At 34.0% G+C, this 72,089-nt stretch overlaps 4 protein-coding genes across 4 annotated transcripts; 3 read left to right on the top strand and 1 right to left on the bottom strand.

Moving 5' to 3' along the window:
* The first annotated feature begins 9,676 nt into the window (after positions 1-9,676).
* On the top strand, positions 9,677-9,985 carry LOC140433610 (uncharacterized). The gene has a single exon (XM_072521593.1). It carries the CDS (start codon positions 9,677-9,679, stop codon positions 9,983-9,985), a length of 309 nt encoding a protein of 102 aa, XP_072377694.1.
* Positions 9,986-29,479: 19,494 nt separating this feature from the next.
* Positions 29,480-30,349, bottom strand: LOC140433611 (uncharacterized). The gene is made up of 2 exons (XM_072521594.1): positions 29,807-30,349; positions 29,480-29,754 (listed from the first exon to the last, which is right to left on the bottom strand). The coding sequence occupies exons 1-2, from the start codon at positions 30,039-30,041 to the stop codon at positions 29,480-29,482; spliced, it is 510 nt and encodes a 169-aa protein (XP_072377695.1). The 5' UTR covers positions 30,042-30,349.
* A 4,138-nt stretch (positions 30,350-34,487) lies between these two features.
* LOC140433612 (zinc finger BED domain-containing protein 5-like) lies at positions 34,488-34,883 on the top strand. The gene has a single exon (XM_072521595.1). The coding sequence runs from the start codon at positions 34,488-34,490 to the stop codon at positions 34,881-34,883; it is 396 nt and encodes a 131-aa protein (XP_072377696.1).
* Positions 34,884-35,432: 549 nt separating this feature from the next.
* Positions 35,433-35,909, top strand: LOC140433613 (EPM2A-interacting protein 1-like). The gene has a single exon (XM_072521596.1). The coding sequence runs from the start codon at positions 35,433-35,435 to the stop codon at positions 35,907-35,909; it is 477 nt and encodes a 158-aa protein (XP_072377697.1).
* The last annotated feature ends 36,180 nt before the right edge of the window (positions 35,910-72,089 follow it).

Genomic DNA, 72,089 nt, shown 5'->3' on the forward strand with positions numbered 1-72,089 from the left:
CTAAGTTTTTTTACAACATACATCATCATAATCTTAGGCTCTACAACCCTGTGTGGGTCTTGGCCTGTTCAAGAATTAGTCTTCATTCCCCCCTATCTTTCGCCCCGGCTTTTCAATTTCTGACTCCTAGATTCCTCAAGTCATCTTCGACTTGAGTTTTAAAACTAGAACTTGGCCTGCTTGTCTTTCTAGTTCCTACTGGCTCTTGATATAATATATGTCTTTGGGGGTCTCCAGTGTCCATTCTTTCAAGGTGTTTTAACCACCTTAGTCTATTAATTTTAATAGACCGGACGATGTTGAATTTTTCATAGCATTGATACAACTTAAAATTGTAGCGCCTGTGCCATATTCCGCTTTCTTGTACTCCTCCGTATATGTGCCTAAGTATTCTTCTTTCAAAGCGGCCTAACAGTTCTTCGTTGCTTTTCACTGTAGTCCATATCTCTGACGCGTATGTCAGGACAGGTTTAATAAGAGTTTCATATATTAGTATCTTGGTTTTTTTGCTAATTATGTGTGATGTTAAGAGCTGCTTTAGTCCAAAGTAAGCTCTGTTCGCCAGGTATATTCTTCTCTTAATTTCTACGCTTACTAGGTTGCTGTTATTTAGTTGTGTTTTAAGATATATAAACTCCGAGACCCCTTCGAATGTGTGTGCTTCTGTCAAAAGATCTTGTGGTGCCGCTATTTGTGTGCTGTTCGTGACCTTCATGTATTTTGTTTTGGATACGTTGACCTGCAGTCCCATTGTCTTCGCGGCTTTTAATAATGTTTCATAAGCCTGTATCAGGTCTCTTTTTGTCCGTGTTACTCATACACAACATACACCACAAGAAAATACGGCTCTTTCTGGTAATCCTGAAAATTTACCAGTACAACATTTTCAGGAAACGATACCTTTTCCACAGAATTATAAAAAAGAAGAGAAAAATGTAAACAAAAAATCTAAAACAGCCAATTATTTTCTTACCGGAAATTAAAAGGTACTGGAAATACAAGCGATGTATGTACAGAAGCGCGCGAGGACACAGCGACTACATTTTTCACCGGTCATCGGCGACGCTTTCTTTGTTGTGTAACAAAAACAAAACGGGATATGAAGAAAGATATCAATGCAAAGATTGAAGAAATGTATAAATGCATTGAAAAGCCAATAATAGACAGTTTTAGCAAACACGAAATTACTAATGATAACGGACAAATACTAGTAAACGTAGCAACAACCGGGGGCTATCTGTTATAAATAAAAAGTTTGCCGATAAAGACATATAAGGATTTTTGGCTAGCTTCAAATGGTTAATATACCAATCAAAGAGAGCATCTGCTTATAGACATACAAGATCTTAGACAGGAGCAGATTCAGATAGCGATCATTTCCTGATAATTGCAAAATTTAGCCAAACATTTAAAATAGAAAGTAAAAAAAACTGAATGCTGGAAGCAACTTTAAATATACAATAGCTAAACAAAAAAAAATGTAAACAAAAATTTGCAGACGAAGTTGCAAAACACAACTTGCATGTAACCCAATGGAATATGAACGAAAAGTGGAGAAGCATATAAAGAGTTATTGAAATTATTTGATATTATTTATGAAGGGAAAAGCAAAACGTTCAAATAAACTTAGTTTAAAGGAAAATTGTAGCTTATTCTTATTAAAGTAGTAAATTGCATTAAGATGCCACAAGAAAATACCTACAGAACAATATTATGAAACAGTTGAGTAAGAAACGTTCACAATACTGATTATTTCAAATTTTAGGTTAAGTATACAGTCAATTAAACCTTAATGAACCAGTACGATATAAAATCTTCTAATTTTTTAATTATCTACTGATACTTCTTTATCTACTTCACTTCCGACAGTTTCGATTAAAAAATCCCAAATCACCGTTTCAGTTCGGACACAGCATGCCAAATAATGTACAGGGCCCAAACAGATTAGAAGAGTGACTGCAATCGATGCCTTGTCATTTCCAGCTGATTTATGTGGTAACGCGGGTTCAATTTTTATTTTTTTTTGAGGTCATATCGTGTGTATAGTGAGTATTAAACCGTGATATATCGTCAAGTTTTTGATTTCGTATGTTTTTTCTATGTTCGGGTTAATCTGCAACAAATACATCGGTTTATTCGATTTAACGAAATAAAGTTATGGACGCAGTGGCAGATAATTTATTGATATTGTTCGTTGAACGTAGTTATTTACTTTTATAAAAGATTTTTTTTATTTAAACACAATAACCACATCAACCGACCAGGGTAATTAGTTTATATTCAAAACACAAGAAATATTAGGTACATTAAATAGAATTGTATAACTTGATTTCTTTGAAATAGGTTAACACTGGTGGTATTTTTTTTTGGTGGGAACTGTTTTTAGGTCATAATCTGTGATTCCGTGGGATCTTTTTTCTTTCATGGATTAAAATAAAATAGAAACATGCTTTATTGTCACTGAAAGTTGTACAATTTTATGGACAAAGCTTACAAAAAGTCAGAAAATAATAATAAAAATTAAAAGTTAATGAAATTACATAAATCGTCAATATCACAAAATAAAAGATAATAAAATACACAATCCATTGCAAAATTTAAATAAATTGCAAATTGCATAATAAAAACGTACGAACTAATAAGTTGCTGCATGTGATACCCAAATATAAATAAAAATACTGTAATTTCTCAGTTATTCGTTAAGAAACTCTTCCACTGAATAATATGGTCTTTCAGATAGATAGGCTTTTGTCAATTTACGGAACTTAAGGAAAGAAGTTGCAGATTTAAGTTGCAAAGGAAGATGGTTGTATAATTTTTTTGCCGAATATAATATAGATTTCTTTTCTGACTCAGTGGAAAGGATCGGTAAATACACATCAAAGGTTGAATTTCTGGTGGAGTAGTCATGATTAGATCTTGGTGGAAAAAAATGTAGGTGTTTACGAATTAAGCAAATAGTTTATAAAATATATAAAGAGGGAAGAGTTAAAATTTCTGCAATATATTATTCTACTGAGGCCAAAAAGATACCGTATTGTTTTTTTTTTTGTAATTTAAAAATAACATCAGATTGGGCAGCTGTACTAAAACCCCAAAAAGGAAGACCCTATCGAAGATGATAATCTAACAAAGAAAAATATAATATTTTGGAAGATGATAATTTTTTTTTTTTTTTTTTATTTTTTTTTATTAGAAAAAGATGTCGCATCCACCAAAAGGTTATTAGCGACGGCACAAAATATAAATAACAAAGTTAAACACCTACAGAATATACAAAATGTTTATGGATCTAAAATAATTCACAGGAAATTGTCACAGGAACAGTTTTGACCTAAAGCCTGTGGTAGAGCGAGTGGATCTTGTAGCGCTGTCTTTCTTGGTCATATTTACTACAAATTGTTAAAAAGTGTTCGACTGTTAATCGGACGTTACACTGATCACATATAGGTGGATTTTCCTTTGTGAAAAGGTACGAGTGCGTTAAATCTGGTATAGACGTAAACGCGCAACCACAATTTGTTCTCGTCTAATGCGCGACGATCGAAACCACTGAGACACATTATTTTTGATTTTATTTAAATTGGAATTAGTTTGAGACCACTCATTTCGCCACAAACACAACACTTTTTAAAATAAGCTTTTAAGTCACTGGAAACACACTTGTCTATCGGCTCCGACAAATCACTTAAAATTGCCTCTCGTGCAATCCTGTCAGCTTCTTCATTTCCTGTTATTCCGACGTGTGAGTGAGGGAACCTCACACCTGAGAGTTAGATGATACTGAACGATTGTCTACAGAAGAGTCACTATCTAAGTCAGAAATCTCGTTCCCTAAGTGGTTGTGTAGTTTCTTTTGAAGTTTTGTAAACTTGCTTTTTGTAGATCTATCATTTGCATATTGATAGCTGCTTTGTAAAAGATGGAGTAAACCAGCCATATCAGTTGTAAATTCTTTTACGACGCTAATAGTGTCGGGGGAGCCTTGGACATTATCAATCAGTAACGACAATTGGTGGAAATTTAAAACGAATGGTGGGGTATGATTATCAATGAAATTTTCAAGAGTTTCCCGTGTAGATTGGACTTTAGATGAGCGTGTTTTTTTTGGTTTAGAGAGTTTGGGTTTTGCAAACAGATTTTCTGATGAAATTGCTGAATCTAAAGGAGGCGTGTCGATCTCACCAATACTGCGTTTTATGGAAGAACTTGCGTTTTCGCAATTGCTATTAGAGTTTTCACTTAGATGATGTGGCTTTATTACATTTGGAAGTACTGGAGCAAACTCATTGGTAGTGACAGAAGTCGAGCTTGTAGTTTTATTTGTAAGATTGGTTGAAATGGTTGTTTCAAAAAATTGTGGTGATGTATCAGTTTTATTAGAATTTTCTGCAGTTGTATCTAATGGAAAAGGAGCTGGTAGATTGGAAAATATTGCTTCCGAAGTTTGTGAAAACGGTATTGCCGCTGAAGGAGGTTGATTAAAAGTGTTGTTATGAGTAGGAGTATTAGTAGTTTCTTTGTCGTGGAGATTTGAAGGTGTAGGTGATATGCTCCGATTTGATAATGGATAACTTGATGACTGCTGGGTGTTTGGTACCTTGTGTAGTATACTTGTTGAAGCTGTTTGATTTGGTACTTCATTGTTTGACTCAATATGAGTTGATTCCGTTACTGAACTGGTTTTGCATTGGGATGATATGTGTCCTGCATTTTTGCAAATAAAGCAGGTGAGTGAACCTTGTGACAAAAATATGCGGTAAGGTGTTTGGTCGAAATTTATTAGAATAGAATCTGGAATTGGTGATGTTATAGGGCTTATATAAACTTGCCTCTGAAAGCTCAATATGTGACTATATTCGGGAAGAGTCGAGCTAATTTTCAGAAATGTTATTGGGGAAATAAGCTTTAAACCGATATTCTGTAATTCTTCAACTAATACTTGATGAGGAATTGACGGGCAGACTCCAGACAAGACTAGTCTTTCTGCTGGAGAGACAAGTCTTCGTGCTGTTACAACTTCGCCGAGTACTTCTATAGAGCCATGTTGTGTCATGAAGTTATCTACTACGGTTTTGTTTGCCAAATACATGCAGATTCTATTATGAGATAATCTAGATGAAAAAATAATATTTTTTAGGTTGATGATTGTACCCAAAGGAATGAGATAATCCTGCAGTTTAGCATTATCGATACAACTAAATACAATTGCTTGGTTCTTACTCGGAAAAGAATGTGAAGCGGCTGAAGCATAACTGTTTGTGATATTCGAACATTGATTTACTGGACTGGTTAGATCGGAAGGTGTGTTTACATTGTGTGAAGTCATTTTAAGCTGCGGTGGCGAAGGCCTTACTCCGACTCTGGTAAATAAAAAACCAATCGCATGCTACTATACGCTACTTATAGCAACTAACCTCACAAAATGATTGTACGGTAGTGTATATTTATTATTTGACGTTTTCTTTTCACAATAATAAAATAATAATTACGTATAGATGACTTACGTAGTAGTATCTAGTAGATAAACACTTTAATTTTAAAAACCTATTTAATAAAACCACTTGTTTTTATTAAAAACTAGGAGTACCTAAGATGATAAATTGATTTCCTTCGAAACAAATCTTATTGCATAGCAGGCTGAGACTAGTTTCTTATTTAACAAATCAATGTGAAGGGACCATTTAAGGTTGCTGTTTATAAAAATGCCAAGAAATTTTACAAAATCAACGATACTGGTCTGGCTGTTATTAAGAAGCAAGGATTGATCAGCTCGTTTATAGGGTAATAATACTGTTTTATCCACGTTAAAAGAGAGTAAATTAGAGTCGGACCAGGTTTTTATTTTAAATAGATCAAAAGTTATAATTGCATGAAGAGTTTCAATACTAGAGTTCCTCCAAGTGATACTGATATCATCTGCAAAAAGAAACATTTTTCCATCGATTTTTAAGTTAGTGATGTTATTTATAAAGATGAGGAAGAGTAGAGGACCCAATACTAACCCTTGTGGTACTCCACATACAACGCTTTTGTGACTAGAGTCAGTATAATTTGCTCTGACTAGTTGTTTCATATTCCTAAAGCAAGATTGGAACCAATTCAAAGAAATACCTCGAATTCCGTAGAAATTTAGTTTTTTTTATCAAAATGTGGTGATTTACACAATCAAAAGCTTTGGCATAGTCACAAAAAACAGTGGCAGTATAAAGATTATTGTTTAGTGCTTGATATACCTCATATAGTAGCTGGAGCAGATTGATAGTGATTCCTTTGTTATTAAGTAGTAAGTATCTTAAAGCAGAATTACCAATTCTTAAACGGTTAATAATAACTTTGTTTCTTTTTTTTTTAATGATTTTCCAGGACAGCATTTATATTTTGGAAGATTACATTTAATTTTGTAGCTGATCTTTCCAAGTAATTTTGCTTCATATTATTGAAGTGGATTTTACCCAGGTTTTTAAGATGGGTGTAAGGATTTGTTTTCAACTTCGCAGTGTGGTTTGAGCTCATTCGACTTTTATTTGCCAGTTGATCTGTGTTTCCACTTGCGTAGATACACATATGTGAAGGTACCCAAATAAAAATTTTGTTTAAATGGGTATAAAACCCACTAAGATTCCATTGTCAAATAAAGAAAACAGACATGTTAGAATTTTGCCTGGGATAATGGCTCATCTGTCTCTTCTATGGAAGTGAGACTATTGAGACTTAGTTTTAGCTTGGTAGTTTCATTCGAGTAATTCTTTGAAATTATTTTAGGATGTTTGGCTTCTATTTCTTAGAGTGCCGTCTCCCTATGGAGGTTGGCAATCATAATGGCTACTTTTATTTTTGAGCTTACTGCTCTAAACAAATCAATCGATCTGCATTGATACCAATCACGTAGATTCTTCAACCATGAGTTCTGCCTTCGACGAACAGATCTTCTTCCTGGAATCTTTCCCTGTATGATGAGTCTCAAAATTTCATATTTTGGTCCCCCCATCACGTGGTCTAGGTATTCCAGTTTTCTGGTTTGTATAGTGGTGATTAGTTCTTTACCAACCCTCTCCAGTAATTCTTTATTTGCAATTCTATCACTCCATGATCTTTTTAATACTCTGCGGTATAAACAGACTTCGAAAGCCTCGATTCTTTTTAAATTGCATTTTTTTAATGTCTATGTCTCAGCTCCATATAATAATATTGAAAATATATAACAGCGAATGGTATGTAGTCTGATCTCCAAATTTAGATTTTTGCACTTTAGGAGTGGCTTCATTCGTATAAATGCTGATCTGACAATCTCTATTGGCCTGTTTATTTCTGCATTATGATCATTGGTTTCATTGATCAAAGTTCCCAAGTACCGATATTTTTTTACTTGTTCTATCACGTTACCATTGATTGTCAATAGGTGATGTATATTTTGTGGTCTTTTTATAATTAGCATGTACTTCGTTTTTTTAGCGTTTATAGTAATTCCCATCTCAGCACTATTCATACTTAAGCTTTGGATAAGATGTTGTAGATCTTCTATACTCGTTGCTATAATCACAGTGTCGTCTGTATATCTTAAGTTGTTAATTAATTTTCCGTTAACGGTAACTCCCGCTTTGATATTATTGAGCGCGTTTTGGAAAATTTCTTAAGAATATAAGTTAAACAAAAGTGGCGATAAAACACATACCTGGCTAACTCCTCTACAGATCTTTATTTCTTTTGAGTGTTGCCGATCAATTTTAACTATGGCACTTTGGTTCCAATATAATTTTTGTTTGGCATATAGTATGTTTTCTAGAAAGTCACATATATCATTATAGTTTAGGATAGATTGTGGTGATCTGTTTTTTATTTTGTCTTTAATTGACTCTAAAGAAAGCAAAAGTTTTGGCGGGAGTTTCTGGTTAACTTTTTTGACTTTTTCTTTGGTTTGCTTACAACATTAGGAGTGAAGATCTGTGAATCGGTCTGTGGTATGTTTTCGATAGTGTCTGGAGAAGATAAGATATGATTTTTTAGTTGATTGAAGATGTTTGTAATAATGATGGTGTTATTTCTACTGGAATAGAATTGTTGATGTTGCTTGGGGTTGATGATGTTGGGGTTTTTAAGAAGGATATTTCACTTGTATTATTTACAGATTCTGTCATGTTGTCGTCAGTTTCCATAGTTTGTTCTATTTGGTTATTAGACATATTTACTTTTTTTAATATTTTAATGTAGCTTGGAAGTTTTTGGGTGTGCATTAAAAATGGTCGGTTTTAGCTTTATCAGAGCATTTTGCCTTCTGGTGACCAATTTTTTACAGTTAAATCCTTCAATAAAAAGGTATAATTGTTAAGTGGTATTGTCGTGAGAGATGATGAAATAATTAGGGGTAAATATATTTTCTAAAGGTGTGATAAATATTTGCCTTCTAAAACTTAGTCCTAGAACCCATTCAGACATTGTCTGATGGCCAGCAAAAACCCCTATTACGTTGCCATACAGGGCATCTGTTAAATACTTAACATCACACCAGCTTTTCAACAATCTCATTTCGTAACTTTTCGTAACTTTTAAGGGTTTTCACCCAGATATTTAGTAGCTTAACTCATGTATACCTGGTGATAATACACTAATGATAGACTTTTTAGCACGAAAACGTTCTGTGACGTCGCACGAAAGGGTCTTTTTAAAATTTAAAAAGGATTTTTAAATAAAACTTTTGTTCTTATGATAATAAGACGTTGGCAAATCTAAATAATATATTCTTTGAATTTCCTAAATATGATAATGAAAGAGCCTCATGTATGTCTCCATTAATTAAAGTAAAATTTCATCAACCAGACAATGTTTCAACCCTTGTCGCTTGTTTCGATTGAAATATTTACGACTTATTTATTGGTTAACTTTATAGCTATTTGCCACATTCTGTGACAAATAAAGTTCTTTCAAGGTCATTACACACACATATTTATTATTTGAGTCATAAAATTATATTGATTTGTAAATCAGAATAAAAATTAATTATCGAGGAACAAAACGAAATAAAAAATTACGATTTTTTGTTTATATATAAATAATAAGCGCTTTATCACAAACTCAAAATATTGAACACATTTTTGAAAAAGTTGTTTAACAAATCAAATATGATGTTCTTCCAGTTAATTAATCTGTGCTTGTGTCTGACACTTTTCATTTCGATTTTATCTGCAAAAGGTGAACTTACTTGTGACTGCCCCAATACTTACGATCCAGTTTGTGCTACAACCGAAGTGACTTATCCCAACGAATGTATATTTAATTGCGCCCTTTTTCGTTATCCTGATGTAAGAATAAAATTCCATGGAATATGTTCAGAAGAAAAATATTATAAATAATAATTTAAATTTGTATTACATTGATTATTAAAGAATATTATTAAAGAAGAACATAAGTATATTTTTTATATATTTATTATACACTGAACAGCAAAAAAAGTGGCCACCCTATAAATTTCCGAAAATCAAAATTCATTGGAAGTTTATTGCACTGTTTCATATTGCGACTCAATTTAAATATTTATTGCGATCATGTATTTTTGACAATTTTCACGTTTATATTGTTGTTTTCTGTAATCCCTGTTTATCTTCTAAGTTGAAAACTTTTAATTAAACGGCAATTTAGCACTTCAAACGTGAATTTGGACTAAGTGAATAATTAAGATATGATGTTATCTACAGTAGATGTTGCTCGAATTCTTACATTGCTACAAGACGGAAAAAGACAAGTTTATATATTCGAAACTTTAGATATTTCGAGAACTATAGTAAGAAGAGCTTTCCATTGCTTTATAGAGACTGGTTCATACTCACGTCGACCTGGTTCTGGTGGTAGAAAAGTTATCTCGCAAAGAGATGATCATTTTATTGTGATAGAACTTTCAAGAAATCGCCATTCCACTGCAATTGCTGCAAGAAACCGTCTGCAGGAGGTTCGAGACCGGTTAGAAGACGCCTCAATGAAAGAGGACTAATGGCAATAAGGCCGGCGATTGTTCCAGAATTAGATCCCGGATACTGTAGGGACCGATTAATTTTTTCTTGGTAACATCAATACTAGGATATACATGATTGGAGCTAAATTCTCGTTACTGATGAACTGCGGTTCTGTTTGAAGTCTGGAAATGCCGAGCGAGGGTTTGGAGACGGAGAATTGAAAGATATGCCCAAGCTTATATGTCCCAGAGAAAAAAGTTTAGCGGTGGTAGTGTCAAGGTTTGGGCTGGAATCTCATTTGAAGCTCGAACTGAACTTATTTTCATCAATGGCTCCCTGATGTCTCACCGGTAATAGAGGATGCTTTGGCAGAAGCAGTAGTTCCATTTGGTCCATTTATTGGAGACAATTTCTTCTTTATGCATAATAATGCACGGTCGCATACTGCAAGCGTGACAAATTACTTGGGGGAAGTAAGAATTAATACTCTTGAATGGCCAGCCAGCAGCTCTGATCTGAATATCATCAAACATATTTGGGATCAACTTCATTGTAGGGTTAGAAGTCAACCAGGCCAGTTAGAAAATAGTGCGGAACTTCAAAACATGCTTCGTGAAGAATATGAACGTATTTTTTAAGTTTTTATTCAAAATTTGTTCCTTTTCCTTCCAAATCGTTTGTAATTCGTTTCGATATTACACTATTTTCTTTTTTAGCCTTCTAATTAAATAAATTATGCTAAGGAATCAAGCAGTAATAGTACAATTAAACCTAGAGCTAAGATTAATACTATTACAGGAATTAATATTAAATTCAACAGTCTTCCGTGTTGAACCGCGTCGATTATCATTCTTCAAAAAATCTTTCGAATAAATTTCCATTTTTAGAGGTCAATCTTTAAAAACTATGACATGACAATAAAAAAACGAAGAATTTAATGTTTTAAATTACAAACGATCGCACGTCACGTTTTGGGTGTAGTGAATAGCAGAAGATTGGTTCTTTTGAAAAATGTACTAGTGTAATTAAAAAAAAAGTTTTAAAAGTTTTAGATCGCATGTTACGAGAAAGTTTAAATCCAGCATTTTTTAAGCATATTTTAAATGTCTCACATTTGTTGCCAAAACTCAAAACTAAAATTTCATGCTATAAGTTTTGAAGACTAGGCTCTAGTAATCAAAATTTCATAGTGGCCAGTCAATAGAAGGAATAGATTGTATTGATTTCATGAAAATTATAAACGGTGACAAAAATCACACCGCGTTTATTTATTTAACATCTTTACAAAATATGAGTTTATTTTCGGCAAAATACAAAAGCATACGAAAGCTGAACTCTTAAACTTTAAAACGCATCTTGATTTTTGTCGATAGGTCACTTGAATCAAAAGATATTAAATTTTTACCGTCGAGCTGATACAAATTTTATTGAACATTGATTTCGCGCGCGTAACTGACATTCAAAATCAACGGTCACTTCAAGCGTTGTTTGTGAGGAAACAGTTTATTTTAAACAAAAACTGCTAAGCAACATTTTTTTTTAAGATTAGCTACATTTTTTATTAAAAACTTTTTTTTCTACAGCATACAAATTCTCGGCAAATTGATTTTTTTTTGCGTTTTCATCCCTCGTAAAAGGAGGCCCGACGCCCGGTCGGGGGTAAAAGGTAAAAGTGGTAAAGTTTTTTGTATCTTTTTTGGGGTCCCAAAATTAATATTCTCGGCAAAATTTCAGCTTAATCGTATGATTTTTAGAGGTGCAGTGGAATTTTCGTCTCTTACGACTGGAGTATTGAATACAATACTTTACAATTAAAAATAGAATATTTTATTATTTCAAATTAAATAGTTTATTAAAAATAGATTATATCAGTTATAAAATTATAGTTTACGTAAAGCGAAATAAAAATTACCTGCAAACAAAGTGAAATAAAAACCTACAATTTTCTGTTTATATAATATAAAAAATTTTATAACAATAGACAAAATTACAGAAGCCGTTAATAAATATTCAATATCAGGAACATTTCCAGAATATGACGAAATCATAGCAGAAATGTTAAAATATGTGAATACAAAGTCAAAAAAAGTCCAAAAGACCAACATCAAATAAATACAGCAAAAGAAACGCCATCGAACTGGAAAACGGTTACAACAGTACCATTGTTTAATAAGGGAGATACACTGATAAGCGTTCATGCCAGTCAGTATTCAATAGGACAATTGAAAAAAATGGATTGGAAAAATAATCTATGAATTGTCGATTTGCAATATTAAAATATTGCAGGTCGATCTACAAGAGACCATGTCTTCTCTATTACTCAGATAATTGAAAAGAAAGTTGCTCGTGGCCAAGAAGTCCATTTGACGTTTGTAGACCTTAGGAAAGCATATGATAGTATCCCGCTTGATAAATTATGGGAGGCACTGGGGAAAACAAATATAAATATAGAATTGATTGAAGCAGTAAAAACGTTGTACTACCAACAAACAACAAGAATTAAAACAGGAAATCTGATAACACCGGGATTCAAAGTGACTAAAGGACTAAGGCAAGGATGCTGTATATCCCCAACATTATTCAAAATATACCTCGAAGCAGCACTCAACAAATGGAAGAAAAAATGTACGAATATGGGCATACCACTAATAGACTTAACTTTGTACACTCTGTGCTTTGCGGATGACCAGGTCATCATCGCACAGGACTCTGAAGACCTTAGTTACATGATGCGAAAACTATTAGAAGAGTTTACAGACTGGGGTTTGGAAGTAAATATGGAAAAAACTGAGTACATGAGTATCGGAGGAGATCAACATAACCTTCTCGTAGAGGAAAATCAAGAGATCAAACTATGTGATAACTACAAATACCTAGGAGTAAAGATCACTTAAGACGGAAAATTAGATTCAGCCATTAAGGAACGAAATACACAGGGAAGGAAAGGCATAGCCTTACTAAACAGCGTACTGTGGGATAAAAACATCTCTAAAGACAATAAAAGAAGAATATACAACACCATAATAAAAAGTATCACAACATATGGATGCGAAGTGTGGCCCCTAAAAGACAGATCAGAGAAAATGCTTAGAGCAACAGAAATGGACTTCTGGCGCCGCTCGGCGGGAATCTCCAGACGCGACAGAATAACAAACGAGAGAGTCCGAGAAATCATGGGGGTTACACATAACATTGTTGATGACATCAAAACGACACAACTCAGATGGTACGCCACGTAAGGAGAATGCCGGAGAATAGAATACCAAGACAAATTCTTGAATGGCAACCAAGAGGTAGGCGAAGACCAGGAAGGCCTAGAAGAAGTTGGAGAGAAGGAGTTGATAAAGAAATCAGAGTAAGAGAACTGGAGGACGATCTATGGAACGATAGAATGAGATGGAGATTGGAAATCGGAAGACGTCGAAGAACGTTGTAAACCGAAATTATATATATATATATATATCTATGAATTGTACATACCTCTACAATATAAGTTACACTGGGAACAGATGTACTTAAAAAACTTGAGAGTGTGTAAAATTTTTTATTAAAATCAGCCTTTCGGCATGCAACATGCCATCTTTATAGCTTTGTCTTATAGGTTACAAATACCTCATGGAACAGTGATTGTCGACATAATACATATTAAAAAACATTAGAATGCTAACGCCTCTATTATAAGGGTGAAAATCCTCATAAAATTGTAAAAATCACATTTAAAAGGTACTTGGTAAACCAATGGCTAATTTGTTGAAACGATTTCTGAAGTTTTTTGAGAAAAAACTTGTTGTCGGTTTAACCTATGATTGAAAAAATTGGAAAAATATTACGAATTATTTTATTCAAATACCTATGGGAGATCTTACGTCTGTCACTATAATATATATAGTAGAAGAGACTAATAAAGAAAAGAGAGATGGACCACCTTTAAGAAAACTGAAGCCTGTTGGTATAAGTAAAAACTAGAAATTATAATTCTTAAACCTAAAACAATATAATGCACTGGCAGTTCATCGGTCCATCTCTCCTCAACTGTGGAGGTGAGATGGGCTACTAGGAGTAGGAGAGATGGACCAAGCTAAACATTTTTCTTTTTAATAGCAACAGACTTTCCACACTTGTTACAGAGATTAGCGAAGCCAGTAAAAGTTTTATGTAACCAGCGCTTACAAAAAATACATTGTAACCAGTCATCTTTTTTACATGTTTGGCGATAGTCCTCGTTGCACCCAACACACTCATGTTTTCATCACCACTTGTGTCGTTTAGAGTAACATCTTCAGATAGTGGCGATTCGCTTGGCTTTCTTTTACGTTTTTCTTTTTTTATAGGTTATGATTTTTTTTTAATCAAGGCATCCTTCTTCATTTTGATAAAGTCTTGAGCAGTAATCTCTCCAGTTATTTTTTTACGAACTCTCTTTACTGCTGCTGCCAACACAGGCTCTAGCGTTGCCTCATCAAGAGCCTTTCCGGGAGTTATATCTTCATCAGTAATTGATGTCTTGTTTGAGCTACCGTGCAAGGATATGTTACCACTCGTTCCAGAGGGATCTGGTTGAGAAGATTCTGATCTAACTGGAACATTCATTGTTTCTGAGGAATTCCAGAGTGATCTGGTTGAGGAAATTCGGATCTAACTGGAAAATTCATTGTCTCTGTTTCTGATGGGGTGTCTGTAAAAAATGCATATTCAGGGATTATTAATGGACTAAACGGATAAATTCTCGTGGATTTACATGCAGAAGCCGCATTTTGGACAGTTGCTGAGTTTCCCCATGCTCGATCTAAGAGTTTACCTAACTGAAGGCGTTTTAGAGCCCTGTTTGTGTTATTTTGTACCATAAAACGGTATTCAGCATAAAAGTTGCTTTTAATTGACTTAAAAAAAGCACGATCCAGAGGCTGTAGGTAATGTGTTGTGTGGAATGGCAAACAAAATAAAATTATTTCGTTTTGGTCTGCAAATTCTAGTAGATCCAGGTTGGTCGTATGGGATGTGTGGCCATCTAACATTAATAAGGTTTACCTGGAGGGTTTCTTGGCAAAAAGTGTGTTTGTAACCATTCTAAGAAAATGTCACTGTTAAGCTATGCTGATTTTTTCGACATCCTTATCTTGGAACCCGGTGGCATACCATAATGCCACTCGTCTTTTTTATGTTCCCTCTTAAAAATGCAATATGGGGGCAAGAAAATCCTTTCTGCACTACAGCAAGCTATTACACTGATCGTTTCACCCTTTTCCCCAGGGCTTACGCTAAGAACACATTTTGAACCTTTTTTTGCTAGAACTTGACCGTCTCTAGTATTCAGTTGTAATTCTGTTTCGTCAGTATTAAATATGTGTCTGGGTTTATAATAAAAATTATATTCGGTCATAATTCTCTCGAAATCGGAAAAGTAGTTATCGACTGTTTCTTTGGACATTAATAAAGCTCGTGCAATTGAGGTGTTTTCAGCTTTTCTAATTGAAATTACAGGTATTCGTTTCAAAAAGAGTTCTAACCATTTTTTACCAGCTTTACCTAAAAGTAGACAATAAGTAACTCTTGTATCAGATTTATGAATTTAAAAATTTACCTTCTTCTGCATTAAATTTATTTGGTATTCCTAAGAGCTAAGTTAAACGCCATGATTCTTACTTCAGTTCTGGTTGATGCAAAGCCTGTTTTTTGTAGTTCTTTTTATATGGCTAAGACTTTTAGCTTCAACAGCAGTTCTTAAAGAACAATCTGGACGGAATCGGTTCATCTTATCCATATTGTTGTTTTTATTTGACGTTTAAAAGTCGTTTTGGATATTCCAAATGCTTTGGGGCTTCATTATTACCCATATAACCATGCTTCACAGCATCTACGGCATCACTTAGCTTCCTAGAGGTCCAGTTACCGCTCTTCGGTGTATTTTAATCCTAAATAATCCTAAAACAAAACATACTGGTCCAACTTTCCTCCTAGTAAGTGGTCCATCTATCCTCAAATACGAGGACAGAAGGACCGAAGTATTGTTTAAAATAAGCAGACTACAGCAGTAGTTCTTACTCTATAATATACATTTTAAATATAGTTCAATAATAAACTAACAAATAATCGGTCAAACTCACCTGTATTTACAAAAAATGAAATTTAAAAAAACTCGTAAATAACACTCCTACAAGTACGCACAGATGCGTTACAACTGGCGTCTTTTAAGCAACTAACCTTAAACGATACAACAGGGTAGGTCCATCTCTCCTCCCTTTATCCTATATACATATATAGTGTATATAGTATAGAACAAAATCTTAACTCATCACTTTATCAATCAAAGCACTTCTTTTTATTGTTAAAATTCTAATCAATTATTGTTGTAAGCTTTTTTAAGTTGTATAACAAACTTAAGTAGATTTATAAAATAATCTACTTTTAAAAACGATTAAAAACTTTTTTACGTTGAGATTGTATCGAGTTTTATTTCGTATATCAAAATAAATTACTTCTTTTGTCCATTCTACTCTCTGTAAATCAATAAAGTATTTAAAAAGAAAATCAAAGTGAAATATGCCTCATAATAACTAATAGAAGCAGCAATATACTCCTCGAAATGACCGGCAAGTTATTGCGCCACTTTTATCAAATAGTTCTGGCCCTATTAACTTCGGAATTCCAATCTAGAGGCAATATACCCAATCCCCAAGGCTACTAACTTCTCTCCGATAGCTCTTCCGAAATAATAACCTATAAAATGTTCCGTAAAAATTAAGAAACTTTAACCATAAGTCGCTGCGACAACTTCTTTGAGATCGTCTATGCTTACACTGGAGTAATTATGCGATAATTTATTACCTGATTTGTTTAACTTTTTTACGTCGGATATTCGTTTAGTGTAAAGGTGTTTTTTTTTTAAAATGTTTTTGTATACGGAAATCTAATTGATACTTTCAAGCCATTTTTTATGGTAAGACTTCTACAGTCCATATATTATTTAAAGTCATTATGCTGTTGCATTTTTGCTTTTTTTAATTTGAATAATATTTTCACACAAGCGTTTTCCAATTAATAGGCAAAGTGAATCATGACTCTCAGGAGCCATACCGATCCGTTGCATTCGCCGCTTATACGCCGACGTTATATTTCGACAAAAATAGTTAATTTGTGACACCGCATGTTCCGCCTGAATAATGCATGTCAAATTAACTGTTCTGGGATTAAATCGAGCTTTGTACACGTTACATGTACCATATCACACTCTAATTTTCATGTTTTAGCAAAGTGGTATCCAGAATGGACTTTACTATTCTATGTTATCTTTGTATAAATAATGAGGAGCGCTACGACCTGTCTGGATATACGAACCGGTAAAGGACTTAAGATCTTAAATAAATCAACTACTTCGTCTCCTTACGATGTTGCCAAGTAAATTTTTTTAACTATTTAAATAGCTGCAATAATAATAATGATGTAGAAACTGCTTCCTTGTGGCAGTTGTAATAATCTTAAAACACACCAATAACAAAGATAATTATTATTAACATTAGAAATCTTAAGATTTTCTACTTGGCGAAAACCGTCTTTCTGTTATAATTATTATTGTTTATTAAGTAACAGAAGAGGACTTTTTACATTAAGTCCTCTAAGCCAGAGGTTCTCAAAGTGGGTGACGCGGAACATTTAAGAAAAGTCGAACAACCGGCCGCTGCACCACTGTCCAATCGAACGTTGTTGACTATTTGTACTTGTGTATTCTCGATGGCGACTGAGAAATAAACAGCCAAATTCGACCGAGCGACTGCTACCTGCATTCATTCCACAGTTTAATTCTTGCAACCGATAAGTGAGTTTTGTAAAAATTAGGGTTAGATTTCAAAGTGGAAGTTTTAGATATAAATTCGAAAGAAAAGTCACGACGTATGTAATTAATGACTGGCTAACATCCACATATATAGCTCTTCCTAACAAACAAAAAGCAAAGAAATGTGAAGACCATCGAACTGTATCCCTAATGAATCATGCTGCTAAGATTTTTATGCGAATAATTTATACCCGAATTCAAAATAAGTGTGAAGAATGCCTGAGTCGTTCCCAATATGGCTTTAGAAAGGGTACAGGCACTAAAGAAGCCATTATGGGATTGACACTGATGGCGGAAAGGTATCTTGAGGTTCAAAAACGGCTTTATGTGTGCTTTATCGATTATAGAAAAGCCTTTGACCGCATCAAACACGGAAAATTGATCGAGGTGCTAAAAGAAGTAGGGTTGGATGGACACGACATAGCTATCATAAGTAATACATACTGGAACCACACAGGATGCATTCGAACAGAGAACGGAAACACCAAGTACATCAACATAGAACGAGGAGTGCGTCAAGGGTGCATTTTATCCCCCCTATTATTTAATGTATATGCCGAACATACAATCAGAGCTTCTCCTAAAGATCGCCCTGAAGGCGCCAGAGCCGATGGAATCATCATTAATAATATAAGATATGCCGATGACACCGTAGTATTAGCAGAAACAGAAGACCAACTAAAAATATTGATAAACATGCTATCAGAAGAAAGTCACAGGCTGGGCTTGGACATTAACTTTTCCAAAACCAAAATTCTAGTATTCCACAAAAACCCCCATGAACAAGTTACACCTAACATACAAATAAATGGTATCACCCTTCAGAGTTCCCAAAGCTTCATATACCTGGGCAGAGAACTAAATAGTCAACTAGACCACTCAAAAGAAATTAGAATACGCATTGAAATAGCAAGATCTGGTTTCATGAATATGCGTAAAATGCTCTGTAACCCCAACCTATCAGTCTCAATAAGATTGAGAACACTAAAGTGTTATGTGTGGTCTCTATTACTATATGGCTGTGAGACCTGGACATTAACACAGTATGACGTCAACAAATTAAATTCATTTGAAATGTGGATGTACCGCCGAATGCTAAGAATAAGCTGGACCAGCAGAACTACGAATGAAGAAGTACTAAGAGCAATGAACACATGCCCTCATCTGGTCAATACTATCAAAATTAGAAATACGTCATATCTGGGACCCATAATGCTCCATAGGGAATTTGAGCAGCTCCAAGTAATATTAAAAGGCAATATTGAAGGTAAAAGAGGCATAGGACGAAAGAAAAAATCTTGGCTACGAAACATCAGAGATTGGACCCACACAAAAGGAAATGAATTATGAAATGAAAAGGAAATTAGGAAATGAAAAGAACAGAATAGAGAGAAATTTGCCATATTGATCGCCAATCTCAACAGAGAAGGCACTTAGGAGGAGGAGGAAAATGTCCTTCCTCAATTCGTGGAAAGGAGGTTCCTTACCAAAAAGAAATTCGGAGAAAAATAAGAAGGTATGATCCTAACTATCTCACGTTATATGGATTTATTCAAGTTAGCAACGAACAGGGACCAGAAAGCCCATGCATTAATTGTCACAAAATGGTTGTTAAGACATTTGGAAAGTAATAATTCTGGTTTAGCCGATGAGGCTGAAGAAACCTTTAAACATCGTGCTTCATCTGTTCAGGCAGGATCATACATGATGGAAAAAGTCTGCAAAAATTAAAACGAAAACGCTACTGAAGCATCATTTATTGTTGCAAACCTTGCGTGAAGGATGTCGTATAATGCATGATATGACCAAGACGATTGATAATGTGTAGATGTCAAACAGCACTGTAAGCAAGAGAATTCAAACTATTTCAGACTTTGTAGAGAAAAAGTTTATAAATAGATTAAAAACTTGTGAATTCTTCAGTTTACAGCTTGATGAAAGTACCGACGTTGTTGTACCTACTAATGGTAGGTAAAATTAGAGCGGCGGTGTCTAGAATGAAGGTAGTGGCAGAAAGTGCCTCCAGCAGTCATTGCATCTTACATCGCCATTCTTTAGTAACTAAAAAGATGCCGCAAGATTTAAAAAAAGTATTGGATGGTTCTACGAAAATGATTAACTATGCGAAGAGCCGTCCGCTTCAAGCACGCCTTCTAAAGCTTACCGCTGAAGATATGGGTATGGATCACTTCAATCTTTTGCTCCATACAGAGGTCCGGTGGCTTCGATGAGAACAATTTTAGGGAGACTATTTGAACTAAAAGATCCACTGATTATCACATTTACAGAGAAGTCTTTCATCCAAGAATTAAAAGATGTCAATTGGTTGCTGTTTGGGAAAGTATGTACTATTTCTTTTCATATTTTTACTATTAATATTTCTGTTACGGTACTGTAATGTGATCTAAATTCAATGCTATGTATCCTAACGACTTTGGTAAATATATTGCTTCCTGTAAAACCTGGTCGTCTCATGTATTATGTTTAAGTGCGGAGAATTTGACTTCTCTTTTGTCTTGTGTCGCCAATACACACAAGTGTACAAGTACGGTTTCGTATTACGGTCACAATTAACAATACAATAGGGTGATTTATGGGTTTGTCCTTTTGCCACCTCGAAGCGTGGTCAGAGGGTTGTTTCTGACCGTCCTAAGTCTCAACTCAAGACACTTCATCAACAGACAGCGAACGAAACGCACCAAGTTTGTGGCTCTCGTGCCATAGAGCCGCGCCGGCCGGCGCCACGACGGTACCAACGAGATTTCCTTAGCTACGACATCAATATTTTAAAAGGTAAGTCTATATTCTTTGTACAGACAACAATAATGAGTAAGACCAGTTTCTTTCCTAATTTATTGACAGTTTTATTTGCTCTTTTTCGCTAATTGATTTACAAACAAATTATTTCATTTTTTCGTTATAATTATTTATCGAATATCATTTAACCAGCGACCTCATTAAGTTTTATACAAAACAGTTGCTAAAATTGGGATCAAAATCTTTCAAACACCATCGAAATATTAAATAAAACCACCACTTCGCTTCAAGGCAAAAGAGGAGCACAATTAGATAAAATCAAAGCCTTGCGTAAAAAAGTTACATTTTTCCAAGTATGCGTTGAAAAAAGGAACCTCACAAATTTCTCTCGATTATAGGAATGTTTTATAACAAATAAAAGCAATCCTCAAACGAACCTCTTTGAAATTGTTATTCCTCATTTGCATGCTTTGAAAGAAAGTATTGTAAACTATTTTCCTGATATTGACTCAAATGACTTATATAGCTGGATGATAGACCCGTTTTCGTGCGACCCAAAAAATAAACCTGTCGAAATGACAAACGAAGTTTTTCAAAATCTCCTTGAGATCCTCGAAGATAGCAGTTTAAAACTCCGTAAAGGAAGTCAAGAGAGTTCTGGATGCAGGTTAATTCAGAAAATAATGCTGTTGGCAAGGTTGCAGCGAAAAAACTTGTGTGTTTCACATCGACTTATCTCTGTGAGTCTTCTATCTCCGCATATGCTAACATTAAAAATAAATACAGAAGCAAACTTCAAGCATCAAGGGATTTGAGGGTCAAACTTACAAAAATTCCCATAATTATGAAGGATATAATAACAACATCATCGAAACAGTTTCATTCATCGCATTAAATAAAGATATTTGAATATGAAATGTACTGTATTTTGTTAATCTGAAATAAAGTTTATATTGAAATCAAATGAGCCTCAGAATTGTAATTTTTTTATTTGTTGTCGTTTCCCAAATCGCTTCATGAGTTGATGTGTGTCGAAATATTTTTAGCCCTACAACAGCACGGCTACTAAAAAAGTTTGAGAACCACTGCTCTAATCTATCAATATATCCATGCATATCTATCAATTATTCAATACACACACGCAACATACTCAATGTAGAATAAGCCAATTGGCGGCAGTACAACAAAGAGAATTGACTAAATGACTAAATTTTTTTTATTTTTTATCTAATGTTTATGTCAAACGACAGTTATCGAACCCATTGTAAACACAAAGCTATCTTTGTATACAGTTTCCTATTAGAGTTAAGTTTCCGTCAAGCGTGACCCATTTTATTTCCGTTGAGCACTTCTAAAAAATAATTTGATTTCTTTGTCATCAAATTTGCCCTCATTTCGGTGGCAGCTCTGATCTGCGAACTGTAAAAAATATGCCAAGTAGTCTTTTTTATTTCATGGGCCACAAAATAAATTTGATTTAGAAAACGCCGATACGATCAAAAAAACAAAATTACAATTGTGAATGGTTTGATTCAGACTCCAAGGTCCGGCAGAGAGAAATGTGTCGATTGAATAAGTAAAAGTAGGGTAAAACGGAGAACAGAAGGAATTGGACCAATTTGAACTTCCACGGAAAAAAGTTTAGTCGTGTACTCGGCGACAAGAAAAGAACTTGGTCAGTGTAATCTAATTACGGCCGGAGTAGGCAAAAAAGTTTATTTGTCCGTATTTTTTTATACAGGGTGTATTTTCTTACATATTAAAAGAAAAATAAACATTTTTGCATATTAAATTTTACTTTTTGTCATATTGTGGATCCTACAACACAAACGGTAAATAGTTAGATGTTATAAGGTCATTGTTACATTCTTGCATTCTCCACGTGCGATAGCCTCTATATTTACTAAGACGAAATCAAAAACGGGTTTTGGTGTATATATTTCACTCACAACCCAACTACTGGCTTATACCCTTTAATCTCAAAGTATTAGATGCTGGCTACAAATACAAAAATTAGAGAAATGCACTGTTAGTCCAGTCATCAGAGATTTGACTCCTAAAAATAATATGAACAAGCTGAATTTAAGACACCAAAAAGATGCAAAAAAGTTTACCACTTTTATCCACGGGCTTCCTCCTAAAATCTCCTCGTGGTGGAGTAAAAAAGGAAAAAAATCGATTTACTAAAAATCTGTACACCTTGTCTGTAGACAAAAATGTTTTAAATAAAAAATGTAGCTGAGATATTTTTGAACAAAAATGTTTATAAGCAGTTTTTGCTTAGAATAAAACGTTCTCTTAGAAACAACGCTTGAAGCAACCGTCGATTTTTGCATGTCAGTTACGCGCGCGAAATCAATGCTCAATAAAATTTGTATCAGCTCGACGATAAAAATCGATATCTTTTGATCAGAGTGTCCTATCGACAAAAATCAAAATGCTTTTTAAAGGTAAAGAGTGGAGCTTTCGTATGCACTTTTTGTATTTTGCTTTGATATTGATATGACTCAAGATAGAAACTTATGTAGAATTGTAATTAGGGAAACTGAATTCGCATAGAGATAAAAGCCTAGAGAATGGTGATGAGTAGATATGATGGATGTCTTCCATTCTTCTGTGATTTCTGTTCCAATAAAGCGATCTCGATCACCATTATTTCTACTAATCTCAATATACTCAATCAATAATTTAGTATCTTCATAATTTTATTAAAAGAGAATGATTTAATCAAATAATATGTATATAGACGTTTATTATTAAAACAGCAACTGTTTGTTATAGCAAGGACAAATGAGAAGTAACTGAGCAAAAAGCAATCAATCTAGTTTAAGACATTTTTTAAGTAAATACTACAAAGTACTTGATTGAGTTCAATCTATATTGTTAATTATTCATTTCAGGCAATGTGCTTTAAATCCAATATATATATATATATATATATATATATATATATATATATATATATATATATATATATATATATATATATATATATATATATATATATATATATATATATATATATATATATATATATATATATATATATATATATATATATATATGTATTGCTACACGAATAATGCAAAACCAAACAAAAATGCAATAAATCCCATTTTAAGACCAAACAAAATGACATAAATCCATCATATTTATCCAAACTGCAATAAATGCTTAAAAAATATTTGTGTGAAAGTTTTATTCAGTTTGCGCAAATTACCAAAAAATGGCAATCACAGTTCTGTTCATTTTTTTTGCGTAAGAATGTATTTTGCGTACTTAGGTACTTTAGAGGTAGTTTTTTGTTTGTACAGTTCCATAAGACCCTACATGTTAATTTACTAAAATGGAAGACGTTAATTCTAGTATTTGTGTAAAAGATGGTAAGAAGGGTAAATGATCGGTAAAAAAAGTTAAAGGTAAAAACTCATTAACATTTATTATTTCTAACGGTTTTAAATCTTTTTAAGAAGTTTGAGAGGCCATCTAATCATTCAGATAACAGCTTTAAATGCACTAATATTAAATTATTCGATATAAGACGATTAAGGCAATCGCTAGCATTTACGCTACTACTAAAAAATCAAAGCAAGTTACAAAACTATTTTATATGATAACTGTTGGTCCCGTAAAAAGAACACAAGGTATCAAGCCAAACTCTCACCCTCGCTCATTTAATACTCTTTATCATGGAACACCCATAAAGGGTACCAGACCCACAAGAGTTTGTCTAAAATTCTTGTCAACAGCTCTGGGAATCAGTGAGCAAAGAGTAAATATAGCTTTTAAAAAGAAACACAATACTGTTGCACTAAAAGAACGAAGAGGGGGAGATAAGGTTTCTTATAAAACAGTAAAGATAAAGCGAAAGTCATTATAACAGATCAAAATCAAAGATGATTTTGATCTGTTGTGAGACTATATGACCCATAACGTACAGATAATAACAATATCTCCAGTTTGACGATGTTCGGATTTTATTTCCCTTCATCTGATTGCTGTTTTCTGTGTACTCGATTAAAGCACAAATAGCAGAGAATGACAAGGGAAAAAGCGACTTTCATAGTACAGAATTCGTAATAAAAGAGGCAAGGCTTTTTATGAGTAAGTAAGGGAAGTGCCACCGGATTCAATCACCTCTTGCTTTGATATGCAGCAAGTGCAGTCCCTTCCACGAACACCTATTACTGATGCTTTTTGTGCCCAACAAGTGAGTTTTTAATTTTTATGCTGTGTCAACATGCACGCTAAAAGTCCCGTATTTTGTGACAAAAATAAAAACACTTATGTTATCTATGCCCTTTATTATTGATTAAGGAAAAATTGCCTGAAATTGATCTTATATTCCCTGTTAGAGGTCACAGCTTCTTCTAAGCTGGCAGAGTATTTAATCGCGTTGAAAAAGCCATAAAAAAATGAAGAATATGAAGAAATTTACAGCATTTTGGAAACTGTAAAAAGCCTTTTATCTAATTGGATTCTGTATGATGTTAAACATTTGCAATCATATTAAAAAAAAATTGATAGAATATCAGATGTTAAAAGATTTATATTGAAGAGAAGTCATCCTTCACACCAATAACCATTACTTGCTTTAACCACTTTAGGTTCGAAAGTAACTCTGAAGTTCCTAAAACGTTGCTTAAGAAAGGTAAAAAGACTCACAGTTGACACTAGAAACCGCGAGATTAGGAAGACCACTAAAAGAAAAGAAAAAAAATCGTTAAAGCATTTATTGATACAAGAATTTGGAGATACGTGGGAAGAAGAAGAAGAACTTAAATGGTATAAGGACATTATAGAAAACCGAGGAGATGACATCGTTAATGACGGTGATGAAATGAAAAAGGAATGTGATTATCTAGAAGATGATACATGCCTACATATTTGAGAAGCTTTGTAATACATAAATAATAGTATTTTCGTAAGCTGGTGTTTTATTTTTGACATTTAGGTATTTACTTATTTAGTAAAATGATATAAATCCAACCAATAGTTAAGAAAAATGAAATAGATCCATTTACATGGAGCAAAATGCTATAAATTCACACAATGTTTAAGCAAACTGAGATAAATCAAACAAAATGAAAGCTTTAAAAATTGGAAACTCCGAAATTGAACACAAAACTCCAACTTTCTGTCAAAAATAGTGTTATTAATGAAATTCTACAGTCAATAAAATATTTACTTTTAACAAGGTTTACTTCAATTAGTTTTTTGTCGATAACTGAAAATCACATATTTTGGATTTAATACGTTTTGCTTAAGTATTTTTTTCCAATTCTAGTACATGTATTGGGTATACTATAAATTTGCAGATCCATCAAATACCGCCAAACACGTTAAACACCTCTTTCAGTTACCATTTTTTTTTGTCAGTATTACTAATTGTGTAACACCGAATGGATTATTGCAGTATCGCTTTAGGAGATTTGCCGACTATATCTGTTAATTGTTAATTGATTGTATTCTGTTCCAGCATGTAGGAATTCAAATTGTAATCCTGTTTTTCGTATACCGACCCGAACCGCATTATTTACACCGCTTCATTGATGTTGATATATTTGGACAGATAAAATGTTTGGATATACGGACGAAAACATTATTGGCGATAAAATTTATCGCCACAATTTAAAAATAATTTATAAGAATTGAGTTTACTTCTCTACTACTGAATCTCCTTTTTGATGTATTTTAAATGTGGCGGTGCTGGTCTTATTGAATCCATTCTTGGTTTATAGAAGCGGATGGGGCTATAGTTCTGGAGTTTTCAAAGTCAATTTCGTGATCCGTAAGAAGATGGTGTTGACCTAGAGCTGAAATTGAGTCGGAATTGCGAACAGAAATGGAATGTTCATAAATCCTATTTTGAATTCTACGATTTGTTGGGCCTATGTAGGATCGGGGGCAGTCTACACAAGGAATTTAATAAACTCCGTGTTGTTTACTTGGAATGTTGTCTTTAATTGATCGGACATATTTATGTTTTGGTTTATCGTTTTATTTTAAGAACGATTTTTGAAGAGGAAATCGAAATGTCAAATAAACTTAGAAACTAAAGAAAATAGGTTCAAAACAATAGTAAGACCAAATAATTACCATGTCGGGATAATATCATAGTTTTCCTATTTTTTTCCTCATGATTTATAATGAGATTATTAACGAGACAAAGAGTAATTACTATTTTAATGGGAATAAGCCACAATTTAAAGAAAGTTAAAATAAGTTTATTGATATTTCAATCTCCACTTTGGAAATCGTTTTCAAAATACAAACGATTTCCAACGTAGAGATTGAAACGTCAATAAACTTATTTTAACCTTCAGTTGTGGCTCATTCCCATTAAAATAGTAACTACTTTAAAATCCCACAAGAAAATAGCTTTAGAACAATATTAAGACAAAGAGTCAGTAAATGTCATGATTGAATTAATATAAATACTTTTTATTTTAAGATATTATTTATTTGGCTATTTGATATCATGTCTATTAATGTTTTCGCAGCAATTGATCTCAAGGTTCTCTATTTTGAGATTTTAAGTGGGTATTCTTTTTCTTAATTCAATAAATAAAACATAACGTTAATTAATTGGTTAATATTTTAGATAACGCTTTTACATAAATATGTATATACATATGTGAGTAATTTTAGCTGTTTAAATATGTTTTATAACATTTTGGCATAAAATACAGTATAATAAATGTATACCACTAAACGAAAATTAATTGCCGCGTACCATAACAATATATATCCAATTTTTTGCCATTAACTGTTAATAAATTGTTAATTGCGATGGCATATCATTTACCACATTTATATATAGTGGACAATTTGTCATTTAGATGAATAATAATGAATAAGGGCATCATAAATTTCATTCTGTTTTCCTAGTTGATATTAATACTAACCGGCATAAATAATGAACAATGTATTTGTATAAACCGTAATTGGTAAACAAGGTACTGCTACAGCTCGAAAAAAATTGCTGTATCTCTATAATTAATCAAATTGTTAATATTAAAACTGTATAATTAAAGTTATCGGTTTATCTTATCTACTATACCACGAGGCTATGAAGAATTGAATCGAAATAATAATATAAAAAAGTTCATCTTATAGATTATGTTTTTTTACCTGTACGTCCGTCTGTCCAGTATTATATATATACACACACACACACACACACACAACCAAAGTTATATGGAATCATCTGGTATTTTTTATTATTTCAAGCGAATTAAAAAAAAAAACAACATACGAAGTCAAAGAATATTTATTTTAAAGCAATTTGATCACCAATACTTAAAAATTAAAGAAAACGGTAAACTCTTGAAATAATAAATTCACACCACTTGTTTTAAGGTTAATTAACACGTTCACGACGGCATTAAATTTGTCAGTAACATTTATTGACGTTACCAGATCCCTGTATCTGGTAACACTGTCTACTGTTCGGACGATACCAGACCTATGGGTCTGGTAAACATATCTATAAATAAATGGTTTCTGTGACTTTGTATTTGAAATTACCTTGAATCTAACACTGCCATCTCATAGTACACACTCTAATCCATTTCTGGCAGACATAGCACCAGATTCCGATGTCCGGTAAAGTATTTACGGTATATAAAAAATATACTGATACTTATGTGGCAATTTGAAATATTTTACTTTTAAAAAATAAATAAAATGATAGTAATTAATAATTAGATATGTCTATCATTAAAACAAGTAAAGCACAAAGCCGGTTTCTTTCCGCAATTTTCACAAAAAGTGTTTACTTTGGTCACCTTCTTGTCAGCTTCCTTACTTTTCATAGTCTGTCTCAACTTCTTGTAACAATCAACGCAATTTCGTCTATTTTCTACCAGGACCTTCTTCTCGTTGCAGACAATGTTTTCGTTTTGATAAGTTGGTTTTAGAAATACACTCATTTTGATTTGAAAGTTGTAATGCTAATTGTTCACGAAATGTTAGCATTGGTATCTTTTTTTCGATGTTTGTTTTATTATAGATAATCCAGCTGTTGATTATTGTAGCACCAAAGATTAGTTCGAAGACTACCTTACGATACCACTTAAGACCTTTTCGTAAGGAAGAATAATAAGCTGCCATTTGGTCACTGTAATCTACACCTTTTTTAGCTTTGTTGTAGTCTTGGATAACTTGCGGTTTAAAAATATATTCCACTGGTTCCTCCCTTGGTTTTGATCTCTTTTTCTTGCCCGTAGTGCAGAAGTTTAGGGTATGCTCAGATTTACTGGGTAACATTATTACCGATCTCTTGTCTTGCCGACGGATTACCTTTATATTGTCCTTATTTTTGATGCCAATTATTTCATTTTTCTTTAGTTTCTTTTGAACTATTCCCTTTGGAATACCTTTCCGATTGCTTCTAAGAGTCCCACAATAAAAAGTTTGGCGATCTAATAGATCTTTTGCAAGAGGAATACCCGAATAAAAGTTATCAGCATATAAAGTTCGTCAGGAAACAAGCTATTCATTAAGGTCAGCACAACTTTCTGAGAATGGCTTTTGTTTATCATATTGTTTTCTTTTTCACAGTAAACCATCACTTTATATGTATATCCACTGACGGTACATAGTTTATATAATTTAACGCCATATTTATGGCGTTTGTTTTTTATATATTGCCGCATACTCAAACGACCATGCCATGGTACCATACTTTCGTCTATGACTACATTCCGTCCTGGAGTCATGATTTTCGTAAATCTGTCATTAAGTAAGTCTAAAACATGTCTGATTTTGTATAATTTATCTTTGCTTTCTAGTATACCGTCGTTATTTTGAAAATGTAGATACCGTAGAATTAACAAAAATCTGTCCGTAGTCATAACTGAGGAGATAAACTTATTGTTATAAAGGTCATTTTTGGACCAATATAATCGAATATTAGGGACCTTCACAAATCCCATGCAGATCACGATACTAAAGAATTTTTTAATTTCTTCTTTATTAGTCGGAACCCACTTACTGTTAGATTTTTGTTTGATACTGTGTACACCAATTTCTTTGCATATCTATTGGTTTCTTGAACAATTAATTCCAAAATTTCAGCTGTGACAAATAGACAAAAAATATCCAACGGGCTCATATTTTCACATTGAATATTTATTTTATAATCTGTAGGATATTCATCAAAATCTAATTTATCTGTTTCCTGAATGTCAGTCCATACATCTTCCTCAGCATCACCTAAAAATAAAGATAATGAGAATCAAATTATAAGATTCATTTTTCTTCTTACCAATTTCTTTTTCCGATTCATAATTATCAGTTTCTATATCACTGGATACTTCTTCGTTCAAATATATGGATTCGTCCCCATCAGAATTGTCGCTATCTTCACTAGGAATGTATTCAGGATCTTCATCAGACAAGTTTTCAAATGGATCACTATCAGATTCACTTTCAGTTTGTATCCAAGCATTTTGGTGCTTGTTTAGCACCATTTTAACCATTTTTTCGCCTCTAGACGACATTTTTATGGATTTTAATAAAAAAACAACAGACTTGTACAATGTTTACTATAATACTAATAACCAGATACGGAGTTCTGGTAAATCCCATAGCGTAAAAAATTTCTTTGTGGGACGTTACCAGGTGCTGGCATCTGGTAACTTAAAACAGAACTAAAATATAAAGCACATCATGACGATTCCGTAGGTACCTATATCATAATATTTAGTTCATAATTAGCCATTTTATCGTTGTCGGCGCTAGCGCAAGATCTCCAAATTTCAGTGCCGGTTGAACGTAAAGTTTATACCAGACCCATGTATCTGGTAGCGGCGTGAACGTGTTAATGCTTTTATTTATTTGTGTTTTTTTAATAGTCAGTGTAACCATCCCTAACGCAAAGCTTCAATTTGCGTGGGCATGCTCCTAAACAAATTTTCAATATTTTGTTATGGTAGGCTGTTTTCAACAGAAGCTTGTACTAGCTGTGCAGTGTTTTTTGGATTCTCCCGGTGAGCTCTAATTCTTCTTTTAAGCTTATCCTACAATTGCTCTATAGAGTTAAAGTCGGGTGAGCAAGCAGGTCACTCCAGAACAGTGATATCTTGTTCTTCAAGGAAGTCTATAATCTCTCTGCTGGTATGTGGAGGCGCATTATCATGCATGCAAATTAAATTTTCTCCCATTGCACGTCTCAAGTCTAACTACAGGTTGTAGCACTAAATCAACATACCTACGAGCTATTAAAGTTGGTTGGATGAAAATTAAAGAAGTTTTTTACTAATCATAATGCCTCCTCAGAACGTGATACTTTATACCTACTTTATATCTGTGAACAGATCTGGTAATTTCCGTTTGTGCTTGTCTTCTTCGCTCTCTAAGTACACGTCATTCGTCGACATACAATTCGTCGATCATTTGATTTTTCACAAAACCTGGTTTCAACAGAAAATAGCACATTTTACCAATTTCTAGTGTTTCAGTTTTGGTGTTAAAGACACCAATTTAAGATGTCTGGATCTCAGAAACCCATAACTGTCTACTGCTGTATAGTCCTTGCAAATGAAGTCTTTTTCTTATCACTTTGACTGAAACTCATAAACCTGTAGCTTCCAAAAGTTGCCTTTGAAGCTGTGGGTGAGAAATTATGGGGTCTCTTCTACCTAATTGGCCAATGAAACGATCGTGGTGAGCCATTGTTATTTTTTGGCCACTTTGTCTTAGTCTATTCTTAAGCGTTACTAATTCCTGATACCTAGCATACATTTTTGACACAACGCCTTGTGTTGCGCCAACCACTGCCGCTATGTCCCTCTAAGACATTCCTTGTTCCTCAAGACCAATAATCTTTCATTTTTGCACCTGCGTTAACCCCACATAAGGCATATTTTCGTTTTTGAACGCAAAAATAATAGTATTTATTTTTGTTTAATGTACAACTAAAGCAAATAAACTATAACGTACCTGTGTTATCTGATTGTTTTATTGGTTTGTTAATTTTCAATAAAAACTTTTATTCTTCGCAACAATAACAAGTTGTTTCAAAAGAAATAAATATTGGTTTGAAATACATGGTGATTCCATATAAGCTGGGTTGTGTGTAGTCTAAGATCACACTGCAAGATCACTACGTTTATAACGTAGTTAATCAAACTCACATTTTTACATACAATTAAGCAGACGAGAATATACCGATAACAGGTTGCCAGTCAAAAAGTCGGTGCGAATAATTTTAATTCAATTAATAGTAATTAATTTTTGAACAAAAAATTTATTTCGTTCATTTACTTTTGTTGAAATAAAATACACTGCTTTTAAAGTATATGCATGTTTTTTATATCAAATTAAAGCTAATATGTCGGTCAGATAGCCAAGCGGGATAGGCGGCCGATTCTCATTCGCTTCACTGTCGAATGGTTCAGTGGATGTGGGTTCGAGCTCCAGCTCGGTGTACAGAAAAATAAAAAAGGCTAACGCAGCAGTTTAAAATTCTATATGAATCTGCGGCTTAGACTAGAATATGCTGGTGCCTGATCGGCCTATGGTGGAGCAGTACGGCAAGAGATAAGGGCTTGCGGGTCGGTGATACTCCTCCATAGATCCCTACCGGAAGGGCGTGGCGCCTAAATACCGATATATATATATATATATATATATATATATATATATATATATATATATATTGAGATGATTGGTGTTTAAAGAAAATAATTTATAAGTTATATACTAGATAATATTAGATATAACAAGTATTTGGTTATTTTAAGAAGTTATATACTAGAGAATTTAATAAAAATTATTTATGTGAGGGCATTTTTAAGAATTTAGCATATAATAATTGTAAAAAGTTGTATTTTAATAATTATAATATTGTAGATATATTTAAGTGAGCCATGTGACTAGGCAACCAACTATACAGTAAGCGACAGATATAAATTTATAATTAGGAATATAAAGTGGGGTTATAATAATAATGTTAGTTTAAAATGTTTAATTTATATATAGTTACTGATTTAAGTGTATATTCTGATCTGAAAAGCCTAAATGTCAACAAAATTATCAATAGAAAATTAAAGAATTCTCCAGAATAGAGAATTTGACCTTTGTTTACGGTGGAACATTCTCGAAATAATGGTTATGTCTGTGGATCGAACATATACTTTTTTCGAGAACATCCATATAGAAGAAATAGAACTAAATCGAACATGATTTCTTACCAGATGGTTCTGGAAGATTGAAAAGATATAAATACCCGTGATTTGGATTCAAGAAGGCAGTTTAGTAAGAAAGTCCATTCAGTCCATTCAGTTAGTCAATCAGTTATGAGTTACAGTTACTATGATGGCCAGTTTTAGTATGAAAATTAGTTAGAGGCAGTGAATCAGTTACAATTGTTCAATATAGTGAGTTAAATCAAGATTAAGAAACAGTATAAAGAAAATATTGTTGAAGATTAAAAATTATGTTATGTATAAATGATGATAATGGAAGAAGTATTAATTGAATATTAAAATTAAATAATATTTTTGGTGATTGGATATTGATATATTGAAAAGAAGAATAAAAATAAATGCTGTTTGCTGGTTTGCTTGGTGGTTTATAAATGCTGTGAAGAAAAATATCTTAAATTGTTGGAAGCTGATAATTGGAAAAAGTAATTTCACAAAAACAAGGATAACCGAAGCTGAGAAGAAGACATTTGAGTGGTGATTATAATCTATATAGTGGAAAACAGTTCATTTAGGCATTCAGTGACAGAAAGGTACAAAATTTTATTAATATAATTTAGTTAGTGTCATAACAATTTCAATTTTGAAGATAGTTTGTTTAAATTTTACATTGTCTATAGAATTTAATTAGTTTCATAAGAATTTCAATTTAAAGATAGTTTATTTTAAATTTACATTGGCTAGGTTAGATATATATGTGTTTCATAATAGATATAATAAAGATAATTTAAAAAAGTACTTACAAACTAATTCTTTGAGAACCGCGATAAAAATCCTATATTATTAAAAAATACTCATTGCTCATCATTAACAAACAATACATCATAACAATATATATACCTGAGAAAAAATAGTTGCAAATTAGGGTTTTCAGTTTCAAACGGCGAGGTATCAAAGATGAAGTAAAATAATGACACACTGGTTTGACAAGGATGACGGGCGTGAGATTATTCTCATTAAATTTTAAACCTCGTTGTACTGTTATTGCGTTGCAAGTTTGCTCTTTAGAAAACTGAAAAAGTGTATTTTTAATTATATGTATATTATTAACATTATCTATCGAAGTATGCTTTAAAAACTCGCGCAACTGACACTAGCCATCTCACACCAGTGGCATTGCACGCTTGCTTTCTTTTACTTTATCTTTGATACCTCGCGTTTTTAACAGCTGGCAACCTTAATTTTCGATCATTTTTTTCAGGCTTGGTTAATGTCCGGTAATAAAAATGTTTCACTTTCGGTGAAAATTTTTGTTGATTTGCTGTTTATTTTAATATTTTAAGATATAGATTTAGACGTGGAATATGAAAATTCTTTTCAAAAATTCCTTGAAACGATTTCTTATTGGATCGAAATAATTTCGATCCAATAATAAAGTAAATATTGATACTATTGAAGATTCCGCAGACGTGGATAAAGGACGAATGTTGCATAATCTAACCCAGAGTGTTCCAACCTCAGGAAAGCGGGACGCATGCAACCCGAGGCTCGTTAAACAGCGGCCCCCGCAAACACGTTTCAAAAATATTGCCATTGATATACGACAAATATCAAGGTGAAGCTCGCAATACTCTTGTAAAAGAACTTAAAGCTAAATTGAATAAACAAAAATCTCTATTTACAAAACCGTCAGCTGTTCAATCATCAAGCTTAGCAGCATCATCTAAAGTATGTTTAGAGCTTGTCAAAAGTAAAAAAGCATTTAGAGATAGAGAAATGATCAAGCGGTGTGCCGTTAAAATGGCGCGATCCTTTGGAGATAAAAAGATGGCCAAAAATTTTGAATGTGTTTCAGTTTCCCATCAAACTGTATCTAGAAGAGTTGATGAGCTGAATACTCATGTATATAAAAAAATGGTCGACACAGTTCGTGATTGTTTGTACTACTCCTTAGTCCTTGACGAATCTGTTGATATTACTGACAAAAATCAGCTATTAATTTTTGTTAGATGCATCAGTGAAGATTTTTGTGTAACTGAGGAACTTCTAAAACTGCGCCACATGGAAGACGGGACCAAAGGTATAAATATATTTGAAGTAGTTAGTGACTCTGTGAAAAATATAGGCGGTTTTCAAAAGTGCTCTTGCGTTTGCACCGACGGAGCAAAAGCAAGGACGCACAACGGGATTGGCTAAACTTTTGCGGGAAAATGGTGTTAACTGTATTATGTTTCATTGCATTATCCATCAAGAGGCTCTCTGCGGAAAGAAAATTAAAATCAACAATACTATTAAAACTGTAGTTCAGATAGTAAACAGCTTAGGAGGAGGAAACAGAGCTGAGCAACACCGAAAATTCATCTATTTCTTGAAGGAATTAAATGCTGAATAAAAGGACGTCCTGCTACATTCAGAGATACGCTGGTTGAGTACAGGTAAATGCCTTAGAAATTTTTTTCTTTAAGAAAAGAAATCTTACTGTTTTTTAAAAAGGAAATTGTTATTAACATGGACGTATTTATAAAAAAGCTTAAGAACAAAACATTTCTTCATGAACTGGCATTTCTAACAGACATTATCTCTCACTTTAACACGTTAAACCTACAACTCCAGTCGAAAAATAAGATAGTATCACAGTTGGTTGGTCGAATTGAGACATTTGGCAAAAAACTTTTCGAGAACTGCTTGAAAATAAACGACCTCACACATTTTCCTGCGTGTTTCGAAATAAATCGAGAAGAAACCATGGTCGATTTCTCGAAGTTTGCAAACGTTCTTACAAAAGTAAAAAGAGAATTCGATGAAAGGTTTTCGGAATTTGATGCACTAAAACCCGATCTTGAGCTTTTTAACAATCTAATGGGAGTCAACATCCAATCCAATGAGAACCAATCACCAGAATACCAATTAGATCTGTGCTATTTACAGTCCGATTCGTTTTTTCAAGCAAAGAAAAATGAAGACATTAGTACCTTTTGGAAGTTAGTCTTCAAGGATCGTTTTCCTAAACTTCGTAACTTTGCCTTGGAACTATATTCAATGTTTGGTAGTACGTATATATTTGAAAGTACATTTTCTGCTTTGAAGCATATTAAATCTAAAACACGTAATCGCATGGAAAACGATTCTCTGGAAGCGAGTATTAGACTCACTACGACTAGGATGGATATATATGTGCAAAAGTTAGTAGAGGATAAACCCTTGCCTCAAATATCCCATTGATTTTTTATTTTATGTTAAATTTTAAACGTAACATGTAAATTGTAAACCATAATAAAATACTTGTAAATAATACTTCGTTTGTATATTATTTTTTAAAATAAACTTTTTTTATACGAGTCGAGTTCTCTGGTCCTTCATAATAATTTCAAGTTTAATATGGCCCGTAACGTCTAAAAGGTTGGACCACACTGACCCAACCGATCGTCATTTACGGGATCCTGTTGAAATAATTCACTATTTAACATTCATAATATGAATTTAATATTCACTAATGAACTAATGGTGATTTAATAAATTATTACTCCTGACAATTAATTCTGCTGCATACGTCACAATGGTATCCAGGATGACTTTGGTCTGTTTTAAATCAGATTTAAATCTTTAAATTTCTGATTTAAGAAGAATCGAAAAATGTATATTGCGTATATTAACATCGATTTCTTGTTTGTGGCAAGATAACCGAAATACCAACCTAATTACCATTTTGTTCTTATGCCTCAAATTTTTTACCTTGTAAAACTTAAACGGCACGCAGATGTTTTCAAAGTCGTTGTCGGTAAAAAAATCAAATTCCTCTACATCACATGAAAGTTTTTTTATAGAGTATTAATGATGCTTTAGCTTTATTGAGTTTACTTGTAACATAATCTAAAAAGCGAAGTTTGTAGTTTAAATCACATAAAACATTATTATCATGGATCAATATTATTTTTCTACGAAAAATGGTAATATCCGAAATATATTCAAATAAAGAAAAATCCATCCAACCAAACTTTCTTTGTTTGACAGGAAACTACCAAACCTTTAGCAAAGTTTATGCGCATTAGTATTGGGTTTCAATGTTAAAAAGCAGAGAAACAGGAGAATCTTTTTAATTAAGGGTTCGTTTACAATTTAATTATTTCATAGTATCTTTTTATACCCAACGAAGGTACATTTTTTAAACTTTTTTAACGAAACATATAAGTTAACGCTTTTTAAATTTTACTATCAAATACAAAAGACTGAAGACAATTTTGTCTGGTAATTTTGTTTTAGCTTTCTTATCAATAAGAATATTTCAGCTAATTTCCTAGACTATTCTGAAAATATCTACAGACTAGGCATATTTGAACCTTATTTTTTTGAGCATCGAGCTGTTATATTTATTGTCTCTGAGCATAAAGTTGTTATCACTAATCAAACATTTTTACAGTTTATTACTTTTTGTGGTTTACAGAAGCTTAAACGTGTACTAGCTAGTAGGTACAAATGGACATTTTCTATGATAATAATAATGATCCTAATTTGTTGACGTTATTTTTAACCAAAACTTATAACTTACTATTAAAGCATTTTTTACTAAAAAAAGTACGACAAACTGCTGTAAAAACACCCGTGCAATCTTAGAGATCTAATCTTTCTCTTATTACACACTGAAGATGACCCTAAGAGGATCTTCTGGGGGAACGGGTCTGTATTACAGCGCTGTCTATTTGTATTATACGTATATGGTCATACGCATAGACATTTCGTATACGTAGCACTTAATTATTGTTTGTAATTAAATAATTTAGCACAAATAAGAACTGACTTTTAGAAAAACAGAGAATGAAGATAAATTACGAAATAGAGCGAAATAAACAAAGTCGGCAATATGACTTTAATTATAAATAATGAATCTAAGTATATTTCCGTTGTGTAACACCAATGGTATTTTAATCAATCACAAATAAACAGGCCGAAAACTAAATTTAAATTCCTCTTCTAGTTTTTGAACACTCCTTAGTTTATTGCGACAATTTCTTAGGCTTGTTAAAACGCTCATAGTTCGTTAGATATTTCTCCGGCACTGGAAGAGGATATATGTCAGCAAATTTGTTTGAAAACTTACTTTTAAAGCAAATATATACCTAGTTGAACTTCTATTTTACTACCGGATTAAACTTGAAAGACGTAAAATTCGAACCTGACTATGATATTTTGAGACGAATATAAACATTTTGGCTTATGCATTCTCAAACTTCAGATATAAGGTTTTAGTATAACTAACTCGTGTACATTTCTCTACGAAACTTTTACTAAATAGTATAGAGAAGAGAACATGTACGATTTTATGCACATAATATAAATTTCAACGTGAGAAACGTAATGTAAATCCGACATAGATCTACAGTACTATACATCGTGGTTGTCGAAAGTTTATAAAATTTTGTGGTTGTAATGTTATAAACATCACATGTTTGTAATTTTTCTTTAAATAAATATTGTATTCTAATTTCTTTCGATTTTGTTTATTTATTAACTTTATGTTTTAGTTTACTATTTTTATTCTAAAAATAGTTGGCGCTCAACGTTCAATTTACTAAATATTCCGTCATATTCTTTATTTTGAAATTTTATTCTTGTGCGTGCGTGAATGTAGATAGAGAGAGAGAGAAAAAGAGAAAAAAAAAGACACAGAGAGAGAGAGAGAGAGAGAGAGAGAGAGAGAGAGAGAGAGAGAGAGAGAGAGGGAGAGGGAGATGGCATTAGACAAAGAATCTTTTTGCTACAGGGTTATAAGGATATTTAAATTTTTATCTTAGAATCGAAACTTGATTAGAATATTATATATAGATTTGTCAGAATGAGTTAACAGATTGCTAATGTTAACTGGTAGGCTAATATTGAGATCGATTAAACCTAAATATAGGCTCCGAGTCTGTTCCCTATGATTAAGACAATCGAAAGATAAGCGGTTCAAATCTCGGATAAATTTATTATTACACGGACAGAAGGGAGTTTCATAGATTTCAATCCTATGCAGATGCTCTGGAATAAGGCCATGGTTAAGTTTTAGCCGAGTTATCAACGAGGAATGTACTTTATTATAATTAAAATTTAAATGGGGAAATTTTTTTGGTAAGAATAGACGAGTAAGTAAGCGGCAGGCACTCTCTTGTCCTGGGGTTAAGAAATTGACCCCTAAGGCGGAGGAGTTACGAATAAGTAACCAACGGCATAAGGATGTGGAAAGTCACGGGATGACTACCACATTAAAGATCCTTAATGATATCCCTGGAACAATCATAATGGCAATGATCGCAATGGTAACAAAACCAGTAGACATTACTGATCATGGAAATCGGAAGCCGAGATCCGACAGGAGAGGAACAAATCCAAAAGATCACAGAGCCTCTCAGGTCGTCAACAAGCGAAATCCCAGTGATGTATTGAGAAAAACATCTACAAGACCAGCCATCCAACTAAATACACTGAAAAAAATAGGCACTTGGAACGTGCGGAGTTTGTACCAACGAGGAAAAACCCATAATCTAACACAAGAACAGAACTAACAGTGGCAGAAGTGTCATAGACAACTACGTGTTGTACAGTACAGTAAAAAAATCGGAAGATCAGTCAAAGGGTTCATACCGATAAAGGATAGAATGGCATTATTGAAATTAAACGCTATACCGTGCAATATAAACATCATTGTAGTGTATGCACCAACACCTGATAGCACAGAGGAAGAAGTAAACAGCTTCTACAATGACTTAAACAAAACATTAAATGAAACTACAAAAGGAGAAGTAAATTTGATTTTAGGTGACTTCAACTCGAAGGTAGAAAAAGGAAGAGATGGAGAAGTAGTAGGACTTTCAACTTGCTGTTGAATAATCCTTAAAATGTTTCTAGTTAAATGTTACATTTCATAATTTAACTTAGTTACACTCAAATCCGATCAAGACATGGCCTAAATTTTTCGGTTTTTGTCCTCTAGGGAAAAGAAGTAGCTCCTACCTTGAGACTTCTAAATTAAATCCCTATATTCATTTCAACGAGAACTTTAGCAATTTTCATACATCATATTCGATGTAAAATCCTTTCCAAAAGGAACCACATGGTGAAACAAATTCATATCACATTATATTTCATTAATATTCACTAATTCTAGGTTCCCCAACAATGGTCATCATCATCATCATTGGCTTTTACAACTCTTCGTGAGTTTTTGCGCGTTTACTATTGCCTTTTATTGATTCCGATCCTGTGCTATTATTTCCCATGGCCTTACTTCCATCTTCTCCAGGTCTTCCCTGACTGCGTCTTTCCACCTTTTTCTAGGCCTTCCTGTCGATCTTCTACCATCTGGTCTTTCCCAAAACACATTGCTAATCAGTCTGCAAAACGCAGGATTTTGCGTTCCCATACTAATAGCTTATTGATTTCTTTCTTTCTCAATGTCCATGTTTCACTTCCATATGTCACTGCTGGTCGTATTATGGTTTTGTACATTTGGATTTTAGCACGCCTTGAGAGAAGCTTTGACCTCATTAGATGTTGAATGGCAAAGAATGATTTATTCCCCGCCAGTATTCGTATTTCAACCTCCCGTTCTCCTGTGTTTTCACTGGTAATTGTTGCTCCTAGGTATTTGAATTCTTTGACCACCTCAAAATTATGATCGTTTATGGTAATGTTTTGTCTTATTCGCTGTCGTTCCTTTTTTGATATGACCATGTATTTAGTTTTTTCTTCGTTTATTTTCAGGCCTACGCTTAGTGTTGCTTCTTCAAAGTTCGATACTATATCCTTAACTTCCAGTGTTGTCTGTGCTACTGCATCTACATCATCTGCAAATGCGAGAATAATCTTTGCTCCTCTGGCAGTTATGTCTGGTTTGACTCTGGTATAGATTTTTCGCATTGCATATTCCAATGCCAGGTTAAATAGTAATGGGGACAGCGGGTCTCCCTGTCTGAGTCCGGTGCTTATGCCGAAAGCCTTTGAAGTTTTGCCTCCTATTCTAATTTGTGCAAAGGAATTGTTAACACACATTCGCGCAATCATGGTCAGCTTCTTTGGTACGCCTAACTCCATCATTGCACTTCACAGTTTTAAGCGATCTATGGAATCATATGCTTGTTTGAAATCTATGAAGATCTGGTGTACTTCTTTATTATATTCCCAATACTTTTCTAGCATTTGTCTGATACTAAATATTTGGTCGATTGTTGATCTTCCAGGCCTAAAGCCGCATTGGTAATCGCCAATAATTTCCTCTGTATATGGCAGTAATCGTTTTAGCACAACTGAAGCTAATATCTTATATATAGTACCGATTAGTGAGATTCCCCTGTAGTTGCCACATGTATCCTTTCTGCCTTTTTTATGTATTGGCACGATAATACAGCCACTCCATTCTTTTGGCATTATTTCTTGTTCCCAGGCTTCTTTCATTAATTGGTGTATTTTAGTTCTAAGTTCATGCCCTCCTTTTTTAATCAGTGGCCATCGGTACTTTTTATATCCAACCTTCTTTTTAATTAGATTTATAAATAAATTGACTTTTCTATTCTGTCCTGTAAACATGTATTTGTCATCTAGTTGATTTTTCGCACAAAGACTGTTTCCCAAGCCATATTATTTTTTGTTTTGCCCTTCGGAGTAGTAGATCCCTATCTCTTAAAAAATAGGCGCTTTTTTTAATTACTTTGGTGTCTCTAACAATAAAGTTAACTTTCTATGCTTTTTTCAATGAAAAATTTTTTGATTTTATTATTATTATTATTATATTAATGTTTTCAAAAAATTGAAATAAGAGATAAGAATGACTTGAAAGAACCAACCGGATTAACTTACGAAAATTCTACGTTTTAGGTAAGATCATGCAACGCTATGCATGGGCTCGATAGTCAGATCCTTCGGATAGTCAGCAAGCGAAGAAAGAAAACACTGTTTGCTTTGAGATCATGTGATACTGTGGTACTGTATTACAATATGCACAAAGCTCCTGGACGGAGCGCTAGTGATCAAGGATAAAACTTGGGTCACTGGATCACTGAATGGAAATACAAAGAAAAGACAGATCTAGAAGGTTAAAAAGAAAAATAAAATTAAAAAGATAGAAGGAAGAAACTACGCTACCCAATATATAGAGGAGGATTTACCGCAGAAAGGCCTCTCGGATGCCACATTTCCGATGGAATCCGAGATAAAAAACAATAATTCTTAACGTTAAATCTACGATTGGGAACGTTGGATGTAGGTTGGGGTCAGGAAGGCATTATCTCTTGACCTCTTTGATCTTGGGACATGATAATAGATAATCTGTTTTTTTTTTTAATATAGCTTGAATATATTGGCATCGCGTGCCTTAGTCTGTGGACCAATGAGTATGTCGATGTGCATCGCCCCGCCTTTTATCTTCTATACAATTTACGATTGGCCAATGGACTTGGAAATGCACATATCAATACGAAATAAACATGTATGAAAATGGTGCATTTTCCAAGCCAAGTTAGTCTAGTCTTGGTCCGGCTCCCACATAGGCTCTCCTATACCCTGGAAGACCCTTCACGGGGCTATGCTCCCCACTCGTTCTTAGACTCTTTTGCTTAAACCTTTCTAATACCAAACTGTGTTTTATTGTGGGAGATTACTTAACCCACCAAATTGGCACAGAAAAGCAGAGCAAACTTTCATTGGGCTGGTCGAAGCCCTCTGCAGAGCACCTAAGGAGCTGATATGCGTTAATTCTTGCGAAGACCCAAACCTTCCTATAATGACAATATATATTTTGGTAGTAGTCTCTGTACATTGTCATCATCTTCAGGTATTATCACCGCATCATCAGCAATTACAATTCATTTTAGTTTATACCGATATCTACAATTTTCAAATTTTGTCAATATTTTTAACAAAATAATTTATAATTATTCTACTTGCTTACCTTTTTTGCATATTTTTTTCCATAAACAATAGCAGAATCCATAAAACAATATTAAAGAGTAATTAAATTTTAACAACTTAAATTAATATTTCAGTGTATTCCAGATTATTTATCCTTTCGAATATAATGAAAGTTGTTACTTAGAATTTAGTTTTGATTATTACTGTAGATGTTTAATTTGAAAATAAATTGTGGAAGCCTTTTGAAATATTAATAACTCCAGCAGTTTCTACCAACAGCATTGTAGGTAAAACTGCAAATAAATTTACTTTTCTTCGGGCTAGTTTAATTAACTTTGAGCTTTACTAAGTATGTATATATATTTTAACTCAAAATAATATTTTCTCAAAACTAAATTTCTCTAGTGAATGCAAATGCATTTTGATATAAATATTCAATATTTAAATTAAAATAGAAGAGTCCTTAATTAAAAAAGGTCTGAAAACAATATATGTATGTGAATTTAGTAATATGGAGTGGGTAAAATGTTTTATTCTTATTTTTTATTATCTTATACATAATGCTGATATAAAGGCTGGAATAACTTCGTTGATTTAGCCATTGGGTAAAAAAGCTTACACAGGTCGATTTTATTTTTTATGTCATTATCATTTTTTTTAAAATTATAATACCTTGTTTTGATACTATCATCGAAAAGAGTGCATCTTTTTGCATACGGATGTCATATTTTTTTCTATGTCAGTTATGTCCCATAAAGACATACGTTTTTACAAAGTTTTAGAAATTTAAACCCCAGGAATCGATGAAATCTGTTCGGAAATGTATAAAAAAGGTGATGATCAACTTTTTGTAGCAATCCATAAACTAATAGTGTTTATATGGCAGAATGGATTGGTACCAGAATAGTGGATAAAGGGAATAAAATGTCCGTTGCATAAAAAGGGTGATCAACTGGAGTGTAAGAAGTATAGAGGCATTACTCTATTAGCATATGCGTTTAAACTCTTCTGCAATGTATTGTTTGAAATACTTAAACATTTTACAAAGGATATTGTTGGTCAATAACAATGCGGATTTACTGCTGGAAAGTCAACTACACATCAAATTCAAGCAAATAGGCAGATTTTAGAAAAGTCACTAGAATATAACATAGATACACACCATTTGTTCGTCGACTTCACAGCAGCCTATGACAGTGTGAAAAGAACTGCATTATATAATGCAATGATAGACTTTGGAATTTCACCTAAGTTAGCTAAGTTAGCCCAACTAACAATGCAAAACGTAAGCTCATGCTCATAGAATTGAAGGAGAAAAAGGTTCTTTGACATTAATAATGGTCTAAGACCGGGGGACGCGCTGGCGTGTCTCCTCTTTAATATTGTCTTGGAATATTAGATGAATGGGGCTATTTTTAATAGATCGACGCAAATTCTCGCATTCGCTGACCATATAGTTATAGTGGGCAGAATTATGAGAGACATGTTGCAGTGTTTTACAAGGCTTGCGGACGCGGCAAGTGAATTAGGGCTTGTGGTAAACGAGGAAAAAAACCAAATATATGTCGGTTTCTAAAAATCCCCAAAATATCCAACAGAGAATTCAAATTAACAACCATACCTTTGAGCAAGTTAAAGAATTCACATATCTTTGATCGCTAATAAACGCAACAAAGACGACAAGCAACGAAATAAAAAGACATAGTATTAATAGTAAACAGAACTGTTTACGGTCGCCAGAAATATGAGTATTTCAATTCTTTGCTTTACACTCAAATTCATTTCTACTTAAAACTAATTCTAAGCAAGAATACAGAACATTCACGAATTAATACAATTATTGTACTACTTAATTGTTATTGAACGTTACTAAAAATAATTAAAGTTTACCAAAAACTAGAAGTAGGCTACGTTTTTGAAATTGATAATAAATAATTTATTTCCTATGCGCATATCTTTTAAATTATATCCATTAGACCCGAGTATTATACTTTTTTGAAATCAACTCATTTTTATCGATCTAAAAATGTCCTAAAATACATGGTGTTACATTTAAAAAAGAGCCAATGACGTCATCACTGTAATGTGTATCACCTTGTATAATGAAATTTTATTGTAAAATGTAGAACATTAAATTTGAAATCGACGTGTTTTAGATTTTTTTAAAAAAGCTTTTCGTTTAGGAAATATCGAATTTATTCCATACTTTACGGACACACTGTATATATATATATATATATATATATATATATATATATATACCTATATATATATATATATATATATATATACCTATATATATATATATATATATATATATATATATATATATATATATATATATAAACTTGGCTAATTAGCAACGTCGTCTCCACAAAAAAAAACTGTAGTATACTCGCCCGATATTCAATTCACAATGCCTTCCTCTCTCTTGCAAAACTCTATTAAAAATCCTACATCTCCCTCTTTCTTTTCCTTGAACCAATCAAAAACGTATCTCCATCCAAACAAATTTTACTTTCTTCAAAGAAAAAAGAAGCTAACTTTCTCCTATCCAATAATCCGTCGGTCATTTAATAAACATTTTCAATTTCTAGAGAAACAAGGATAATTACCTCTCACAAACTATTTACAAATCTTCCCAATTGTATAATTCTTGGTAATCCATACAACAGAAAGTTTAAGGTAGAACTGTTTACAAAAATGTCTATTTAAAACTAAACCGTTAGAAAAACCAATATATTGTATTCTTATTTTCTTTGAATGTCTTTGAACGTATAAAATTCACTTTCCGAAAAAAAAAACACTTTCTAAAACTAATGCTGAACAGAACAATATAATAAAATCAAAAATCAAAGAAGTCCTGAAGAAAATGAAAAATAATCGAACCCCGGGTGAAGATGGAATAGTATCAGAAGCACTAAAAATTGGAGGGGATGTATTACTTGAAAAAATTAAACAACTTTTCAATATCTGCCTTCACAGCGCCAATATTCCAACAGACTGGAACAACGCTACTATGATTCTATTACACAAAGCAGGAGATAAAGCAAATTTAGAGAATTACAGACCGATTAGCCTCCTCAGCCATATATATAAGTTGTTTACGCGAATACTAGTTAAGAGAATGGAAAGAAAATTAGAGACTTATCAACCAAGGGAACAGGCAGGATTCCGAAAAAGTTACGGAACAAATGACCATCTACAAAGTATAAAAACCCTAATAGAGAAAGCAGTGGAATACAATAAACCTATAGTTCTAATATTTATCGATTTTCACAAAGCCTTTGGCACAGTTGAGCTAAGCAAAATATTACAGGCGCTTAAAGAATGCAGGCTAGGTTATAGATATACTAAATTATTATACAAAATATACCTGCAGGCAACAACCACTGTCAGATTACATACTAACAGTAATCGCATAAAAATAGAACGGAGGGTTAGACAAGGAGACCCAATGTCACCTAAACTTTTTAATCGGTGCTAGAACATGCTTGTAAGAATTTGGATTGGATGACAAAGGGAATCAAAATAGATGGAGAATATCTAAACAACTTACGTTTCGCCGATGATATACTTATAATAGCTGAAGATCTAGGTATGGCAAGAGAGATGGTACAGGAACTCGTTGTGGCTACAGAAAGTGTAGGTTTAAATATAAATATCTCGAAATCAAAAATCATGACCAATTTGGTACCCAACCAGAACATCAGTATTGGTGGAAAAGAAATAGAACTCGTAGATAGATATAAATACCTGGGTCATGAAATTATGATTGGCAGGGATAACCAGACTCATGAAGAGAAGAATCGGCCTTGGGTGGGCAGCATTTGGAAAACTGAGAGTGAAACTTTTAAAAGTGAGCTGCCCACATGCCTAAAGAGAAAGGTATTTGATCAGTGCGTCCTCCCAGTCTTGACGTACGGAGCAGAAACACTTACCTTAACAAAAGCAGCAGCTACCAAACTGAGAGTCACGCAGAGAAGAATGGAGCGGTCCATGTTAGGAATAACTCTGCGAGACAGAATAACCAACGAAGACATCAGGAGAAGAACTGGAGTGACTGACATCATCGAGAAGATAGCCAGACTAAAATGGAGATGGGCAGGACACATAGCCAGAATGACAGATGGGCGATGGACAAAGAGGTTATTGGAATGGAGGCCATGGGAAGACAAGAGAAGCGTCGGTCGACCACCTACAAGATGGACTGACGATTTAAGAAGACTCAATAAAAACTGGATGAGAGCGGCGCAAGATAGACGGGGTTGGAAACATGAGGAAGAGGCCTATGTTCAGCAGTGGACTCTTGAGGCTGGATGATGATGAATGCTAAACAGTATAATATATAGGATGTTTGCGATTTTTGTTGGTCGGTGATTTGATTTTTGTCTTAATATTTTCTATTTGATTTTTGAAAATAATGGAACCTTATTAATATGTATACATATATAATATGTACAAGTATAGGTATATGTTTTATATAAATATATATTTGCACATGTATCCATCTTCTCGGAAAAAATTCTCTATTTCAATCTATAGATAGCTGTTATAATGTATCAGAAAGCACGAATGCCTGCATTTTTACTATAAAAGTCTGCCTTTGTTCACACTACGACAAAATATTTTTGCTTTTTATTGAGAACTCTTTATGCATTGCGAGAACTGTGTAACCATTAACCTGTTAAGTGGGAAATTTGCCTAAGGGTCCTGCTTTTTTCCATCCGAGTGTCTTCAGTTTTGGCACTAATGGTGAATTCTCAATAAAAACGAAACATTCAATGCCGTAGTGTGAACCAGCGTGTGTGAACTATCTCGGAAAAATTTATTAGTATTGAATAATAAACTAATAATACAGTATTGCCCAAAATAAACAGTTCTGAAACTGCAACATAGATGTCTCTTTGTGCGCGATGGCATATTCAAATTAACTAATATAGACCTGTCAAGTAATCCTTAAATAATTAATTATTAAAGCCTAATCGTTAAAAATGGTGTTAAGTACAGAGGAGAAAGTTTCTTGTAAAGCATTATTTTCGCTTATACGGAATCAGCCGACGTAATAGTGTAAGTCTGCAATACGTGTGTGATCAATTCACATAATTGTTTAATAAACGTTCCCCAAGTAATGCTGTAACTTTGAAGGTTGTTGAAAAGTTTAGAAATACGGGTAATGTATTATGCAAACGAAAAGGAAACTCAGGACATCTCAGGACAGTTAACAACAACGATAACCATAAACGTGTTTTTGAGCAAATCTTGGTAAATCCAAAAGCCAGCCAGGTAAGAACAGCGTTGCATCTTAGCTTAGAACGAACTTCCTTGCAAAGAATCCTGAAGGAACTGGGTGCATTTTCGTATGTGATTCAGATACATCAACAATTACATCCCAGGGATTATTACAGTAGAGTGAAATATTGTGCCAGAATTCTTACATTACAGTTTGAAAATACTGAATTTTTGAAAAATGTATGGTTTTCAGACGAAGCACATTTTCGTTTTTCAGGCCATGTAAATCGTCGCACAAATCAATTTCTGGGCTTTGACAGACCAGATAAAGTTCAAGAAGTTCTTTTACATAGCGCAAAAGTGAGTGTCTGGTGTACAGTTTCGGGACACGGAATCATTGGTCCATACTTTATCGAAGAAAATGGTAGGCAAGTCACACTTAATCAACAGAGGTACATACAAATTTTAACACGCTTTATCCCTGATCTACGTCGATCTTACGTGCACGTAATTTGCCATTTCGAGACCAATTTTTCCAGCAGGATAGGGCAACTTGCCATACTGCTATCGCAGTTCGTCAATTTCTTCAGGGACATTTTCCAAAAAAATAAATTTCACGATTTACTGACTTCCCCTATCCTGCACATTCTCCAGACTTATCATCTCCAGACGCATACATTTGGGGCATGGCTAAAACTGCCGTTTTTAAACGGGCACCACAAACCATCAATAAGTTAAAGGATGCCGTTAGAGCCTTCGTCGCGGGCTTGAGACAACCTTTGTTCCATAACATTGTGAGAAATCTGGAATACCGGTATGAAGTCTGTCTTGAGAGAGAAGGAGCTCATTTATAACATGTTATAAAGTGTCAATAATATTTATTTTTTGAAACAATAAAATAATTGCAACTTCAGTACTGTTTATTTTGGGCTATACTGTATTTATGTAGGAATACATTAAATACAATAGACTGATTGTTAGGTATCCGGAATATTTCTCTTTGGATTTATTGTTGAATGGAATGCTTAGTATTATTTTTAACTAAAACGTTAATGTCAAATAATAATATTTCTCTAAAACTAAATTGTTTTAGTAAATGCAAATGCATTTAGATATAAATGTGAAAAATGTAAATATGAATAAAACACGACTAACGTTTTAAAATAAATTTTAAAAGCATTATATACGCAAAATAATAATAATATTTCATTTGTATAATATAATAATAGGAGTAAAATGCGTCTATATTGTGTTAAATACCGATTAATGCAATCCCGATGTCCGCTTTTACATTCTCACTTTTTTATGATCATGTCAAACAGGCTATTAACTTTTAAATTACTGGGAGCATTCACATATAACTATTGCTATTTCAATTTCTTTTTATTTTACATTTAAAAAAGATCCAGGCGACCCAAAATAATATACAAAAAACTTAAATAAATGTTTTTAGTCTTCTTAAATTAATTCAAAGTGGCAAAAAACTTGGTTGATACTTTTTCTTCTTCTTCAGTGCCTTATCCGGTCCGGATGTTGGCGATCATCAAGGCTATCATGGTTTTGTTGACTGCTCTGCGAAACAGCTCCGCTGAGGTCATCCCAAACCATTGTCGGAGATTTTTCAACCACGAGATACGACGGCGTCCCGGTCCTCTTCTGCCAAATACTTTACCCTGCATAACAAGTTGAAGAATTCGATATTTTTCTTCGTTCCGCATCACGTGGCCGAGGTACTCAAGCTTACGTTGTTTAATTAAATTAAGCACTTCTTTTTCTTTTGTCTTGCGCTGTAGGACCTCAACGTTGGTGACATGGTCCACATAAGATATTTTTAGTATCCTTCTGTACATCCACATCTCGAAGGCTTAGATTCGTTTTTCAGTGGCTTGCGTCAGTGTCCAGGCTTCAACTCCATATAGTAACACTGGAAGAACGTAGCACCTCACTATCCGCATCTTGGTTCCCAAACTGAGATCTCTGCAGCACAGCAAGGATCTCAACTTAATAAATGATAATAAATGATACTTTTTAAAGACGTGAATTACTGAAAAAGTACAGGTGTACCTCGGTGTAGAGTGCAGTATAATCAAACAAATTTATGTGAGCTCCAATTACAATACACTAATCAATTATTTACAAAATGGTTGCATGTTGGTCTGGTTATTGAATGTTGATAAGCGATAGCAGGATAATACACCGGCTATGAACATATTTTGCAATTTTTTCTTGTCTTTCGCTATTTTTGATTTTCTTACCGGCATATTACTCCAGTCGTCAGAGACGAAAATACCACCGGACCTCTAAAAATCATACGAACAAGCTGAATTTTGCCCAGAATATTAATTTTGGGACACCAAAAAACATACAAGAAAGTTTACCACTTTTATTTTCTGGCTTCCCCATAAAACTCGCCTCGTAGGATGGTAGAAAGGCAAAAAATCGATTTACCAAGAATCTGTACGCTGTAGAAAAAAATGTTTTAAATAAAAAATGTAGCTGTAGAGATAATTTTAAGTCGAAATAGTTGTTCTCTCACAAACGACGCTTAAAGCGATCGTCGATTTTAAAGGTTAGTTACGCGCGCGGAATCAATGTTCAGTAAAATTTGTGTCAGCTTGACGGTAAAAATTCGATATCTTTTCATTCAAGTGACCTATCGACAAAAATCAAGATGCATTTTAAAGGTAGAAAGTTCAGTTTTCGTATGCTATTTTTGTATTTTGCCGCAAATAAACATCTTGAGAACTAGAGATGTTATAAATGTTGTGGTAACTTACTTGAACGGTAAGTAGTAGTACCTTTGTATCGGAAGTTAAATAATCACGAAAACACTAATATTTTCCTAACCGTTGTTTACAGCTGCACACGTATTAAAATTCTAATAGGTTCCGGGATGTAGCTCTAGTTGGTATTAACAGATAGCATCACCTGATGTCGGTTTGCTCAAATCTGTACAGGTCCAATTTAGGAGCCAGTCCAATATAGGCGACCCTTCCCCACTTCTTCTTCTTTAAGTGCCATTTCTGCGACGAAGGTTGGTAATCATCGTGGCTATTCTGACCTTCGAAGCAGCTGCTCTGAACAATTGCCTTGACTTGCAACCAAACTACTCTCTCAGGTTCTTCAACCAGGAAACGCGTCTTCTTCCTACGCTTCTCCTACCTTCTACTTTTCCTTGAATTATGAGTCTTAAGATGTTGTATCTTTCGCCTCACATCACATGTCCGAGATATTGCAATTTATTTCGAGTTTAATGTGCTTGATTCAGCTTAATAGACTGTGTACATAGCATTTAACTAGCCTTATTCTTAGGCCAATGTCAGATCTTTGCTGCATAAAATCTTTTTCATTTTCACGAAGTTGGCACTTGCTTTTTCTATTCTGACTCTTATTTCGTTTGTATTGTTGTTCTTGCTAATTTTCATGAATTTGGTTTTTTTTGATGTTAAGAGAAAGTCCGTATTCTCCACTATATCTTATTATTTTGTTCATTATTCTTTCTGTCAAGTCTTCCAAGTTGTCGGCTATTATGACTGTATCGTCGGCATTCCTAATGTTGTTAATTAAACTTCCGTTCACTTTTATGCCGACTGTCTCGTTTACCAAAGCTTCTTGTATGATTTCTTCAGAATAAGCATTAAACCATAACGGCGACAGTATGCAACCTTGCCTGACCCCTCTCCTTACCTGCAGTTCTTCTGACACTTCTCTTCCAATTTTCTTATTCGTTTGATCAGATCAACATTTGATCGTTGGCTGTAGTATAAATTTGATGTCAATGGTACATCCCTCACATCCAGATTCTTGTTTTTGAGTACTTCTATAAGTCGGTCATGTTTTACATTATCGAATGCATTGTTGTAGTCTATAAAGCATACATAAAGATCTCGATTAACATCCAAACATCTTTGGGTCAGCACGTTAAAAGAAAATAGTGCCTCTCTTGTGCCCACTTCATTCCGAAATCCAAACTGGGAATCACTAATATCCATCTCCAGCTTAGCGTGTATTCTATTATGGATGATTTTTAGCAGGGTTTTTAAGATATGTGATATTAGACTGATCGTTCGATAATCACTACATTCTTTGGCATTTACTTTCTTTGGTAGACAAATAAATGTTGATGCCAGCATTTCACCTGGAATGATTCCTGTGGAATAGATTGTGTTTAGTAGTTGGACTAAAAGATCTATGTTTTTTTTTTCATTGACCAGTTTTAGCAATTTACTTGAATTTCATCTGGACCAGCAGCTTTATTATTTTTCATGGACTTTACTTCATGCATAACTTCTAACTTTGTTATTTCGAGTGCCTCGTCTTTACTCTGATTATCTTCATATATATTTTCCTGTCTCTGGTCATGGAATAATTCCTCTATATATTCTTTCCATCTTCCTAATTTTTGTTCTGTCTCCACTAAAATGTTTCTTTGTTTGTCCATTAGTATGCTTGGGGTTTTTTGTTTTGCTACCCAGCGAATTCTCTAACTTTCTTATGGAGATTGAAGTTATCATATTTGTTTTGTAAGTCTTCTATTTCTTGGCATTTTCCAGCAAAATAAGTCTTTTAAGCTTCTCTTATTTTTCTTCTTATTTGATTATGCAGCTGTTGATACTGAGTTATGTTGATATTCTTTTGCGTTCTTCTGTCCTCCATCACTTTCAAGATTTCTTCTGTCATCCAATCTCCTTTCTTGCATCCCGTTGTTGTAAGTTCTCTGCGACTTGGTTGGATAATTACATTTTTAAAGAATTGCCACTGCTGTTCTACATCACCATCAAATCAATTGATTCCGGTGTGGATTCTAGGTTTGCATTAATTTCTTGTTTCAATTTTTGTTTGACGTCTTCTGGTTCTAATTTTTGTATATTTAGTTTATCACTTTTGTAGCTTTTTTGTATCTTTTTTAAGTGAAGTTGGAATTCTGCTACAAGAGGATTGTGGTCTGACGCCATGCCTGCACCTGGGTACACTTTCACCGATTGTATTGCGTTTCGGTATCTGTGGTTTATTCCCTATATTATTACCCTTCCCTACATAAGTACATATATGCACGCAGAATTCAGGAGAGATCGGTGGAAATCGCACATGAGTCGTGTTCAATGACGCCAGCTTACCTATTCCCACCCCTGTATATATACATAAAATATTTCCTGGTTAGTTTTCCAAATATATTCAACCATAAACGGTAGAAACTGAATAATACAAACCACTAAAAAAACGTTTAAGAACGGCAACACAGTAAAACGGCTACCTTGCATAAACAACATGCTATGTAAATGTTTTCTTAGAAAGAAAACCGCTTGAATGCCTGGAGCTGCTCTATTTTTCATATGAATCGAGATTTTTACTATTTTGGTTTGCAAATTTAATCCGTAAAAGAGAAAATAACCCCCATGTCCAGCATGTGGGGCCAGATGGAAGGATGAATTATTCAATTGATGAAGCTGATGGGATGTAGGACAGCGAGAAATGTCCGACTGAATATTAATACAACCCTAAATAGTCTAATAAACATACATTTAGTTGCAGCTTTGGGGTGCTGTACGCCAGGAGGCATCTAACTTTAGTAATTTGGCCAACAAATAATAACACGTTGGAGAAGAAGTTAAAGTTTTACAGTTTCTCGGGAATTTTCCACATCGGTAAACTTTTTATTGAGTTATTTAGGAAGTTTTATTCGGAGATTTTTGATGTCTCCAAAAGTTATTTTACAAATCATAGAAGTTACAGATTGTTAAGAATATTACAAATATTTTAGTTAGACATTTTATTAAAACTAGCAATAACCCCAACAAAAAGAATCATTTAAAAATGGATAGATACAGATAGCTTGTTTGAAATATTTGTAACATAGTTTTAAAGGGATAATTTCAGGAATGCCATGTTTGCACAAATCTAAACAGTTGTGAGTGCCCTATATATACTAATTCGCATAATTTTACGTGTTTGTGAGTTTTAAGTGTTTATTTTTAATTGTTTAGTAATATATTTATTAAGATTTAATCACTGTTTACAGAATAGATATAGAAATAAAGGAATTAAAAAATAGAAAATCACCAGAGGAGGACAGAATACCGAACGAATTCCTAAATCACGGAGGATCAGATCTGACCAAACAACTATTAAAACTAATCCAAAAAATAATAAAACAAAACAGAATTCCTCAAGAATGGAGATCAAGCATCCTAATACCTCTCTTCAAAAAGGGAGACAAATCGGACCCGGAAAATTACAGAGGAATTAATTTATTAAACAGAACACTAAAATTAACAACCAAAGCGATAACAAATATACTGAATGAAATTATAACACTAGCAGAAGAACATCAAGGTTTTAGGTCGGGAAGATCATACACCGACGCTATATTTATAATGAGACAAGTGCAAGACATATCATTAGAATACAACAAACCGGTATATCTATGTTTCGTGGACCTTACAAAGACATTTGACCGAGTTAAATTAAATGACGTTATCCACTTACTGTATGCAAGAGAGATACCTCTAGGAATAATCAAAACTATCGAAAATATCTACCAAAAAAACACAATAAAAGTAAAAGTATAAGTAAATAAAAGTAAAAAAGGAAAAGATCTAACCGTTTCTATTGAAGCTGGCAATGGAATAAGACAGGGAGATTCCCTGAGTCCTCTATTGTTCAACCTGAATATGGACGAAATAATAAAAAAAGTAAAAAGTAAAAAAGGATACCAAATGGGAGAAAAACAACTTAAAATAATCTGCTCTGTAGACGACGCAATACTACTCTCTCAAAGTGAAGATGATTTACAACGTATGCTGCACCAAAAAAGAGAAAATACATGGTTACAACAGCAAATTTATTAGGATGGAAATTGGAGCTGGAAGGTCAGATAATAGAACAAGTGATGGAGTTTAAATATCTAGGTATCCCATTATCCAGCTACGAAAAGCTGGAAACCGAAGTGGAAGATCAAGGGAATAGAGCAAACAGAGCAGCAGGCTGCCTAAATGAAACAATATGAAGAAATAAAAATATCGGGAAAGAAACGAAAGGCAGAATTTACAAAACAATCATCAGACCAATAATAACATACGCGGAAAAAACAAGACCTGACACAGAGAGGACAAAAAGGATGTTAGAAACAGCAGAGATGGAAACACTTAGAAATATTGATGGTAAGACACTATGGGGCAGAGGTAGAAGTACAGATACGACGTAGATGCAAGGTGGAGAACTATGTAAGGAATAGAAGAGTAGAATGGAACGATCATATAAGCCGAATGACACCAAATAGAGTAGTAAAGCCGGCAAGAGACGGTTCCCCAATAGGAAGACGATCAGTAGGAAGACCACGAAAACGATGAAACGACAACTTACGGGAAGCACATTGAAAAACAGACAGAGTCATGTCTATATACAAAGAAGAACAAGAAAAAGATATAGTCAAACACTTTTTATTTGAGCTCGGGAAAAAGCAGGAAATTGGAAGGGATCGTGGCATCAGACAAAATCTTTTTGCCAAAAGCATGAAAATTATTATATATATTTAGGGATTCTCCAGTATTCACTGCCTTCCCTCGCTCAACCATTTCCATCTCTCTCTGTTGTTCCATTCTCTATCGTTTAGTTCTCTCTTACTCATGGCGTCGTCTACTTCGTTCCTCCAGGATTTTCGGGGTCGTCCTCTTTTCCTCCTTCCTATGGGGCTCCATTCGGTTATTCTCTTTATCCATCTGCTGTCGCTAGTTCTTCTTACATGTTCATACCACTTTAGTCTTTTTTGTTCTATATATGTTAGTATGTCTGTTTCTATTGATGTTCTTTGCTTTATTTCGTCATTACTTCTCCTATCCATTCTTGTTACTCTGCAGCATCTTCGTAGACATTCCATCTCTTTTGCTACTATCTTACTGCTGTTTTTCTTGTTTATGATCCAATTTTCAGCCCCATATGTCATAATACTTTGCACTAATGTTTTATAAATCTGCGTTTTTGTCTTCTTTAGGTGTCTATCCCACCATACTGAGTTAAGTTGTCGGATTGCTGTACTTGTTTGTCCTAATCTTTGTGTAATTTCTTTCTCTGTAATTTCTAATAATAAAAATTATTAATTATTCGAAATGATTTCATGTTGTCTATTTTTTAAACTGTATTTTTTGGTACTATTTTTGCATTTCTGATAAAATAAATGATAAAATCAAGTACCGATTAATCTGAGAAAGACAGGAGAACTGTAGTATTTAGAGGAAATGAAAACTTTTTTGAATTAGTTCTTGATACAGAATTGAAGAGAACAAGGGAATATATATGATTTAGATCACCAATGGATACGTTGTCACAAATACAGGTAGGAAAATTAAGTATTTTAATTTTATATAAGCGGAATGGAATGCGACCATGGTTTAATTTTAATCGGGGCAATACTGACATTATTTGTGCTCTATTATTTAGTGATTGAGTTATTTTAAGTATAGTTTTGCACATAATCGATTTGAACTCCTTAAGTTGTTTTTATTACCGCCAAAAGGGGTGTATCGAGTCATGGTGGGCGAATCGGGACAGGTTTTCAAGGACAAACCACGCCAGTATGATTTGAGGCGAATGTTTTCAGGCCGAATAGTAGTCAGTACTTGTGACAGAGATGCATTATATTTTCGTATTTTACTCGTGTTTAAATTATAGAATTTTCATGAGATTTTGAAAGGCAGAAAAACTTTAACTGTAAACCGTATAGAAAATTTAGTTAGGCGATTGGTTTTATTACATATTATTGACTAAAGTGTTCTGTACACGGTAAGTTTACAAAAATAAGAAAAACGTTGCGAGGTTTTTTCACACATTTTTTAAAATTAAAAAATGCTGTTCTAGGAGCGAATTGGGACAATGTTTCGTAATTATAAAAAAAAGCCAGGTACCAAAGTGTACCAAAATTATGATAGGAATACAGTCCTAACTGCATTACGCCAATTCAAGAGGGGCCAAATAAGTCTACGAAAGGCTCAGGAAATATATGGAATTCCTAAGTCAATTTTACAGAGACAACAAATGGCCAATGAAGAAACAAGGGGGACAAACCATTCTTCCCCACAAAATGAGAAGCAGAATTTGGTTTAGTTTACCATATTGGCAGGAGAATGGGGGCTATCCGTTCGAGAAATGGGATATTCGGTGCTCTGTGAAAGGGTATTTGGATTGAAAAGGCATTGAGACGATTTAAGAACAATTTATCAGATTCAGACTGGGTCCGTTATTTTTGATTTTGGCATAAGAATGCCCTAACGCAGAGGCTCTGTGAAAATATCAAGAGGACCCGTGCAGGGGTCTGTGAATTTATATTTTGATAATCTCCAGGATACCTTAAAATATATCTAATCAAATACCATAATTACTTACGACGAAACCTGTTTCGTCGGTGATCCCGGTAGAAATAAAGTGGTAGTAAGACAAAAGACTCGCTATCCAGAAAGAATTATGGATTTTTCAAAAAGTTCAATGTCCGTGATGCTCGCTGCCAGTCGGGAAGGAAATTTATTACCGCCTTTTGTTGTGTATAAGAGCACATATCTGTATGTCACTTAGATGTCTAATGACCCAAGCAATGCACGGTATGGCTGAAACTCGAGTGGTTGGTTTGACCAGCCTCTTTTTGAAAACTGGTTTCGAAGTGTTGATTTTCCTTATTTAAGGAAACAGCCAGCACCAAGAGTTCTGATAGATGATAACTACTGCGGTCACCTCTCTTACAAAGTAATCGATCTGGGTAAATTCCATAAAATTTGTATTCGTACCCCCCCCTAACCGCCCTCTTGACTCAACCAGTAGATGTGGCATTTTTTGGTCCAATTAAAAAAACTTGGAAAAGGGTGCTCCAAAATTGAAAGAACAAATACAAAGGTTCAATCGTCTAGTTCAATTTTGCCAAGAACACAACCTAGTACTTACTAACACTCTCTTTAAGCTCCCGTACCGTAGACTCTATACCTGGAAATCACCGGCAGACTCACCTGGTAAAATAATCAGAAATCAAATAGATTATATCGCTGCACCAATCAGGTTTAGAAACTCCATCAAAGCCGTAAAAACTTACCCGGGTGCGAACGTAGCATCAGACCACAATCGGGTGGTATGTAAGTTTGAAGTAAAGTTAAAAAAGCCAAATGTAAAGAACAGGCCCGAAACGCTAAATATTAGGAAGCTTTCCAACAATAATATCAAACAACAGATGCAGGAGAATTTAAATACCGAAATATCAAAAATCCTTAAAAATAACAATGAACCGCTGGAAAAGTGGAGTAAAATTTAAGAAGAGATTAGGACTTCAACTAAGTTTTTACTACCTGATAAGAGAAAAAAGAAAGACTGGATGACTGCAGAAATCCTTGACATGATGGAAGAGAGACGGATATATAAAACTAAAGATACTGCCAAATACCGTGAAACCCATAGACGAATAAGAGCTAAGATAAGAAAAACTAAAGAGAAATGGTTCTCGGAGAGATGCGACGAAATCGAACAGTGCGAAAAGGTATACGACTATCACAATATGCATAAGAAGATAAAGGAACTCACAACAAAGAAAAGCTACAATATTTTATCGAAAGGGCTGTGCGATGATAATGGAAATCTACAACTAGACCCCGACAAAATAGTTAGAATCTGGGAAACTTATGTGGAACAACTGTTTAATGATGACCGTCCTAGTGGGTATACACTGAGCAATGATGATACTGGCCCTTCTATTCTAAAATCAGAAGTGGAGAATGCTATAAAGGGTCTTAAAAATAACAAAAGACCAGGCAACGCTAACGTATACGGGGAAGTATTGAAAATGCTGTGCGAAACAAACAGTCAATTTCTAGACTCACTCGTCAGACTCTTTAACAATATTTATAACAGCGGGGAGTTTCCTGAAGACTGGCTAGAGTCAACTTTTGTTGCCATACCGAAAAAACCAAAAGCAAAGTCTTGTGATCAACATCGGATGATAAGTCTAATTAACCACATTTCGAAGGCATACACCAAGGTTATTTACAACAAAATAAGCAAAAAATGCGAGGATAACATTGAAGATTCGCAGTTTGGGTTTCGGAATACTCTTGGGACAAGAGAAGCACTTTTTAGTCTACAGGTACTCATCCAGCGCTGCAGAGATATGAACAAAGACGTGTACATATGCTTTATAGACTACGCAAAAGCATTCGATAACGTAAAGCACGAAAAGATAATTGAAGTTCTGCATAAGATCGGAGTCGACTACAGAGACATTCGAACAATAGCGAGTCTCTATGGACCGTGGAAGTGATGACGTAGATTTTATTGACATATGTCAGTTTCACTTTCCAAACAAACCTTGTTTAGTGTGGATAATTTGTATTTTTCGTTATTTTTTCATTTTTTTACAGAATCTTTCCGCTTTTTGCAATATCTAAGTGTTCTAATAGTTACTACAACAATTTTACAAGGTTGTGTAAATAATAAAGCATGTTGTTTTATAAAAATGGCAATAAAATGCATGTATCAATAAAGTAAGGTTAGAATGTCTTTAATTTAAACTTTTAAACTATATTTCATAGAAATAGAACACTGAATTATGATGGTATTATCGTAAAAAACACTATACTTAAAAGAAAAAGCAGCAGAGGAAGCAAAATGTTAACTTTATAGAAATTAAAAAGTCTTGAGATTGGACATTTAAACTTTTGTTTGGAAAGTAATTGACAGTTGTGACGTCACACTTCCACTGTCCATTGGGGTCAAACAGTTAAAGTGAAAGTAGGATCTACATTGACCAATAAAATTGAGATCAAGAAAGGGGTACGACATTAGGGTATCTTGTCTCCTATTCTCTTTAATATATACTCAGAAGTATTTAAGACAGCGCTGGAGGAAAGCACAGAAGGCATAAAGATAAATGGAGAAATAATTAATAACATAAGGTATGCTGATGACACCGTGATTCTAGCAAGTAGCATGGAGGAACTGAGTTGCCTAATGAGTAAGATACAAAAAACAAGTGCACAATACGGACTCAGACTAAATATCACAAAAACCAAATGGATGTTAGTAAGCAAAACCCAACAACCACCACAGCAACTGATATTAGACAATGAAAGAATTGAACACGTGGATTCGTACATCTACTTGGGAACAACAGTTAACTCAAATTGGGATCAAGCGAAGGAAATACGTATAAGAGTAGAAAAGGCAAGAGCATCGTTCACTAGCATGAAGCAAATTTTCACCTCTAAAAGCCTCACCCTACCTCTCAAAATTCGACCTCTGAAATATTATGTATTCCCGGTTTTGTTATATGGAATGGAGGCGTGGACAATGACCGCAACATTGATGAAAAAAGTAGAGGCCTTTGAAATGTGGGCTTACCGACGTATATTACGTATATCCTGGACTGAGCACGTGACCAACGAAGAGGTACTACGCCGGATAGGAAAAGAGAGAGAGGTAGGAATAAGTATAAAGAAAAGAAAGCTGGAATACTTGGGTCACGTTATGAGACATAATAAATATAGAGTACTACAGCTGATCGTTCAAGGGAAAATAGACAGCAGAAGGGGTCCAGGGAGGAGAAGACACTCGTGGCTTCAAAACTTGCGGCAATGGTTCGAATTGTCATCTGCTGAACTATTCAGATCTGCCGTAAACAAAGTCAGAATAGCCATGTTGATTGCCAACGTTCGGAACGGACAAGGCACATGAAGAAGACGAAGAAATACAAAGGACTTATCCCAAAACAGTATTTTCCAGCCTTACTGAAAATAGACGAAGACCTTACAAGAAAATATTAAAAAAGGATTTTTTAGAACTGGTATTATTTCACTGAATAGAAATCAAGTATTAAAATGACTATCAAAACCAAATGATGGCGAAAACGTGCCCCTAAACTGAGCAGCATCTGTTGTGGATTTGTTAAATTCAGGAAGAAATGCTTGCAAGCCAACCATGACAAAAAATAAAAAAGTGTCTGTAACACTTGGACAAAGTATTTCCATAAAAAGTAAGGATTTGTATAGTCTTGGTGAGTTTGTGGAGCTAGACGCCTATGAGAAGTTAAATTATTCACCTTCTAATCGAATTCAGCGTGATAGATCCTCAAATTTTGAAACAGGTGATTTTGTTGAAGTGGAATATTCAACTGAAAAGGGCAAGACATTTTTGTTGGACCAGTTCAGGAGATAGAAGAGTTGCTTACCATAAAATTCCTTAGCCCAAACAAAAAAAAGTTGAGCTGTGATAAGCTGTCGGCAGTGGATGAATTATCCCAAATTAACAGAAACCAAGTAAAAATGTTGCTCTCGAAACCGACCATCCTAAAAAGAGAAAGGTATGAATTTCCAAGGAAGCCGAGCCAAAGAGTCAGATAAAATTAAATTATTAGAAGAATTTGTTTACCAAGTAGGTATCAAAAGCAAAATTGGTTTAATTTATTAATGTTTTGCATTTTGGGAAGATTTCCGAATTGAAAATCGAAAATTATCGTCAACTGTTAAGTCAAATAAACTTATATTAAACTCTAATTGACGCTTGTTTCCAATAAAAATGATAAATTGCATTACAGATGATCTATATTTCATATCTCGTTTGTTTGCAGTAATATAAAAACCGTAACCTAAAATATTGCGGAATATTCTTACTTGAACACAACACATTTCTGATAAAAGATTTTTTATTGAATATTTCCGTAGGTTGATTCCTGTAATGATGCGTTTTATGCGGCTCTGATACGAAAAGAGAATCTCAAAATGTAAATATTTTTTGAATCGGTTTTAACAAGCTTCGTCGTAATATCAAAGACACAAAAGCAAACGTAAAAAGGAATTGGATCGTCATTTCTTTTGTATGAAAGGGAAATATTACATGAAAAGGAAAGTGTATGACTAGGGTTCCTGAGATTTTCGCTTTTGAGAGAAAGGTTTGTCTGTATATGTTGCAGTTTTATTTTACAAACAAGATTAATTTCAAAAACTTTTAATAGGAGAAGATACAGGGTATCCAATTGAGTCGGCATCATATGGAAAACTTTTTTATTTTCAGTTTTATAAAAAAAGTTAGTCTTAATAAAAAGGTATGCATGTTCTAAAACCTAAAATACAATCATCAAATATTAATTTTTTTCAGTCATATTTGCCGTTTGTCAAAAAATATGAATTCTGCATATTGTTAACTCTTACATAAAATTTATATTTTTTGACAAACCGCGTATATGACTAAGAGAATTAAAGCTACTGATGATTGTCTTCTAGGTTTTATAACAATTAGCATTAATTGCATATTAATGTATATAATAACAAGATTAAATTTTTCGTAAAATTGCCAAAAATATTGGTTGCTGTAATTTTAATATAATATTGCTAATATAAACCTGCTGTATCCAAACTAATTTGGTTTTAAGAACGGATATTCCACTTCAGATGCTATAACGTCCGCTACTGATTATTTATATAAGATGCTGGCTAATTCATTTGACACTAATATAGTCATCAGCAGTTGTTAGGTTCTTTGGATGATCTTGGAATAAGAGGCATACCGTACTTACTATTTCAAAATTACTTAAAAAATAGATCGCAAATTGTCAACATTAATAACAAAGTAAATGCTGAAAAAATCATTGAGTATGGTGTGCCTCAAGGTATTGTTTTAGATCCTTTACTGTTTTCAATATATATAAATGATCTAGCAGCAATAAAAATACACGGAAAGATTATTTGTTTTGCTGACGATACTATCATCACCTACTTTACACTAGTAATTCTTAGAATAAACTTAAAACTTTAGCAAAAACAGAAACTATAAAGGTTCTAGAATGGCTAAATAGGAATTCATTATCATCATCATCATGCAACCGCTTCTGTCCTCTGCTGGACATAGGTCTCTCCCATTTTTCGCCACTCTTCACGGTTCTGTGCGTATTATTGCCATTTCTTGGATATTTGTTTAATGTCAATTCTACCACTTAACTTTAAAAGGTTAGGTGTTCGCTGGGAACCAAATTTGTCATAAATTTGGTGGTACTAATGTTCATTTCTAGACCTATTGTATAAATACTATATTGACGGCAAAACGCAGATGATTGAGCATTTCCCCGTCTATTTTTATCCTTCTATTTTTCCACTTTAGCATTTTAAAGGCGTATTCGAGATGAGGCGCTTTATATGAATTTCTCTGGTAGTATCATATAGTTATACACGCATTGTGGCATTTTGGTACAATGTTTGTACTAACTTTGTAAGCCAGTAGTCTATTCTACTATTTTAACTTTAATCAAATGAAAGGCAGATATCGAGCACAGTTTATTAATTAAATCTTGTCCAAGTACTTTCGCTCCTTGAGCATCTTCAGGGGCATTTGCTCTAGGAGCGAAAGTACTTGGACAAGATATAATAAATAAACTCTGCTCGATATCTGAAATTTACACTTTTGTGGATCTGATACAGTTTGAAGATATTGTACGTATATTATTCAACATTATTTTTATCTTTTCACCCCTTATTGGACATTGTATGTATTGATTTTATTAGATTGATTAGAATATGCTAATATCTGATCGGCCTATGGTGGAGCAGTACGGCAAGAGATAAGGGCTTGCGGCTAGGTGATACTCCTCCATAGATCCCTACCGGAAGGACGTGGAACGCCTAAAATACCGGGTATATATATATGTATTGATTTTCTTAATCTTCTTTAAAATGAGCATTATGTTTGAGCAATTTTTTGTGCACGTCGGGTATTTTATGGTCTACATAATCGTCCTACCGACAGGACTTTTTGTACTGTCAATAAACAATCACCTACCATCGTACGTTGATAAAACGCAAGATCTGGTGAAAACATCGGCTCTGTCCATGAGAGTCTGCAGGGAAATTTGACGTAGTAATTTTACGTAAACGGCCATATACATCGACGTGTGTTCGCTGAATAGGCTCTGAAACAGTTGGAAACTGACCCTAACTTTCATCGATTGATCATCCTTAGCGATGAGGCCCATTTTTGGATGAATGATTACGTCAACAAACAGAATTATCCAAATTAGGACGATATTAATCCAGATGAGATCCAAGAGCGTCCAATGCATTTAGAAAAAGTAACTGTTTGTTATGGCTTTTTGACTGTTGGCGTAATGTGTCCATATTTAAAATCCGTAAACTAATTTTCGAAACCAAATTCAGAATTTTGCTTTAATCTGTGCCTTCTAAGCATTGCAAGGCAAAACAGACGTTGATAAAGATGTTATTAGAGACATGAGTAATCTAAAAATTCCATTCCACACCATATCTCCTTAACTAAGCAAAATTCTTAGCGAATTGGTTTTTAGTACTCGTACAGAGTATATCGGAATAGAAAGGAAAAGACAGTTAAGATTTTATTTCACGTACAGGGCACCTGTGCATCCACTTATGCGTATTTCGGCCTAATAGGCCTCTTCAGAACGGCTTTCACAGTCGCTCTGAACGTGAAAATAAATCTTTTCTGTCTTAAGAAGCAACTCTAACATGGCTTCGTATAGACGCAAATAGCGACATCTGGTATTAAAATCCGTAAAATAATTTTCGAGACCAAATTCAGAATTTTGCTTTAATCTGTGCCTTCTAAGAATTGCAAGGCAAAACAGACGTTAATAAAGATGTTATTAAAGACATGGGGAATCTAAAAATTGCATTCGACAACATATCTCCTCAACTAAGCAAAATTCCTAGTGAATTGGTTTCTAGTACTCGTACAGAGTATATCGGAATAAAAAGGAAAATACATCGTGTCCATATTTCTTCGAGAACGTTGGCTAGGATATTACCGTCAATGGCGAGTGATGTAGGTCGACGATTACTAACTGTTTTGACCAGAATTAAATCGAATATACACGAACAACATGTTCCTCAAAGCTCATGCTACATTGGACATTCTACAAAAGCGATTTGAAGTTCCTGGTTATCCCAAGTGGAGGTGAAATGGACTGGTTATCGAGATCGTGCGATCCCCGTTGACCCCATTAGACTGTTTCTTGTTTAAGTCGCATGTCTATCTGATACTCTACAAACTACAGCAGCCCTAAAAGACATCAAAGCCCATGCTAAATTCAGACTGAATTAGACGCCAAAGTCATGGAAAATTACACATTTCAGACGCGCGCAATCCAGTGAAGCTGCGGTGGACGTTCGGAATAACAAATTTCGGAGTTATCTCATAAATACTTTATTTTATTTAAATTTAAATCTAGGAAGCGCTTAATTAAAGGTTTACATATATAATTACTGCATAACCTATATAATAAATTTTTCTTAGTTGTTCTTGTTGTTTATATTAAAAATTATCCAATCCTATTAATTTAATTCTAATTGTCACAGTATTTATTCTATATTTAAACATAACACACAAATGGCAACTACATGTTTATTATCCGCAAAGCTACAAACATACATCTTTCATTTTGCTCCACAAGAAAAAGACTTAAGGCGTTTGTTAAACAGACGTCTCCGATTTTTTTATATGAAAACGGATGGCCCTACGAATGGCAAATGTACGTTATATTGAAAATGTTTGCTGCTGGGTGAGAAATCTCGTACACGCACAATGAGTAATTACTGGAACCGCAGAAAAATAACTGACAGGAACAAAGATAAATGGCACACTCAGAAGCGTGGAGTAGAAGTCTCTTGGGTTTTTGTCTTAAGGATAATACGAAAAAGGGAGAAATTAATAAGAATACATGCAATCGTATATACAGGGGTAGACCTGTCAAACTCGACACTTCCGGCAGTATTTAACAACACGTGAAGAATAAAAATAAATAATTAATTAACTAAAGAAATGAATAAACTATTTATGTTTATTATTTATATAACAATAAATTAATTATATTTTGGATGGAAACAGACAGGTGATTTGATTTAGTGTTTTAAGATATGTTCAATGTAAAGTATTAATATGTAATGTATATATATATATATACACTCGCGATCATAAAATCCGGGTCACCTTGAAAATCACCGATATTTCATTTTTAACGAGCTTTATCGTAAATAATAATAACACAAATACAAACTAATGCATGTTTCTGAGAATTGTTGCTGTTTCCTTTGTAACAAAGAATTCCAATAGTGCCGATTTCGCGGTAAAGTGCGCACTTCCCAAAATGAACGCTACCTGTAACTCCGCTTGTTTTAAATGTCTCGTTTGTACTTAGACTTTCTGTTCAAATGCAACAGACAAACGTTTATTATTGCCACCATTAGTGTTTATTAGTGCCATTATTAGTGTTTATTTTTTGACAAAAATGCCTTTGACTGTTTGAAACGGCACAAATTGTTGCACTTGTGGAAGACGGTCACACTCAACGGCAAGTCGCAAGAACTGTTGGCGTAAGCCTTTCTACGGTTTAACGAGTGCTTCAACGCTTTCAGTAGGCAAGTTTGCTAACCAGGCGACCTGGTTCTGGACGAAGAAGAACGACCAAGCCACTAGATGACCGTTTCCTTGTGTTTCAGGCTTTACGAAACCGGACCTCAACTGCGGTTATGCATCAAAATCGTCTAGAGGAAGTACGAAATCGCAATTTTAGTGTTGCAACAGTCAGAAGAAGACTTCGTTCTTCTTGACTATCTTCTCGGGTAATGGCTAGAGGACCGCCACTTCGCCGGGTGCTTCGAGTTGCACGACTAGCTTTTGCTCGACAATACGCGCATTGGGGAATTAACGATTGTAGCAAAGTGTTATTCTCAGATGAATCCCGTTTCTGCCTAACTGGATCCGATGGACGTGTAAGAGTTTGAAGGAGAACCGGTGAACGATTTTCACAAGCTTGCATTGCTCCAAGAATGCCATTTGGTGGAGGCTCGGTGATGGCTTGGGGAGGTATATCTTTCGACTTCCACACAGAATTACCCTTAATCGAAAATGGGTCCCTAACTACACGAAGGTACATTACGGAGATTCCGGAAGAACATGTTATGCCCAACATGGCAGGGCTTGGAGAAAACGCCGTTTTTATGCAGGACAACATGCGACGGCACGTTGCCAGGATAAGTATGTAATACTTGGACGAAGTTGGAATTACGAGGGTACCCTGGCCAGCTAGGTCTCCGGACCTGAATCCCATCGAACATCTCTGGGACGATTTGAAAAAACGTATTCAAACCCATACACCTCCTCCTAACAACGCACAGGAGCTTAAGGATCTGTTAGTGAGAGAGTGGAATAACATAGGTACCACAACATGTAATCCGGAGAAAAATTGAGAGTATGCCCCGTCGTCTGCAAGAGGTTATTAGAGCAAGGGGAGGCAATACACGATATTGGTCATTGAAATTTCACTGATTTTTTACCACGTTCTGTATTTTCCATTTTTTTTCATATGTCTGTTTTATCAACAATTTGATTTGTTTTCTCTTTTTTTCAATAAAACAATAAAAAACCATTTTTTTTTCAAAACAAACATTGATGACAAATAAAAAATACATTAGCCAAAAAAAAAGGTAATTACTGCACCAGAGGCAAAAATATTTAAGAAACTTGAAATTTTCAAGATGACCCGGATTTTATGATCGCGAGTGTATATATATATATATATATATATATATATATATATATATATATATATATATATATATATATATATATATATATATATATATATATATATATATATATATATATATAAACTCAATAGGCAGTGATAAAACAAAAGAAAGCCCTTTCACACTGTAAGTCTTAAAGTTCTCAGTCAGATAAGAGGAAAAAAAAAACAAGCTAGATGTTTACTATTCCATATATTAGCGGAAATGTTTAGTTTTGTACTTACAAAACAGCATCAGTCTAAATCTGCAAGAGTAACACTCTTTTAGAAGGATTTGTGAAGTTTGAGGAATTGATGCTGTTGGCAAGTAATGCGCTGCATATTATTTATTGTTCCAGGAAAACACGAAGGTCGGCCATGGTAATATTTTATGCTTGTCTGAATGTAGGTAGTATAAACTAATGCGTTGTTTACTATTCAACTACTAAGGACAAAATCTTACAACGCAAATTTTACAAGATCTCCGATCTTCATTAATAAAAAATCAATTACAATTAAAAAATGAAAACGCCCAGGCAATCCTGTACCTCGATTACATAATCCAAAAAAGACTTAAAATAATAAATCTATTTGAGTTAAATTCCCAATCTGCATCTCCACGTGGTAGTGCTGATAAGCGATCCCCACTTACCGAATAACAACTTCGGTTGGAAAAATCAATAAAATTAGAATGAATATACACCACAAAAAAAATTCGCTTACTGATCATGAATATCGGAGATCAAAATACGACAGGAGAGGCGGTTCTCATGATCACAAGACCACTAAGGCCGTTAACATGCAAAATTTCTGTAACATGCTTAATAATACACCTTTAATAAAAATCAACAAGATATTTTTGACGAGGATTAGGACTATGGCTCTTCTCACATTAGGACAATGGCTCAATCAGGAAAAATCAAATGCACAATAAAAGAAATGGAAGACATGAAAATGGCAATAATAAACACCACCGAAATAAAGTGGCCGGATTTAAGATGATAAAATGATACAGAGTATACTGTTCATAATCAAAAAATGGTAAAACATGCAAAATCATAAAACATCAAAATGGAGTCGTAATAATCACATGTTAATAAATTTATACCAATGAATGATAGAATCCTGAGATTCTATCCTGAGAATAGATTGTTGACAAGTTGGCGCCTGAGCAAAAGTAAAGCGTCACAAATTGGAGCCCGACTAAAAATAAAAATGCTGCTTCGTCTAGTAACGATTTTGTTTTAAAGGCCGAGAAAATCTGTCAAAAACCGAATAAGACCCGAAGAGAAACCAAATTCGTAGAAAAACCGAAAAAGTACCTAACCCGAATAGAAACCGAATGAGCCTCGAATAGAAACAGAAGTGAATAGGAACCGCACAGAAGCAGGCCAGTTAACAATTGTACACAAATACTATTCTGGCTGTGTTCAAATAGCACGCTATGTTAGAAACTATAAGAAAATACCTTAAATGTAAATCGTAGCAGATGCAACCAGCAGGAAAATGGGACTATACACTGTAGAAAAGCTTTGGCACATTATCATAATTGATTTGGTGGGACTATGCCCAAGATGTATAGAGGGGAGCATCTCCTTGACAGTCATCCAAGACCAGTTTACGAAGTGGGCTATCGCCGTACCAACAAAGACCACACCGTTTATTTTATTACGCCGTTGTAGGTTTCACGTTACAAAAAAATATATACTTTTGTCCCAAAGAGGAAGGATTGTAATGATGTGCAAGGCCACCTATCGCCGCTCTGTAAGCAACTCCAGGCACAAGAGAGAATCTAGTTCCATTCTCGTTCTCTAAATTCAGTTCAGAGTGCTGAACTGATGGGAACTCCACCGGTCCTAGAGGTGTTAATTAAAGGCGAACTGCCATAGAAGTTCTATCAGAGTGTTGATTTGGGAACAACTTCATTGCTACTAGGGTGTTAACCGAATGCCAACCGCTTCTGCTAAACCGTTGATCTAGTAGCAACTCCGTACCAGTCTTGAAGTGTTGCTCTGAGATAAATTCGTTCCACGACTAAGTGTTAATTAGTCACCTCTCGATTTTAACCGTATCGATTATTGATCGATTCATCTACTTCTAACCCAGATCATTCATTCTCTTTAGAGTGTGTGTATTAACACATCGTTTTTTTGTTTCGATTTTTATGACATTAATTGTATCGTCGTCGCCAAGAATTAATATTTGAATTTATATTTGTATTACTTAGGATTTAATTTTGTTTTGTTATTTATTTATTCCGAATAAATTTTTATTTCAATTTAACCTGTGTTTTACTGAGTCAGCTGTCTAACAGAGCTACTCCCCACAAATTAAGACGAATAAATAAATTGGGGTTATGTTTTCTCATATAATGGTTTTGGTATGAAGAAAATAACTGAATATGTTGAATATCATAGCTTATACCGTCTTCTGGTAGTTTAGCTTTTTCTTAAAGCTCGCGAAACTCTTCCTTCAGAAACATTGAGCGTATCAAGAAATTATTTCTTTTAAATCATAAGTTTGGTTTTATAGTGATATTTATTTATAAGTAATATTTATTTCAAGAAGATCTCTCAGTTGTTCTGTCCTTTCTCCGTCTTCTTTGCTTTACTGCATTTTTACGTATCAAGCCACATAAAAATGTATTTCGTGTCTTGTAATCTCTTATTTTCCAAAACGACTAAAACAAAGACTTCCTTTCCTCTAGTGTGATTTTGTTATTAAATTTAATTTTACAGGAACAAGGACTGTTTAACATTCGACAATTTTCCCTTCTTTGACACATAACGCTGTCCAAAATTTTGGGTTTGCTTCGTTAAAGTTTGTTTATGTTAGGAAGAGTTTCGAAGTTTTTCCTTGATGTATACTTGTTAGAAGGCCCGATTTCTGTTAGTTCATCATCAAAAAATAAATACATATTTCCATCTTCGTCTTCTGAACTAGAAGAATCCATTACAAGCCTATTTACTGCAGAAGGATTGAAAAAGTATTCTAAATTATTAGGCCTAGGCTTAGGTTTAAGAGGATCGAAGTCAGGATCTCTATCTACATCGTCAACAAATACAGGTAAATCTAAGTGTTAATTTTGAGTTTTATAATAAATGCTCAAAATAAATATTATTAAATCCAATATTAACTGAAATAGCTTTTAGTAAGGTAGTTGTGCAAGCACTCACACAATTTTAAATAATAGTAACTAATTAGAATTCACTAATAACCCTTGAAACTTATTCGCCTTTTTTCATTGAATAAAACGTTATTAATTTTTTCAGTCATTAATGCTGAAAACTGCACTTAACTGGAGTTTACACAACAACAGTGACACGTTACTTTCATTCTCAACAAAACAAATATTTTAGAGAAAGGAAACTAGTGCTGCTTATAGTGGCGAATTTATGTGCTAATGACTCAAAGAGGTGGCGCTAGTGACAATGATGCGACTGCGCTCAGCTGGTGCAAACCTTGATGTAGGAATAAGACAATTGAGAACTCGTTTCTGGCGGGGAGAGCTGGATGCGTTACCACTGCTACAGGCAGGCTGCGACTCAATTGAACCAAAGTTTGTCTTTAACAATCCTTACAATCGAAATAAGACAGTATAGGGAGACAAAAGTGGCAAATGCCTATTGCATATACACCGATGGCTCCAAAATGGAAGAAGGCTCAGGATGCGGGATATATTCCAGATCACTGAATTTTTAGAATAAAGTGGGGTATGAGCAAAAATGCCAGCGTAGTTCAGACAGAACTGGCTGGTATCTCCATAGCCGCATAAGAGATAAAAGAGATAACTCAAAAAGGTATAGCAGGGAAAACTATAATAATCTGCACAGATAGCAGACAAGCGCTACTAACCTTGAATAGACCAAGTGTCACATCAGGGTTAGTAATGGAGTATCACGAGGTGTCACTAACTCAAGCTTCGGATGGTAATACCATCATCCTGAGGTGGGTTAAAGGACACAATAGGAATAAAGGCAACCGCATTGCTGACCAACTGGCTAGGAAGGTGGCAGGCCTAAGACTCTTAGGACCTGGGGATCTTTTTGGTTGGTCAACTACAACAATCGCGGAAATTGTCAAATGTCACTCCCATACTCAAACCGTAAAAAGATGAGAGGAAGGGCAAGGATGTAAACTTGCCAGTGTAATACTAAGTAACCTTGAAGAGCCAGAATTAAAGAAGTACTTGGGAATGACCAGGAAAAACCTACGCTTGACAGTTGGTTTTTTAACTGGTCATTGTCAACTAAGCAAAAACCTTCACACACTGGGGCTAGCACACACCTCTATGTAGGAAGTGTGAACGAGAAGACGAAACTGTAGAGCATGTCCTATGTGAATGCCCGGAGTTATCGTTAATACGACAGTACGCGTTCGGCGAGTCCTGGCCCACATCTGCCCACATAAGAGAGATGTCTCGTGGTGACTTGTCCACCTTCCTAGAAATGACAGGATGGACAATTAGCTAAGGGTGATAGCTCCCTAGGAGGACGCACAATGGGTCAATTGTGGCCTAAGTACTGTGGGACTTAACTCGTTCTCCCTACACTACAGATACAGATGTGCTAATGACTAAAGTCACTTTCATTCAATGTCAGGGGATTTGAAAAATGAACTTAACTTGTTTTTTGAAATTTTACGACTTATGCTACATTAATTCTCACCGGCTCAATTATATATTTATAATAAGAAAATATAAAAAGAATTAAAAAATTAAATTTCTATTAGGAGAAGCAAGCTAT

The sequence above is a fragment of the Diabrotica undecimpunctata genome, chromosome 2 (genome assembly GCF_040954645.1).
Source record: "Diabrotica undecimpunctata isolate CICGRU chromosome 2, icDiaUnde3, whole genome shotgun sequence".
Taxonomy (NCBI): domain Eukaryota; kingdom Metazoa; phylum Arthropoda; class Insecta; order Coleoptera; family Chrysomelidae; genus Diabrotica; species Diabrotica undecimpunctata.

Excerpts from the sequence above, each read along its gene's own strand:
- LOC140433611 (XM_072521594.1), bottom strand. The coding sequence starts at position 30,041 with ATGTCGTCTAGAGGCGAAAAAATGGTTAAAATGGTGCTAAACAAGCAC. Across the intron at positions 29,755-29,806 it reads TGAATCGGAAAAAGAAATTG|GTGATGCTGAGGAAGATGTA; the intron begins GTAAGAAGAAAA and ends CTTTATTTTTAG.
- LOC140433610 (XM_072521593.1), top strand. The coding sequence starts at position 9,677 with ATGATGTTATCTACAGTAGATGTTGCTCGAATTCTTACATTGCTACAA.
- LOC140433612 (XM_072521595.1), top strand. The coding sequence starts at position 34,488 with ATGGCGCGATCCTTTGGAGATAAAAAGATGGCCAAAAATTTTGAATGT.
- LOC140433613 (XM_072521596.1), top strand. The coding sequence starts at position 35,433 with ATGGTCGATTTCTCGAAGTTTGCAAACGTTCTTACAAAAGTAAAAAGA.